General features: G+C 40.0%; 1 protein-coding gene and 1 pseudogene across 1 annotated transcript; both read right to left on the bottom strand.

The window, feature by feature from the left end:
• Nucleotides 1–21,130: 21,130 nt before the first annotated feature.
• On the bottom strand, nt 21,131–26,421 carry ADCYAP1 (adenylate cyclase activating polypeptide 1). The gene is given in 6 exon segments (XM_059410028.1): nt 21,131–21,498; nt 22,656–22,754; nt 23,206–23,337; nt 25,380–25,490; nt 25,798–26,089; nt 26,288–26,421. Coding segments are annotated over 6 exon segments (957 nt in total). The 5' UTR covers nt 26,421; the 3' UTR covers nt 21,131–21,308.
• A 31,251-nt stretch (nt 26,422–57,672) lies between these two features.
• LOC132024085 (U4 spliceosomal RNA) lies at nt 57,673–57,777 on the bottom strand (annotated as a pseudogene).
• Nucleotides 57,778–72,089: the final 14,312 nt, after the last annotated feature.

Consider the following 72,089-nt stretch of genomic DNA (forward strand, 5'->3'; position numbering starts at 1 on the left):
GATCTAAGCTATGTGGCTAAGGAACAACCTATTTGATCCAATTCTTCTACCTGATGGAAGGCAGCAGGTGGGGCTCACAGAAAGCCCTCTGTCAACTCTCAACAGCAGCCAAGACACACAGGGCTGTGGTTCTGCCTGGCCTCAGATAGGTGCACAGCCTATGCTAGGAATGGCCACAGTCAAGACTTACTGGAAACAAAGCCAAGAACCTTTTGTAGAGTCTGAATCCTGGTTATGACTCAAAGAGAAAATAAGAAGGCCCCTCTCCCAGCCATCCTCACAGCAGTTATAATTTGTACCTGACCCGTGCAATATTTTTGAATCCTATTGTATGCCAGACCCTCTATATAATTATTAGGTCTAGCCACCTCAACATCTTTATAAACAGGTGCAATTATCCCCACTTTTCACCAGGAAAACCAATGTTCAAAGAGGTTAAAAAAACTTGTCCAGATTCACAGGGCCATCAAAGACAGTCTCACCTTCAAATTCACATAAGTAAAAAGAGAAGCTCGTCCTATGTCCTGCTGCAATGCAGGAAGTGGGGAGAATGCTGAGCAACCCCGTCACTGACTCGCAACACAGTAATCAACAGTAAACCAAAAGCTTGGTCCTTACTCCCAAATAGCTTGCACACTGAGGCACTCAGACCATAGACAGTATATATGATTTTTAATATGTATATGATTATATATAATATATATGTGACTATAAGTTGTAATAAGTGTTGTTAAGGAAATGATGCCCTAAGAAAGAATTATGACTTCATCCTTATGAAAAATTCTGCCCTCCGGAGCCTTCTTCCTTGCAAAGCAAATGCAGAGACTTGATCCACAGGCCTGAGATGATGGGCTAGGGAGCAGCTCTGCACAGTGACAGAGAATATGAACTTGCTCTCAGTCCACCATTTGAGACCCAATTCTGCTATAGCCTAATTGTATGACCTGGGACAGGCAACTTAAAACTCTAAAACTGGCCTCACCAAATGCAGCAATACATATAAAGCATGTAGCTGAACCTGGCATATAACATAAATATGAGTTTTCTCCATGATATTATTATTGGCACTATTTCCCTCCCACCCACACCGAAAGTCCTCCCACATATTTCCTGGGATGACAATGGGAAATGGTGGCTTCTAGAGATTATGGAACTAAAGACAAGGAGGATCAGCTTAACTAGATGAAAATGTCTACTTCTTCTGCCCAGGCTGACCCAGCTTCTTTCTCTCCTGTGTTACCTATAAGTTAATGCAGCAAATGCTGTCCATGACCCACTTCCGTGTCCTCAAATCCCTTCACCATGTTCATGCTCACTGGGTCCTTAACGCCCTCTTTCTGGTGGTCTGTGCTCCAGCTGTCTGAACCTGAATTTACGCCCCCCAGGAACAGCCCTAACCTCTGCATGACTGACAGGTGCGGAGGATCAAAGGATAAAACCCTGCTTCTCTACAGCCTGATGGAGGAGGCAACTTGAATGAGTGCTCTCCTTTGTAGAACTTTGCTTCATACTACACCCTCTTCCCTTTCAAGTCACACTTCCCAACCCCCTATCAGGGGACACTTCCGACTAAGTAAACAGCTTTCACAAAAATCCACTTAAGGTCTGCTTCTGAGGAACCAACCTAAGACAGGTTGGTGTTAATTGGCTTAAACGCCTGCTTTAAAAGCATGGTTAGAAATAAAACACTCAGGTAAGAAATCCTTTCGTTTCAGCAAGGCTTGACACACAACTTTTAGTATTCTCCGAGAATTGAAGAGAGTACCAATGGGTATTTCGTCCTTCAGTATGAAAGATGGAAGACTATTAGAGTCAAGAAGTATAAACACAGTGATGCATTTTGGAACAAGATGCACCTTCTGGGCAGCAATCACTCCTGAGTTAGAGTCATCAGATTTTCCACTGTTGCTTGTTCTCAAATGAAATGTTTCCTAAACAAAATTCAGAATGTGCCAGAACAAGCAAGACTTTCTTAGGTGCTCAAAATTACAAAGAAATTCTAAACTTTTAAGGTAAATGCAACTAGTAGGAGTAAAGTATTCACCATTTGAATGCTTGATGGAATCCTATCTAAGAAAATCTCTTTCTTCCTAGAGCTTAATTGTCTAAATATGTAACTTGTAGACATGCAACAATGGTATCTACAATTTCCGGATGGCTTTTTGTTAGATTAAAATGTACCCAGGCTTTCCCTTTAGGAAAAAAAAAAAAAAATTCAGCTCTAATTAGAAATGATTTTTGAGACTAGCCTCCTTTGTCATGACTGTTGTTATATGGTCTTAGATGTGAAATTTCTGATATTATGATCATAACATTCAGAGTTTAGAGATCATCTAGACTTATTTTTTCTTTCTAGAGTTCTACATTTCCAGTTTTTCCACAATAGGTATATGGATATATATAAGATATTTTTACATATATGTATATACAGATATGCATATCCTTATGTGCTTTGTGTGTATATAAAAACATATACATATGTATGTATAAACATACAAAGAAAAAGATTAGTTTTATAAGCTGAAGTTTCCAAATTGGACCAAGTTCAAGTGTTTTGGTTATTTAAAGTATTTTAAATTAGAATAATGCAACAGTTTAGCTTATATATTATCAAAGTGTTTTTTCAGTAATAAGACTTATTGCTGAAGGTGGGAGTATAAACTCATATACTCTTTGAAAACAATTTAGCAGGAGCCTTTAAAGTTTGTAATCCAATAGCTTTATGCATATAAAACTACAATAAATAAAGTCTTGTGTATAAATATGCACTTTTTTGGTAACATTAAATAGGTTGTCTACCTTTTATTAAACTTAACATATTTATAGAGAACCATACAATTCAATAAATCTCACAAACTGAACCTACCCACAGAACCATCACCCAAATAAAGAAGCAGACATTACCACGACCCCAGAACATCATAGTTTCCAAAGAAGAAACAAATTAATGTCCAACAACAGAGAAAAATTTAAGATGGGACGAACTAGGGAAATGTGAAGCAAAGACAACCAGGCAAAGCAATAAATAAGATTTCTGTAGACACAGAGTCATAAACTTGCAAGAGCTGTATTAGTGGTGGTGTGGCCAAGGCAATGGGAAATTGTGCCAAGTGGCCTTTATGAAGAATATTCAGGAGAATCACAGTAACCAAGGCTCTGAGTAAAAGTTCTGCTCAGGTCAGGTCTTGCCTAAAGCTTCTGTAAATGAGGTCTAGGTTGACATGTAATCTAAACCAAATGCTGAAAGTAAATAGGCAATCCCAGAGGGGAGAAGCAGATAGGGATGACAGCCTCACCGAGGATGAAAAATCTGGAAATATATCCTGTATGTGGAGAAAAGACGGAGTTCGCCATTTTGAAGCACACAGTGAACATTTACATCAAATCAGATTATAGCCGAAGACTACTGAGAAAACCAAGCTTAACCAATTGGTGTAACCAGCTATTACCATCTGGTTTATGACTAAGCACAGCTAAATTAAGCATAAGCCTGAGATACAGACCAAGAACATGTAGAATAGTTTCAGAAGCCAGAGCAAAGAAGCCTAAATAATGCAGCAATAACATTCCAACAAACAAACCTAATGCTCCTGGAAGCTAGGATGGCAAGAACATTTTTCACCCACACATGTCCAGGCTTCAGGGAGAAACGAGAGAACCAGGTAATAATATCCACCTAGACAGTCCAGGTTTCACAGGAACCCTGAGAGAAAAGGGTAAGCTAGGTATGACAGAGCTAGCTCCATGACTTCCACAGGACCAAGGTCAAACCAAAGTCATTGCAGTTGGGGGTTTCTTAGTATGGGGAAAGACAAGACTAGTTTGTTTCATAGATTCATTCTTTCTTTCAACGAATAGTTATTGAGTCCCTACTAAGTGTCAGACACTGTGCTATCCAATTTTTCACTGAGAAAAATTCATACAGGTCCAGGCTGTAAGAGGCTATCACCTAAACTGTGATAAGGAAAGACATGTTTACCTGCAAGCTAATGAAGTTGCAGTTCAGGCTGAATTTCAAGGCCTGCACCTAATTATTTTTTCACTATTTTGTATTCTTTGGGTCCCACAAAGGCCCCACTTCTGTTGATGAGTCCTGTGAAAAGGCCAGATTCCTATGATGGCATCTCTCATGCTTCATTACACACATTTATTTGCAGATTTGTCTTTCCCTAGAACCCTGAGCCCCTTCACATTAGGGACATTTCTAATTTATCTTTGTGTCTCTGATTCAATGCAGATGTTAAATAAGTGAATAGACTTAATTGAACTTTTAGTTATCCATATACTAATCAATGGCTTTCATGTTTCTGAATATAATTTGTTCCCTTTTTGCTTTCCCTCAGGAAAGGTCCTTTTGAAAATTCCAATCTGACCAGGCTGGAATAAGTGAGGAATTTTTGACTCCTAGTCAGACCAAGGAGCCAAGAAAAGAAGCAGCTTTTTGTGGCCAGGTGAGGTAGCAACAGTAGGTCACAGGTAGAAAATCTGTGACGTGCAGAGTTGCTGAATCAATTAAGGAAATGAGGTGCCTGGAACAACCACTCTCCTCAAACCAATGATTCTTGAATTTGAGTGAAGAAGTAACAAAGTTTGTTTGTCTACCTTTCTTAGCCCTGAGTTCCCCATCTCTGGTGATAAGGATGACTTCTACCCTCCTGGCACAGGAAAGATATCTTTCACATGGAAGATTTATTTCTTTCTTCCAGGGAGACAAAGGAGATCAGGGTGCCTTTCTTTTTTTTTTTTTTTTTTTTTTTCTTTTATTTATTTATTCAACAGAGAGAGAAGGCTAGAGAGGGAAAAAAGCAGGGGGAATGGGAGAGGGAGAAGCAGTCTTCCCACCAAGCAGGGAGCCCTATGCGGGGCTCAATCCCAGGCCAGGACTCTGAGATCATGACTGGAACCAAAGGCAGACATCCAATGACAGAGCCATTCAGGTGCCACGAGTACCTTTCTTGTACCTGTTTCTCAAGTAAATTTAATTGAAAATAATCAGTATGCCAAAGTAACCTATTTTATGGTGGCATCTTCTACTCCCCTCCAGCATGAGGCATATTTTGAAAATGTAGGCAGGTCACAAGTCTTGACCTATCCTTCAGCTTGCCAGAAGCAAGAGTATCTGAATCCTCTTTTGGAGAACCTTAAGAATCATTTAGAGAGAAATTTAAGAATCTTAAAAGGTCATGGACTCCAGATTCCCTCCCTTTGCAACATCCATCCTCCCATGGAGCAATTTCTGTTGGAAGCAGCCTTTCAGCATTTAAATGGCTCCAACTATTAAAATCCAAAGGAGACTCACTTAGGTCCTGCTGCACACACACACCACGCTCACTGCTCTACACACACCATATCTCCAAGTCTTGGCTATTGTCAGTGACTGCCTGAAATAACCACCCCTACCCTTCCAGCTTCATCCCTCCTGCCTGTTCCCACAGTAAGGTTTTGATCCACACCTCTCCTATTATATTTCTCTCCCAACGTGACAATATTTGCATTTCCATCTTCCTCCCAAAATAATGTGAGCTCCTTGAGGGTAATTTCTCTCCCTTCTGGCCCTAGTACCTGGCTCATACAGTAAATGAAAGGTTTTTGAATGAATGTGGATAATGTATTATTCAAATCATTGACTCCTCCCTTTGGAGGCAAAAAAATTTCTTACACGTCCCAATTGTCTCCCCATTTCCACATCTAATTGCTGGAAGACCTTTACCTTTGTCATAATTTTAAAGGTAAAAATCAACTCCGTAGTATGAACTGCAAAACAACCAAATCAAACCCAAATGATACAAAATGATGTCCCAAAATAGAACCTAAAACAGAGAGCTATATTAAGGGAACTAATTAAATAAGGAAAATGAGAAACTTGCTTTTGCATTACAAGTTCCTAGTTTTACCTAAATGAATGATAAAAGAAAGTGTGGAAGATCAAAATGACTTCACAGTAAAACTAAGCCCCAGAAGATCCTAGCATTCCTTCTGTTCTAAACTTAGCTCAGCCACTGGCCCACCATGTGAATGAGTCACTGTTCTTCCTTGACTTAAATCATCCCTCTTATAAAACTTGTTAAAGAAAGACGTCACTGCAAATTAGATGTTGTAGCTAAGTTTAGCCATCCTTAGGACATAAATATTATAACTTATGTGAGTTCAATCATTTTTGTTTCATGACTTATATTTGGTCATGTGCTTAAATATATGTTTTTATACATGCTGTAGCTAAAGATACACCTTATGCATAGATAGAAACTTATATTTATATATAATATTAATATAGTATATATGCAAATATCCACAGAAAGCACCTTGCACAGAAACATCCTTGAGCTATTTTAAGAGGCAGCATTATTTTACTGACAAGTGTTCAAAATTTAGCTCTCTGACTTGCCCCTAGCCTAACCTCTGAATTGACTATTCTCAGAGAGACTATGTGAGTGTGTAAGGGTACATATTAAGGAGAAAGACCCTGTCCCTGGCTTCTCAGATAATGCCATTCATAGTGTAACTGAGGGATTCATGGGGTCTCTTTGTCAGAAATATACCCCTACAGGCTTGTCAGAAGGCTGAGATTCCAGTTATCACCAGTATAACCTTCATTCTTTATGAGCCTTCTTAAAGATGCAGGTGTTTTCATGGATTAGGACACTGTGTTATCTCCTAAAGGATGCACATTTAAAATCTGACTGACTGGAGAAGTTAGTTTATCTGACCAACCCACTACCACCCACTGTTGTCATCTCTTTGAGATTAGAATCCTGAAAGAATGAGGAAAAGGAAAGCTATGTATGGTGACTTAAGAAGCCCCAAATATTGCTTGGGAGGCAGAAGACAGAAACCTGGATAGTCCAGCAGTTTCATGAGGGTCTCAGCCTGAAGAAGCAGGTGGCAGAGGAGAGTAACAGGGACACTAGAAGCCAGGCAAGTATCAGCAAAAAGCTAACCCTGGCCAGTGGCCAAGGCTGACTGCTGCATGAGGCTTACAGAGAACTTTTTGTAAGTTACAGAGAACTTTTTCATGTCACGTGAATCTCATAAAATCCCAGTGAAGTAGGTATTGTTATGTGTATCCTCATTTTATAAAGGAAGAACATGGGATTCAGTAACTGAGTCACTCACGCATGGTCACTCAACTAGGAAATGGTAGAACCAGGCTGCAAACTATGGTCTTCAAAATCTAGCCAGTCTTCTTGTTACATCTTTCTGATTGCATGTATCAGGCCAAGCAGTGGGGGGGTTCTGTCTCCTCCAACACAAAGAGATGTGGTTATGCTGCATGGTTCAGTTTCCACTTACTATGGTCAGATCTGGCCCAAGCTCTCCAGCAATAGTCAATAGCCTGCTCTAATATATCAGGGAAGCCAGTGTCCTTGCAAACATAAGGCAAATGGCTAAAAGAGAAACATAAAAGGGAGGCAAATATTAAGACAGGTAAGGAAGATATCCCGAACCCCCTGATCCAAAAGAGAATGTTGCTCACATCGTCTTGTGTGGTCAAAAGAAAATCTGAGACCAGGGAATACAGATTCTGGAAGAAGTCATGTGATCATCAAGCCTTCCATGAACAGGAAAAAAAAAAAAAAAAAGGCATGCTTCAATTTTCTTAAGAGACTCATTCCCTTGTTCAGTCATCTTTCCTTTTAAAAAGGTGTTCTTTTTTAAATCTAATTTAAATGTTTTCCACTAGCTTTCTTAGGTCTGCTCAGGAAGAGATCATCAGTGTCTATATTTAATACTTCAAAGCCTACTAAGAATCCCTTCAGTATTTCCTCTCCAGTAAAATAGCCACAACTCCTTTGATAGCTCTTTGTAAAGCCTAAGTCCTATTTTTCATGCCTTTAATCAATTCCATTGCTCATCTGTGGTCCCTTTCCAATTTTATCACACACACCTCAAGATGTGAAGACCAAAAACAGTGCCCTGGATGCATTACTCTAGGGAACGGACCAATAAAAGGCTGGTTTCTTAGCTCCTGGAAGAAGATCACAAAATAAGAGCCAGGGTCATGTTCATGCCCAAATATCACATAAATAACAGAACTGCCTTGCTGACTCATTGAATGTGCATTCCACTTGCTGCCACTCCCCTGGGACCATGCCCTCCCTCCTCAGCTGCAGCCCAGTGGTCCATGTTGAGCACTCGTGCCCGGAACTCTATCCTGACCCTTCCTGGGCAGCCCTGCTAGAGAAGAGAGAACCACAGCAGCTCACAAGTTTAAAATAGTAGCCACTCCTCATTATCACAGATGACTGGAGAGTCACAGAATTTTAGAACAAAAGGAATGTTCAGCACCACACAAGAAAGAAAGAATTCATAGTATATATAGGTGCTCAATGAAGGCTCTACAGGTACAAATAGCCTAACAGTGTTTGTAGGTAATTTATACACTTAGGTCTGTCTATATAAAAGGAAACATTATCCTCATTCCCCAGCTCACATGTTTGATCAGCAAAGTGGCCAAAACTGAGAAAGCCAGAAGTACCCAGCGCTAGTTAGATCTATCACAGTTGGACTAGCATTCATTTAACCAGTTTTCTCTCTTGTTTTCCCTTTCCACTTGCATATTTAAACAAGCTATTTGTTCCTCACAAAGGGAAACTGCTGTAACCTGAACTTTCTCACTTTCCTCCCTGAAGCAAAACAAGATTGGGTAAGTAAAAGACCCAGAAACATTCTAATCAGGATTCTAATCAACAACTAAGATTCAGGCAAACAAGAAAACAGATTCCAGAGTTAGCAAAGAGCCTGCTGATTCTGCTAGAGGCATTTCTAGCACAAGTAACTCAAGCTTTAACTTTTAATAGAGATGTCCTCATATCTGAATGCCCCAGGCCTCTCTGCCTGAAGGAGCTGAGGGCCTATGGCAAATATTTACTCAGTCTCAGAGCATCCTTTTGAGAGTGGTATCTTTCTACTCTACTAATGGAATGCAACCCTGTAGAGGCTTCTGAGGTAGCACCATGTGCCCCTTACTCTCACAGAGCATACAGCATGGGGCCTGCACCATTTCACATTCCCCCAGAATGAGTCCAGTTCTCAGGAATGTTAGCTTGATACCTGCATTGCCAGCTTGGTAATGTAAGGTGGTCATTTCAATAGAGAGTAGTCTGCAAAATCAGTAAAATTATTCTATTCTATTCATTTTAGTAGGTGAACTCTTGTCTATTTGCAAAAGAATGCTGTTATTTGTTAATGATATTTAGGCCAATTAAAACACAATGAAGACAAGAGGTGTTTGCACTCCTCTGTTCACTACAACATTATTCAAACTAGCAAGAGGTGTCCAGTGATGGATAAGCAAATAAAATGGGGTACACACATACACATTGGACTATTATTCAGTCATAAAAAAAGAAGGAAATCCTATCATATGTTACCGGTATGCACCTTGAGAACATTATACTAACCGAATAAGCCGGTCAAGGAAGGGTAAATACTGCGTGATTCCACTTATACGAGGTATCTAAAGTAGTCAGACTCACCAAATCAAAGAGTAGAATGGTGGTTACCCTGGGGCTGGTACAGGGGCAAATGGGGAACTACTGTTCAATAGGTATAGTTTCAGACACGTAAAATGAAGAGGTTCTAGAGATCTGCTGTATAACTTTGTGTTTATAATAAGCAATACTGTACTGTACACTTAAAATTTAAGAGGGTAGATCCGATTTGTTTTTTACCACAATAAAAAAAAATGTAATCCCCTATACTTCACTGTAAATAACAAACTGAATTGACAATAAAATTATATGCATATCAAAATAACACACACACACAGAGTAAGAATAGAGCATTTAAAAATGAATAAAGACAAGGTTCTGGAGTAGGTTCTAGAGATGCCTACTGTACTCAGTCTGCCTAGATCTAGAACCAGGGCCACCTTTATGACCTTACAACCTATATAGTCACATTGCACCCTGAGCTCAGAACAGACCTGTACTTAGTTTAATACTCTGCTGGTGGTGCCTAGAAATTCTTAACATTTTTTTTTTTTTTAGAAAGGGCTTTGCATTTTCATTTTGTCTAGGCCCCACATAGTGTGGAGCTGGTCCTGCTCAGAACTGGTTGTGTCTGTTCAGACTGGTCATCTTCACATATTTCATTCCATGTGCCTGGAAAGTGATGATGTCCAGTCATTATTGTATAATCTATGCACTGGGGTCAATGGGTTATAAAATAAGAAAACACATTAGGGTATTAGACACAGGTAGTTTCCTTGCTAAAGGTAGTTTCTGTAACCATTTAAGTAATTAAGCTGGGATATGGAGTATTATAGTTGGGAGTAAAAGAGATTTGGAAATCTATGACTTTGATCTTCCCTCTGCCTGACAATATCCACTCCTGAACAGGCCAATGACCAAGGCTACCCTCCCAAGCACATCCCCAGCAAACTGAAAGGCCTGCGAAATCATGCTCATCAAATCTCCTCCAGCCTGATATCTTCTGATATCGTTTGCTTAAAATGGATCCTTTCTCTTATAACAGTAATGATAGAATATGGTAGGTGTCCAAGTGCTCATTTTCACCAATGCTCCAGCCCAGTTCTCTGAAGGATTTCCTCAGGGTTATCTAAAGGAACCAGAAAGAACAGGTATTTTCAGAGACTTGAGTTGAATATTCTTACAACAACTGGGTGATCAAGTTACCTACAGTTTTTAGATCATGTGAATGAAAAGCAAAACTAAGCCTAAAGTCTAAATGACTCTAGTTTACACAGAGATAATTTGTTAAGAATGACTACAGATTAGTTATCTCACTGTATAATCAAACAAACCCTTACTTCATAAATTTGTTTATTTTTTCTATCCCATGGTAGGATGCCTGTTACAGTAATATCAGGGATATAAGCTATTCATTAAAATTAAACCATTTTAAAAAAAGAAAAAGGCACTCTCTCCCTTTTTACTTCTCAAACAAAAATTCTAGTAAGAAAAGCAGGACCTCTCCCCATTACCGGTAATAATAGAGAGAAACACGTACTGATTAGATTTGTGAAATTCTAGAAGCCTTGTTTTGGCAGTTTCAATATCCTTTTCACCAGCCTTTCCACCAGGATGTCTAGCAATCAGCAAATTTAACTAGTTCACATTTTTGTTTCTTCTCCTTCCCTCTAACTAAAGCACACTAAATAATCTCATGATCAGAGCACAGAATCTGCAAATGGGATCATCAGCTCCTTCCATAATTATAAAAGTTATAGGAGCAAGATATGCCCCTTGCAAAATCACAATCCCAAGATAGCCTCCATATAATTAATGCTAAAAGCACCATTTACTACCCCAGCTACTGTAGGACCAAGCATCTTGTTTCCACAGCCAAGAAAGTATATGACAGTAAAGAAGTCAGAATGCCTTCCTCTGATGAGCCCTGACTGGAGTAGTCAAAAGAGATCTTAGCAGGGGATCATCCAAGAACATCTGCATCTACAAGCAAGATGGAAAATTCCCAAACACTTAAGAAAGTCTCGTGTCTATTGTTTGAATGTTTTTTTTTTCCATTTCTCATCAAAGCTTAAATTTTAGAGACATACAAGTCAATGCCCAAAGTCAAATATCCTTGGGGCCTTTGAGCAACTACAAAGAACCGGGCTCTAATTTGGAAGCTTATGTTTTCTTAGAAAACAAACCCATATTCATTTAACCAATCTATAACTTTTAGTGAGCACCTACAATGTGCATGTTCTGTTACTGTTCCCATCTGTCACCTGAAAGATGCTTTCACTACTTGGATCAGAAAAGAAGAAAAGCAGAGCTCCTGCAGAATTCATACAACCTCAGGACAGAGACACTTTGGGTATTCAAAGGAGTAAACTTTGACTCTTCTTTCAAAAGACATTTGTTGTTGCCCAAATCCTTCCTAATATCTAACCAAAATCCTTCATGTTACAATTTATTTTTTCCTGTTGTCTATATGGACAATAATTGTTTACCAACTTTCACAGGATTAATTCCAAGTCAACAAATAGTGATTGAATGTCCGTTATGTGCCAGAAACTACAAACCTTAAGGATTGGAAGTTGAATAATTATGGTCCTTGAGTTCTCAACCTATCAGCAAAAGACATGTATGCAACTAAATACTAAACTAGTACTATGACAAGCTGCAGTGGAAAAACAGAAAGGAGCTGGTCTTTTCTTGAAAGATCAGTAGAATTTGACCATGAAAAAAAAAAGAATATAAGAGCATTCCAAAGAAAAAGAGTCATAAGTAGAAGGTGATAGATGAGAAGAGAAAGGTAGATTGGGGTGCAATTATTACAGATAGTACAAAGACTTTGGATTCCAACTAATAGGTTTTAGGAAGTCATAGAAATTTTTCAAGCCAGCATAGGGAAGTAACATAACCAGGGACTTGTTTTACATAAATCATTCTGGAGGCAGAGGAGAATGACTAGGAAGAGTAATTAGAGCCAAAGTGTTGGGAGGCTATTGCAAAAAGAGCAAAAGATTGTGTGAATATGGAGCTCTGCAGAAAATAGGATTGGAAAATTCATAAGACTTAGAGGTCAATTAAATGAATGGAGTAAAGAGGAGGAAACAGAAGAATGCTCTGAGGTATTTAGATTCAATAGCATGGTAGATAACGATGGTGGAATAAATGTGGGTAATGATTTTATTGGGAACATACTGAGTTTGAGGTACCCATTGGACAACCAATGAATGTCAGATGGACATTTGAATTCACTCACAAGAGCTGTCTAATTGAGAGTCATCAGACCATCACAGATGAGCTCATCCAAGGTAAAAATATATTTTATATATATATATTTACCTATAGAATAGTATAGGTAAAAAGGAAAAGTATAGGATAAAGGAGGAAGAACAGAACTTGAGGCCATCCACATTTAAAAGGAAGAAGAGGCATTATGGAAAAATTTTTTTAAAAAGACCAAGACAAGGAGGAGAAAAGTATGGGGACAGGAAGGCAACCAGTAGATTCAAGTCAAGTGAAAAGAAATCTTCAAGAATGAAGGAGATGCTAGATAACACAGGATGAGGCTACAGAGTTATTGGTTTCAGAAAGTATGGGACAATTAAATACAAAGAAAATTCAGTAAAATTTTGGAGGACATACAGATGGCCAGAAATCGAGATAGAAACAAACTGAAAAAAAAAATTCAGTAAAGGGGAAAAAACTGAGATAGTTTTGTTTTTCTTTGTTTTTACTATGTGGGAGGCAAAGTTAACAATGAAGTTAGAGAGCAAGATGAACTGAGGATCTTGAAGAATAAAAAGAACAAGTACAGGAAATAGAAAAAAGAACTGATTAGAAGTGAATGCATTATAGATTCAATGGGCATAGGTAATCAGAAATTTATAAGAAGAGCTGGATCAAAACAGATTCGAGATTTTCCCAAGAGTCCTCAGCAACCAGGAGGAAGCACATGGTTGGGCTGATCCAAGTTTAAGTGTTAAGGTGAGTATAGAAGAAATAGTCAGAGAATGAACGCATTTAGGGATCTAGGGAGGGTCATTAAACTGATCCAAGATGGGTGAGGAAATGGTGAGGGGAGAAAGAGGCAGGTAGCCTATAAAACAAAGCATAGGATGTCAGAAAACTAGAGGGAGTCTCTATTGAGTTTTGTCTTTAAAAAAAAGACGTTTTTAGAGCAGTTTTAGGTTTACAACAAAATTCAGAGGAAGGTATGGAGATTTGCCATACATGCAAGCCTCTCCCATTTTCAACATTTCTCACTAGAATGGTGCTATTTTTACCAAGAATGGATCTACTTTGACACATCATAATCACCCAAAGCCCATAGTTTACTTTAAGGCAACTCTTGGTGTTGTACATTCTATAGGTTTAGACAAAAGTATAATGGTATATCCATTATTATCCATATTATAATATAGAGGGTTTTTTTACTGCCCTAAAAATTCCCTGTGCTCTACCTGTTCAAATCTCCTGTCCCTACCCCAACCCCATCCCCAACCCATCTGCCATCCCTTGATACTACTGATTATTTTACTGTCTCCAAAGTTTTGCCTATTTCAGAATGTCACGTAGTTGGAATCATAGTTTGAAGATTGGCTTTTTTCACATAGTAATATGCATTTAAGTTTTGTCTTCTTTCACATAGATTGGCTTCTTTCACATAGTAACATGCATTTAAGTTTTGTCCATATCTCTTCGTGGCTTGATATCATCATTTATTTTTAATACAGAATATTCCATTGCCTGGATGTACTATAGTTTATTTATCCATTCACCTACTGAAGGACATCTTGATTCTTCCAAATTTTGGCAATTATGAACAAAGCTGCTTTAAACATCCATGGACAGGTTTCTGTGTAGACCTAAATCCAGCCTAACTGCTGAATCTTGCATTAAGAGTATGCTCAGTTTGTAAGAAACAGCCAAACTGTCTTCCAAAGTGTCTCTCTGCTGTGTTTTATCACAAGCTTCATGGATGTAGGCAATGGCAGCAATGATTGGTACTCAGGAAGCAGAGTTTTTTAAAAATTTCAGAGTGGAGCATTTCTAAGGCACTAGTGGTTCAAAGAAGTACCATATTTGGTAGCATAGGTTGGAGAGGGCTCCTCAAAGCATAGTTTTTACTATAGTTTTAAAAAAAAGTTACTAGGGTTCACTTCTAGGTATTTTATAATTTTTATATATTAAAACATTAAAGCACAACTTTAGCAGAAAATGTGAAGTCTTTGGAACCTTGAGGCACTGGAATTTGTAACACTTCCTATTGGCTGGAACCTCTGCCGGCCAGTTTTAATACCCTCTTCTGAGCTCTGAAGAAAAGATACTGAGCCACCTTAAGTTGGGTTTTCCATTACTTGGAACACAATTCCTAGCCAAGATTACAAAAAATAAAACAAACAAAAAACCCAGCTTAAGCAAGAAGGGGATTTATTGGCTTATATCACAAGAACAGTCCAGTAGTAGTTTCAGGCTTAAGTGTTGGTTTGATTCAAGGGCTCAAAGATATTGTCAAGGACATGTTTCTTCTTTGTCTTTCCTGGTATCATCTCCACTATGAGGCTGGCTCCTTATGTGGTGTGTTACATTATATCCTACACCACCCAGAAGGAAAATAAAACTTCTTTTCCCATAAGAAACAATTCCAATAAAAATTCCGGGAAAAAAAAGTTCTTCTCTAATCTCACTATCCTAAGATAGATCACATGTCAAGTCCTGCCATGTGGCCAGGAGTACAATTATCCTGAGTAGTTATATCTAGAAGTGGAGTTAGTGTCCCACAAAAGCCAAGAGCAACATATGGTCAATAGAGCAAAAATCAGGGTACTTAATAAGAGAAGGAGAAATGTGCACAGATACATTTCATATTGTCTATTTTCTTTTAGGTTTATAGGTAATATTCTTCCCTGAATTAGGATTCTGTAATGTCCAGCAAAGATAGAGACAAGAAAATAAATTTAGACAAGATAATACCACCTACTATAATGTTCCATTGTTGTTAGAAAATAGTTTCCATTATGTCCTCTTTCCTGTGTATGAACTCAGGTTCAAATCACATCTCTGTTGACGGGAGAAGTTTCTTTGGCAGCAGCAGCAAACTATTCTGTAAATTATCATTTTTAAGGGTAGTCCAATTTCCCATCTCTGTCTCAAGAAATCCCTTTTTCCTTTATTCTAGGAAAAGGTATTATTGTCTTGAGACATAAAGTAAATTCTTTTTAGTATGAAAATACAATCCTCCTTTTCTTTATCAGAATGTCAGAAACAAATGCCTAGCACTTGAGCCTATTGCAGACTTTTGCCTGTAAGTGCATTTACCTTTATTTTATCTTATGGCAGGAGCACATCTAATTTGGCATTCTTTTCTACATAGTTTTTCCTGGAGGGAGATCTAGTTTGATTTATGATGAACACTTAATTAGTAAGTTAATTTCACTTCCTATATACAGTTTGCAGCTGTCCTATTAGAGTAAGGGGGAGATGCCACGGTGAATTCTGTAAGTCTGCTGGTTATTTCAGTCACTCAAGGAGATATTTACTGTGTTCCCAAAATTATGTTGGCATTAAAGTGCAGTGCACTGGCCATGACCTCCAGGAGTTCATCTAGCTGGGAAGACAGTCATGAGCTTATAAAACAATTAAAATAAGTCAATCAGAGAAAGACAATTATATGATCTCACTGATCTGAGGAATCTGAGAAACAAGACAGAGGATCATAGGGGAAGCGAGAAGAAAAATGAAACAAGATGAAGCCAGAGAGGGAGACAAACCATGAGAGACTTAATCTCAGGAAACAAACTGAGGATTGCTGGAGGGGAGGGGGGTGGCAGGGATGGGGTGGCTGGGCGGTGGAGATTGGGAAGAGTCTGTGCTATGGTGAGCGCTGTGAATTGTGTAAGACTGATGAATCACAGACCTGCATCCCTGAAATAAATTATACATTATATGTTAATAAAAGAAAGAGAGAGGAAGACAGGCAGGCAGAGCAGAGCAAAATTAGAGATCAGAAGTAGTACTACAGAGAGTAAGGGTCACAGGAGACAGTGCAAGGGTGAACGTGGGAGAAATGAAGGTATGGTCACTTGAGGCTGAGGAAGAGCCCTAGAAAAAGAGGACTTGAGTTGGAGCTTACAGAATATTTAGATGGGGTAGATAGAGAATAGACATTGGGGCACAGAGGGATGGTTGGGAGATGAAAAGGAGCTTTAGCATTGTAAAGACAGATATGAATCCATCCTTCCAAAGAGGAAGGATTGAGTTGGAGAACAAAGGGAATGACTACACTGAGCTGACCAGCTACGAAGCAATAGGCAGTAGCAAGAGCAACAGGCACCTTCCTTCATCAAAAAGCATTGCAATGAAAGACAAGAGTTCAGACTTGATCTTGGTTCCCAATCTTGTAACCATGTGAACAGTAAGGTTGAATCTGAGGTCAGAGCAGGGCATCCAGTGGAAATCCTCTTGTAAACAGTTGTAGGGATGCATTCAAGCCAAATCTGGATATGATGTAATCCGAAGTTGACTTCTGGATCTGCAGAATTACTGCCAGCTGGCTGCATGGTTTCTCTCAGTAATTTCATTCATCTCTCAATCATGTGATTGGATTTTTCAGACTCTAATTATAGGATCACTCTCCTTCTAGAAGCCCTTTTGATAGAGATGTCCAACCAGAATATATAAGTAAAATAATGCTAACTATGGCCTTACTGACCTACAGGAAATACAGCGATTTTTTGAAGAACCTAATATCCATCCTGGGAGAATATATTGTTGATATATTACTGTGTGTAGGTAACATGACTTGTTGCTCATTTAACGTGAAAAAAAAATCCACCCAGTCCCAGCACACATACTTTCATACACATATCACCAAATTCTAAATCTAGGTGGCCTCAAACTTAGGGAACATTAATCTAAGGTTTTGACTTAAAATACAGATTCACTTGTTCTGGTGGAGGCCTGCAATTACATTATTAGTAATGATCTTGTAGCAGAAGAATATTCTTTGGAAAAATACTACCTTAACGCCCATGTATTAGTTAAACTCTCTTAACCCATGTGCCTAGTTTTAGGTGTTCAATAAATATTTACTGTATTGAATCAATGTATTTACAGCCCTAATAGCAACAAAACACAATTCTTAGCTACCTAAACATATCAAGCCTTCCAAGGGAAAACTATCATTTGACTGATCCCGTAAGAGAAGATAGCAAGGTGCCAAATACATGAACTTCACTTGAAGTCAGCCAATCTGGAGTTTATCGCTACTTTCTTGACAAGTCGTGCCCCCAACCAAATAAATTATTTTTCTTCATTCTTCCATTTACCACACCAGCAGCTCAATGGGGTAGGCAATTGAAGATGAAGAAGTAAAAACGTATTCAATAAAATTCAATGTAAATATGAATTGTACTGTATTTATTTTTTTTTAATTTACTACAAATGAGATCTCTAGATCATAAGCTCCTCCCTACATGATTCTGGGCCTTAAATGCTGAGCCAAGTTCTGAAGATAGTTTTTGAATCCTTGCTGATCTTTGCTCATTCTTTAATATTACTGAGACATAGTTATTGATTTATTAATTGAATGCATTAATTTTTAAGATGAAACTCTGGCAATTTAAATTAAATGGTATTTGACTTATTATAAATGATTTTCAATACATTTTTTAAGCCCAGAAATCATCAAAGGCTCCAAAATAAACACAACTGAGAAATTCATGGGAATTTCATATGAAGGCTTTGCTTTAAAGTTAGGTAATATAAACTAATAAAACAAAGAATCCACAAATGACTGTTCACATTTTGTCCTTTCAAAATATATTTTTAAAGGTATTTAATTAACTCTTTGCTTGCTCATGCTCTTTTTCCTTCCACCCAAAGCACATTAATCAAAAATAGTTGTTTGTAGATCTCTAAACATATTTTAAAACTTCCAAAACTGATTATTTAAGTCATTTTTATGCAGAATTTTATCGAGAACAATTAAGTCTGAAGACTTACTTGTAAAAGAACATGTTATACTGCTATTTTAGTAGCATAACTGATAACCAGGTATTATTTCCCCAGTGGACAGTAACTTTCTGAATACTGGGCACAATGTATAAATACACTAAGCGATGGAAATTTATCTAAATGGTGCATCCTAGAAGTGTTCCAACACCCATGCCTATTTATGAATTTACTCTCTTCTTAGGCATCTCCATCTGAGTAGCTACTTTAAATTTTTAGTTGAATTCAGTTAACACAGCAAGCAGATATTAAAGTACAGTTTATGAAAATACATGGAAGCTTATATATTCCCAACATGAAAGATTTTATGATTGCTAAAGAAAATATAATCCTTTAAGAGATTTTAGTTATTTCCTAGATGTCTTTTTTCTCCAAACATTAGACGAAGTTACATTGTTTACAAAAATTTATTCATACAAATTTTACACACTTTATATAACAGTTATCAAAGTCCTAGTTATAGATATCATGTGTGTAATAATACTTGGTTAAGATGTTTTTTATAATCAGTTGCACACAAAATAAGAGCTCCAAGACTAACACCTACCTAAATTATCACTATATCATAAATCTGCTCCAGGTTAGTAAGGCTCTTGGCATTTCTAAAAAGTATACAAAAGATTAAACTGGGTGATCACTGTAAATGCTTGCAACTAGCCACAGGAACACTAAATTAGACTTCATAAATAAAAGGTTAACTAGAGCCCTATTTCACCACTAACAGCTGACACAAATACAGAAAACTCTGCCCATTATCGAAGAAACAAATAATTAAGACTAAAATGCAAGCCGATGTGTTGCAGCATTGTAGGGCCACTAAATAGCCATCTGTGATTCGTGGCGATTTAAAAGGCGAAGAAAGGCACTAAAGCTGCAAACTGCATCCCGTGTCACATTGCCTGAGGAGACTGCAGAATTAAAGAAAGATTGATCCCATACACAGGACTCAGGCATAGATCGAATGCCTCTGTGCTTTCACTGTTTGCAATGTGATCTCCTGGCAGCATCCATCCCGCCTGGGAATGCAAATCCAATTCTGTTTTCTTTGATTTATGACTTCATACCGAATCAAATCCGTAAAGGAAAAGGAAAGGTCCTTTAAACTTTACAAGCTAATGTTTAATCTTTTCTTGTTCTCTTTTTCTTTTTCTCCGAAAGAATCTGTGCCTGAATTTGGGGAGTTTGGCTGGTTTGCCTGTTGTAGCTTGATCTGGTTGCTGGGTGTAGGTTCTTTTGTTTATAGAGATTACTCACATGTTCAAGGAATTGATAGGAAACAGACAGACATGCCTTCTGTAGCCAAGAAAGGATACAAGGGGGAGGTTCTCAGGGTCTGTTGGAGCTTGCTTACCTCACTCTTGACCACAAATATAAGATAGTACTCATACATATGAAGATGAGGTTTAAATGATTTATCAGTTAGTAAAACTGAGCAAAATGTGAACACTACACATTCTAATATGACAAAGGTTGGTTTTATGAAATAAATTTTACTAAGCAATAAGCCATAATGTAGAAAAATACATTTTACCTACAAACTCAATAAACAAGAAACAAAGGGTTCATATTTAGAGCATAATTACTTAGTGGTAACTACACAGGGATTCCTAAACTTTACAATAGGTACTTGCACCAAACAACAAAAAGCATTCACAAGTTTAAGAGAAGTGAGTGAAAAATGTAAACGGTACTTCAACAGTGCAAGAGGGTGAGAAAGAGTCTTCAGAAAATCACAAAAGAAAAGTGTGACTCCTACAGAGCTGGGTTCAAAGGGGAGCATCCTGGTCATTTCACAAGATGAGAAATATTGACAGCACTGGAGAAAAACACATTGTACTTTGCATCCATTTCCAATATCCAGCGCCCAAAGTCAGTCAGGCAGGGGACCTACAGTGGGACTCAGCTTACCCTCAGCGTCCCAGACCTGGGGCAGCTCCAAACCAGTCCCTCTCCAGGGTCCTCCTCTGACTGCCTTATGCTCTGCCTCTTCCAATATACCTACATTTCCTTCACTCTGTTCCATTTGCCCTAACCTTGGGATATCGAGTTTCCTGCAAGTACAGAGAAGGGAGATTTTTCTACCAAGTCTCCCTTTTCTGTACAACCCACCAACACTTCCCCCAGGGAGTGATGTGAATTCTGGGGAGAAGCACAATTTGGATTGAGCTGTTGTTTTTATCAGGAGAATTTCCTTCTGGGCTGAGAGTCTGAAGAGAGACAAGTACACATAAAAGTAGAATCAAAGAAAGCAGAAGTACTGGAATTGCCATCCAGCGAGGGGACAAAAGGGGACAGTCCTAGTTGAGTTCAGCTGGGACTGTAGCAGCCTGCCCCAGAGACTCTCTAGGAAAGAATGCCCTTCAGCAATTCTCCCAAATCATTACCTCCAAATCTCCCTGGAGCAGGGCATCATTATGTACAGTAGCAAATGATCAGTATTAATATCTTCAGGCCTGTCGTGGATAAAAATACTATCCTTTTAATTCCATTTTACAAAAATAGGAGTAATATTCAAAACAATGATTGTCTATTTTTCTACTTATTTTATATAAAAACATAAACAGCTCAGGCGAATTTTCAATCCTTGTGCACACTCTGTATGAACTGCTGTCTTTTATACCTATATATATTCGTAATATATATATTTGTAATATATATATATTAATAATTGGTCCACAAAGTATATCTGTGCATTCTCTAGTGCTTTGTAAAAAGAAAAAACAATATTATTATCAAAATATTCATTTAATGGCTTTACTTCATACATAAATACATGTTTGGATAGAACACATGAGCGATGACTGTTCAGTCAGTTGGGAAAGTGACTTTTCATTGTGTCAGGATTGTATACACAAGGTAGCTGATAACTCATCGCTACAAATACGCTATTCGGCGTCCTTTGTTTTTAACCCTTTGTTTATACCTTTTCCCTAGGACGGCCGCCAAGTATTTCTTGACTGCCATTTGTTTCCGGTAGCGACTGTAGCTGTCGGTGAAGATTCCGTCTGAGTGGCGCTTGGAGAGAGGCTCCGAGTCGTCCTCTGCGCCGCCGCCTAGGCTCCCACTGCAAGGAAAGGGGTCGGGAAGAGGGTGGCGGGGCGGGAGACACAGATTCAATAGCTGCGGGGAGCAGGTGGGCCCCACCCCACGCGGGAGCCTTCAGGGAAGGCACAGCTCTCATCGCCCACCGCGCCGCCTTCCTCTGCCAGTAAGCAGCTGGAGGGGAGGGCTGTGATGTAAACCCCTCATCCCGCCCTCCCCACCGAGGCTTTCCTGGCACTAAATCCTTACAGAAGGGACCCGGGATGAGGTCCGGGCCAAGGGCAGGCGTGCTTCACGCCCACCCTCTCTCCAGATGCTGCTCCTTGAGATTTGACCAACAGCGCTTTTGCGCTAAATTGTCCTGTTCATCCCTCCGACCCCCCATCCCCACCCCCACCCCCGCCAAAGAAAATAACCAAAAAGCCCCAAGAGCCACGTTGGCTGCTGCCTGGGAGTTTAACATCGATCCTGCAATTCCTAGTCAGACATGGGCACTCCTCCCTTCCGCACGCTAAGTTGAAACACGTGATGATAATAATATAAGTCGACAGGCTGTAGGCAATATTTTTCATCACATGAATTATTCATTGCGAAAAATGTAATCTGTTTCCCCATGGGCTTTATTAAAATGTTGCCTTCTGCTCAGAGATGCTCCACGCAAGCCCTGTGCTCTGGGTTTGTCTGGCACGCGCAAGAACTGTTTGTTTCCCCGACCAAATTTGAGGATTTGTTGGTTTCGATATGAATTTACAGAAAAAGAAATGTTTGTTTGTTTGTTTGTTTGTTTGTTTTTTAAGTCACCCTTAGAAATTATAGCAAATCGTCCCGCGAAGCTCGAAGGTTTTCAGTCACTCGGGGCGGACGGAGGTGAGGCGGGGAGGGAAGAAGGCTATTTGGTTTTTCTTCGTTTTTAAATTCAAAACGGATCAAACTCCCCAGTTTCTCTGCCTTCTCCTTGCCTTTTGCCGCTCATAACTGACCAAACTTCAAGTGCTGGATGAGAACCTCCGCCAGGGACCGCCGGCTGGCCCCGAAGACCCCGCGGCGCAGACGCACCCTCGGGCCCACGCGCACGCACGGACGCAGAAGCGGCACCGCCCACCCCGCGCGCGCTCGCACGGACACCCACCCCGGAGCGCGCGCTGTCCTGCGGCGCTTAACTCTTTCGCAAACTCTTACCCCAGGCCCTTGGCCATGAGTGTCTGCAGGTATTTCCTGGCGGACAGCTGGTCCAGTACTTTGCGGTAGGCCTTGTTAAGGATCTCTTGGGCGACATCTCTAACGGGGAGGCAAAGCGAGCGCCCAGGGTCACTGACTGTCCCCAAGAGGCAGCCCCAGGTCCCCAGCTAGGCACGCACGCGCCTCGGCGCTCCGGATGGCTGACGGGACACGCCCCGGAGGCGCAGAATTCGCGGATTACTCTTTTGGGATGTTCCCGCGACTGACTGTTAGGAACGGGAGTCCCTGCTGCCCTCCGGGGATGCCAGGCATGGAGTCTGGATGAGGCGCGCACTCCCGGCCACTCCTTGGGCAACAGATCTTTGGGTCCCACGCGACCCTCATAGCCACACAGACCGGCCCGCTACTAACTTTTTGTCGCTCTCACGGGTATCAGCCAGAGAGAGGAGAGGCTTGGGGGTTTTTATGAAAAACAGCCTATTCGGTGGGCCACCACCCTTCTCCTCCCGCCCCCTCAGTCCCGGGCCGTAGCCGAGGCCGCGCGTGGTACCTCTTCTCCGCGGGGTAGTAGAGCGCGTAGGCGTCGCGCAGCGCGGAGGCGGGGCTTCCGAGGCTAGGAGGGTCGGAGTCATAGAAGTCCTGCAGCGGGTTTCCGTCCTCGTCGTACACCTCGTCCTCCGGCCTGCCGGGGTAGCCCGGGGGCAGAAGGAGTGGTCAGTACAGGTCTCTCCCCGGCTCTGCCAGGACCCCGAGAAAGGGGCTTGCACTGATTTTCCTTCATTCTAAAGATTCCTCCCACGGAGAATTGCCACTTCTTCCGGCATGGGGGAGGGGGTAGAGGTAAGGCGAAAGAAAGTACACCCAAGAGAAATTCCCTATCCCTCCTAATTGCTCTCCGACCGGTCCTCTCGCGGATAAAGGGTCAGCCTTCAGGGCCCTAAGAAGCCCAGACGTCTGTGCCGACACCCTACACCTCCCCACAGAAAAGGATCTTACCTCCCCCACCCTCCACGGGCCTGACTCCTGAGCCACCCCAAACAAGCAGCCACGGGCGGGGACGAGAAAGGTCTTCAGAGACAAGACTCTGGCCAACGTGAAGACCCGATAGGGGAGGCCCAGAGCAAAACAGAAGAAGGGTGGATGGGTGGGGTGTGCCGCGGCCAACTCCGCCAGCCACCCCCACCCAGCCTCTGAGCCCAGGGGAGCCCTTCCCCGCGCAGATGTAGGTCACGGAGAACCTCCGACTTCTATTTTGGGCGGAAGAGGATCTGGCAGGAACATGAGTAATAGATGCCCCTAAACTTAGCCTGTTTGGCCGTGGCTCATTCTGTGGCATGTCGGCGCACTCTGGTGCTCCTCGCCCAAGGAAAGTGCCAGGCACTCAGGTCTTTTAAAATTGCTGGGAGTGAAATAGGGCTTTTAGGTCCGCTAAAAAAAAAAATAGTTCGCGCCAATCTGTTAGGGATGTTGGGTCGGCGGAAAGGGAAAGGGTCAACAGGAGACCGAGAGCCAACAGGAACACCGCGGTCTTGAAGTCGCCCTTGCCTAGCGCCTCTATCCTTGATACAGGACGGGGAGAGATGAGCTAAAACGCAAAACCTCCTCGCTTTGGGCCGTTGGAGAGACTCGGAACGCGGCCAGGACAAGTAGCGCCCAGCTTCCCAGAGTCCCCGGGTCTTTCTGGCCACTCTTATCCCTGCCCCGTGCCCAGATGCTGGAATGCTAATACTGAAGTCAGAACACATCTCTCGGGTCAGCGGCCGCTAACGGCGACCTTTCCTGGGCACGGCTTGGAGAAGCAGCTTAGCCGGCAGAAGGCGCGCTCCTAGCTGCTGGGAGTCCGGAGCAAGGCGAAGCGCCGAAGCTGCGCTGCAAAGGGAGCTTCCACTCTCCGGCGACCACCCCGGGACTTTGGGGTTGCCTAAGGAACCTGGCAGTGCCAACCGATTGAAACCAGGGGTTAAGAAAAAAGCCAGGTTACTCCAGCCTCGGGCTAGCAAGGTTGTCCTGGTCCTACCTGCCTGCCGGCTTTCTCTCCCTCCTTCCTTTCATGCGTTTCATCCGTTTCTCCCCCTTCCCAAGACTCATTCTTGTCCTTCCTTCTCTCAAAACGCTTTTCCTCAACCATACCCGGCCAACAGTCCCCCTCCCCAAGACAGTTTGAGACTCAAATTGCAGTTGGAAAACGTATCACTTGAGAGAAAGCTCTTCCAGGGGAAAGAATTCGAATTGAAGTGAAAGGGAGATCAGAGGAGAGAGAGGGAGACCCCGCCCCGAGAGTCCAGAACAAGCTGTAACAAAGCGAAGTCCACGGGAGCTTCACGCTCAAGCCTCTCCAACCTGGCTGCGGGCACCAGAGAAGTAGTTCTCCTAACTCAAGCTAAGAATAGGGAAAAGAAGTCAATCTCCCGGCCGGGCCCTGCCCCCTACCGCGGGCGGGGCTGGGGGAGGGGAGGTTTCTCCAGCCCGCTGAAGCTCCCTTGCTCTACCCGGGGTCCTAGGCGGCCGCGGGCTGGGGGAGGGGCGCTGAGCCGCAGTGGAGCCTGCCCCGACCTTGCACGGAGCCGGGGCCAAGGACCCAAGGCCGGACCTAGGCTGACAGCGGCGTACTGGGAGCCAGTGGGGAGACCATCATAGCCGGGACCGCGGAACTGCAGGAGGACAACCACGAAGAAGTGTTAGGGGAAGCTAAGCCTCAGCTCAGCCCAGGCGGCCAGCACCTACCTGATTCCAGGGAACCGGAGTCCTGCGGCGGCAGGTGAGCAGTAGACACTGCTGTGCATTATTATCCCATAGACCAGGAGGGCCAGCCTCGCTCCGCTACACATGGCCATTCTGCGCAGAAGGGGAAAGAGGGCATACAGCTGTCAGAACGCCCCTGCCCTTTCACCCGCCAACCCCAAGAAACTCCCCGAACTAGGGGAGGGACAGAGCAAAGCACCGGTTGAAAACCGCTGAATGACAGCCCGTGCGTGCCCTGCCACTTCCCTCTCGCTATAGTTAGAAAAACATATATATGTATATACCTAGTGCCCGCTTAACTCGCCAAACCTGGTGCGGAGGAAAGCTAATTCGTCCCCTGATGCTGGTGAAAGAATCAGCAAACAAGTCGTTTGATTTGGTAAGATATTTTCCCCCTTACCATTCAACTCTTACCACTGCTAGGAGAGGGTTTGTTGCCAAGTAGGACGGCGGGCAAAGGGCTCCTCCAAGTTTCTGCGCTGGAGTCACAACCCAAGAGGCATCACCGTCTGGCGTTAGTGTCTGAGAAGCCGCAGGAAAGAGCAGGAGCAGCAGGAGGAGCTGGAGGACTTGTTTGCTGAGGCCGGTATTCTGTTCAAAAGTTTGCAGACGCACGGAACTAGGAGGAAGCGTGACACCGAGGCAAGGGGGCGAGGAGAGAGATGGGGAAGGAAGAAAGAGGAGGCGAGGAGCTGAAGTGGGGGTTGGAGACAAAGGGGTCTAAGTCCACCAGGAGAAAGAACTAAGTGATTAAGGAAAAGAGGTAAAGTCAAAGAAGTAGAGAAGGAAGAGGGAGGGCCCCGAGCTCGGCAGGCGTCTGTTGCAACCGCCTGGTCAGGCAGTTGTGCAAGTCGGCAGCGCCTTCTCTGCTGTGAGGTCCCCCTGGCTGCGTCTGAAGCTGCGGCTTCTGCTGCTGGTGCTGCCGGTGGTTACAGAGGTGACCGGCCCTCTGCTCCTATTTATATGTGCAGTTACCAGAAATCTATCTGAACGTGGATTTAGAAGAGCCTTCTTTGTCAACATCTGTCTGCCTATGGCCTTTAAGTACAGAATATTTTGTTGCACTGTTGCGCTCCGATTTTTATTCATGGAATGACTTCCTTTTTTTTTTTCCCCAGTCACGTAATGATCGGGTATCAGAAAAAGACGTCAGCATCCTAGTCCCTCAAGGAACATATTAACTATTCTGTGCTGTCCTCTTGGATGATAAGATCCGGAGTCATCGACTTCTCATAAACACCTTTCACTCATACAATCCAATTTTTAAGAAGTGCAATTATTTTGATGGTTTTCAGTTTTAGCCATTTCTCAAGAATGGGTAAAGAATTCATAGAATCTAAAGGATGGTGAAAGTTATGTTTTTAATTATGTCCATACAATTTCTCTTTACTCTTCATCAAGCCCCAGCAATCAGAGCTCTGGTCTCTGGAATTAAGCACCATCAACCTCTCCTATTAATAAATTTAATTTAGATCTCCTAATTTCTTGCGTATGTTCTTTTAGATAGACAATTAAATGTGGAAGTCGTTTTGTTTTTAAAGGGAAGTCTTGGAGGATTTTCAGTAAATCGCTAATGAGTCTGGCTGTCGTTGACAGTCTGGCTATGAGTAGATTGATTAGAGTTAAAGCTGCATCCGGTGGGTGGCCTGTGGAGCTGTCCAAGCTCTGAGTGCTGAACTCTGGTCGCAGATGCTACAAACATTGAAAATTACCATTGGTTTAATTTTTCACCAGAGCCTCTAAATCTGAAGATTTGGTGCTGATACTATTAATGTAACAATTCACTGTCCAAGTCTCCCCACTGTTCAGATACGTTCCCCCTTTGCAGTATCCATGAATGCCCTTAATGCTGAGAACAGTCAGATCCTGCCTACATTTGAGTAAAGAGCTTTCTGTTTCCTGTTAGTCCTGGTTTGTAGATCTCTAGGTGGCCTATTTGAACACCTTCACACTTTCTTGGCTTTTACTGATTTCAAAGATTGAAACTGTGAAATTGTACTTTCCACAGAAATTGAAATTTTAAAAATTTGGGAGTGAGAAATACATTATTCTCCTTTATTTACAACTTGGGTTCTGTTTGGAGAAATACAGACAGATTGGGAAAGCGTGAGGATTCCCAGTACAAGTTTACTTGCTGAGGGTTTCTAACGGGAATCCCTCCATTGGGAACCGTTAATTTTTTTTTAGCTGAAAATGACGTGGGAAGAGGAAAGCAATAAGAGAAGACTACAGCCACCCGGAGGCTTTCAAGCCCCTGGGAAATTTAAGAAGATTCCTAAATTTCTACTCCAGTAAGAGAAAATCCAGCCTATTTCTTTTTATTGCTTAGAGGAAATAGAACCATCAATAATCATTAGTGTGCATTCTAATTATTTGGGTCTTAAACAAAACTTAGAGGAAATGGCAACTTGGTGGGAATATGTCCTATTATAATTTGGAGCTAACTTTTAAATAAGCTATATTAGTTTTGCATGCTTTTTCTAAGACAAAATTATGTTTCTCATTCAAAATTTCCTTAACTACTTTCTTATTTGAGATCTAATATTCCCGTCAAGAAGACAAAAGTTTTGCTCATTCCTGGTCATGAATTAGAAGCTACTCGCTTCATTTTACCTTTTTCCTGGGGATACTCCAGATTGCCTGCCTGCAATAAAGCTATGAACCATAACTACTTAGGGATGTATCTCTTTGTCTCCAGTGCATATGTTCACCTTTTTATGTTGCAATGTTTACATGCATATGTTCCGTGCTCAGCTCTGCCTCTGGAGTAAATTCGCACACAAAGAGCCCTCTGTGAACACGACCAACCGGATAATCAAGCAGGGACGTCTTTCTTACTAAAGCACCCAAAGCTATTACCGACTGTGACTTTTCTGTCTTCCTCCTTGCTTCGCGTCAAAGGTGAACCCGATTAAAATCCTTACTCTTCCATCCCACGCGAATTCCGAAATGAGTTCAATCTGTAGAAATATTTGAAAATTTCCAAGACTCCCTGCACAAATTCACTACTCAACTTTAGTAAAGGGAGCCACCATGTGGGGAGAATGTTGACTTCATGGCCTATCAGAAGGAAAACCACAAAGACCATTAACTTCGTGGGGCGGGTGACGGACTACTGGCTCCATGGCCCGCAGGAATCTTAACTGTGCCCTGGTTTACAAGGGCTGTGCCACTTCCACTCCGTTCAGCTTAGGTACGCGCGGAACTCGGTGCCCACCACTCCGAAATTGATGGCCTTGAGGCCTGAACCCATTTGCGAAAGTGAAAGACTAAGCAAAGAAATCATTTTGAGATTCTTGGTCACTGATCTCCCAGAAAATCAAGCTTCCAAGACCCACCCGTTGCTCGGCACACTCGAAAGACCCGCCCAGCCCCGGACCCACAGCTTCCTGAGGGAATCGAGCCCGGAACAGAGCTGTCCCACAGATCTTTTGGGGCCACTGATGGTCTCTGATTAGGAGAATTTGGCGTCCTTCCCAGCAAGGAAGCTTTCCTTTTCTCGAAAGTTCTGGCCTGGGTCCTTGAGCCCGGGGATACCGGGAAGATTGCGGAAGGGGAGGAACTAGAAGCTCAGGACCGGACTCCAAAACTGCGAAAGTCTGTGATTGCATCCCCACGTCGCCAAATCCTCCCTCATGAGCTAGGCTCCTGCTTTCTATTGGATGGAGGCAAATACGGGGCAACCGATGTCTCAAAGACCAAAACTACCCCCAAGCCCTCCCTGAAAGTAGTAATTTGCCGTTAATGTCGTGGAATATTCTAACTCAGAGAATTAACTAACGCTGCTGTCGGGGGAGGGGGAGGGGGAGGGGGAGGGCTTTGTGTCTCAGGAGCGGCGAAAAAAAGAGGTGCATCAGGTAAAATGCGAAGCTGGCAAGGCCCAGAGCCACCCCGACAAGCACTGACGAGGCGTCCTGGCGGAGACCACTTAGGGAAACTACCGCTGGTACGGACCAGTTCATTGCAAATGCAGACATCGATCTGGCTTAAAGCGAGGCCTGGGGCCTAAGCGGATTGTGGAAGGACCCTCACCTAAAGCATCCTTTCTGGGAGAAGGGGAGAGAGGAGCGAGGGGCAGAGGAGAATCGGGTCAGGACAGGGCACGACAAGGGGGAGAACCTTCCAATTTTACCCTGCTCGAACCCTGTTTCTCTCCTAAAGATTTTTACTTCTTCCTAAGGCGACTGAGGTTAAGAGGGAGAGAGGAATCTTCAGATATCCTGTATATAACTGAAAATGACAAGGGAGTAAAGGGAAGAAAAGAAAAGTTAGAGTTTCCTTCCAGTTAACAGATAACACAAAAGAATGTCAAGTACGACCCCACCAGAGGTAGTAGAATTCCCAGGCAGCAACTGTTTCTTCCCAGGCTGTGGAAGCAAAGACTGGCATACTAGACTAGACTGCAACCACATCTCCTTCGAAAAGCAATTGCAACCATGGAATTCTTCCCAGGGGTAGGTTTCTCCCGTGTCCTCTGAGAACGGGAGGGACAGAAGGCATCACTCTGGGGCTGTGCCTCCATCTACCTAGCACAGGCTATTTGACAATATTTGTCAAAAATGAACAAAGACCCTGAACTTCAAACCTCTAATATATTAACTAATATATATGCTTAAGCATAATAAGGTGCTTTTTATCCTGTTTGTCCTTAAAATAAGAAAACAGAGCTTTGGGTCTTGAAATGGTGAATCCTCGCTACAAGTCAAACTAACACTTGCCTGAATTGTTTTTTCTGGTCACTCGACACAGCTGTCTTTGCTGAAGTTTCAAGCCTTGAAACCTCGGTGAACACTCAAAGAATGGTTTAGCCCTTGAAAAGATGAGTTTTTGTATCCAAATGAGAGAGCTATGTCTAGTATATTTACTGAGCGTTTGAATTTGAAGATGATTTCACAACATTAGCAAATAGCTTGCACAGCCAAGACTTCTTACCCTAGGAACGGAGTCTTCCTTTTATGGCTATGTAACCCTCCCTCATTGCCCTGTACCTCCACCATCCCCATCACCTACCCTCACTGATTTTTTTTTTTTAAAATCATACGAAAGGACATGTTTGCACAAAGCATCTTCATTAATTCCTAGTATAAATAATAGTAAATCTTATTGGAAAAGTCTTATACTCTCATTCTATTCATTTCTATCCACTACTTAGCCTAAGAACCAGCCTATCGTAAACCTATTCAGTGAACAAGTTTGATGCGAAACGTCATTCCCTCTTATCAGTGACCAAAGCAAATTACAAACTGTATTCAATTTCACTCTAAACTTTTTCTCTTCTGACTCTTCCAGAAAATGTGATGATTAATGACTCACTTCATCCCAATTACACCTGTAGGGAAACCCAAATGTTCTGCAGCAGAACATCATGACCATCACTTACCGGACTGCCTGCATCATGGCCCTCTGAACACACCATGAAGTAAGAAGCTGATGAGCTTACCAATAATGTGTCACAAGTTCTCTGACCTTCAAAATTTAGTGCCTCACAAACTTGAAAATAACCAGGAAGCCTTTCCAAGCCACATGAGCAAAAGCCTCTCTCTCTAATTCAAGAACAGAATTGCATATTCACAGAGCCAAGGAATTTTGTTGGTTTTTTAAAACAAAGCAGACACTCAAGAAGCAAAAACTAGGATCTAAGCTTTGCTGCAGGTTTAGATGATTTTAACTGTTTCACGTATATGGCTCTTCTAAGACCTTATTCTCTAAATGTTTTTTTACTGGGTACCAAAAATACATACCCCAGACTTCACTGTGCAGCATCTGTCATATTCTCCTGAGATTTCCAGAACATGTCCTCATAAAAGACAAAAATGATAGTCTTCTCTCTACTTCAGTCTAAATCTTCTGATCACATAAGGCTTATTTGCAGGAAGAAAAGCTTGGAGAGGATCCAGGAAACCCAATATCCTAAATGAGTTTTTGTGACAGCTTCTGAAAATGTTGGAAGGAAGATCTGTGTACAAAATAAAACAAGGTTTTTATGTGTAAATCAAAAAAAGGATAATGTTCTATGAGTTCATAGCATCAAACCTCTGTTCCCTTGGATTAGACTCAGCCTTATCTATCTGTGAGTATAGTCTTCTTTGTAATAATTCTGGAACCTTTGTTTTTCATTTATCCTTATTACTAGCACTTTTGTGGTAATGATTATAACTCTGCAAAGACTTTTTAACTAATCTTTCTCTCCACCCAAATATACACAGGCATGATTTTGTTTTAAGTTATCATCTGCTTGGAATATGATTATATTTGCCATGAGTTTCCTATTTTAAAACTTCAATTATTATTGCTTTGTATACTTTTAAATTCTTCCTTCCAATGGGGCTGCATGATTTTGTTACTCATCAGGTAACAACAGCAATAATAACTATTTAGTTAACACATACTGTGCTAAATACATGATCAGTTATTTCCTTCACCTTCAAACAATCTCTTTTCTAGATTCTATTATTATTCCATTTTACAGATGGGAAGCTAAGTGTAGAGTGGTTAGGTTACATAACCGAAGACACACAGCTTGAATCTCTGTAATGTAAATTCAATTCTCAATGACTCCAGACAGTCTTAATGATTTAGTAAATTATATTTGTTTACACATTTATTTTCTCTGTGGTTATAATGCAAACAATTTATTTAATATGAGCTTTAATCTGTGACTTGGCTCAACTAAGATGAAAATGATTTCTTATTAATTTTCAAATTAAACATTATGCTTCATATAATAGGAGTCAAATGCTTTTAACACAATACAAACTGGTTAAGTTAGACTACCAACTTTGCTTTACAGAATAGATATGCTTCTAAAAATATGTGCATTAACAGTGCATGTATCCTTATTTATACATATCAAATTGTTGAAAAGGTAAAAAATACTGCCATCGTAAATCATTATTTAAAAATGATTTCATACCTAGAATGTAGCAAAAGTTTCAGTGACTTGTTTAAGTAAAAAAAAAAAGTATTACTTTTGTAAGATTACCATTTAGTAGCTATAACATCATCATATGTTATTAAATCATCATGTAATTCAATACCACAGAAACTTTATGACTGCCAGTGAGCCAAGCATTTTGTGAGTCAAATGTGATGATATATATAAAAATGTTTTACAAACAGTAGATCCTCCTTCTTTGATAGCAGTGACAAGCTGTGTGTTAGCAAACAATTTCCCATTTAATCCTTTTATTGCCCTGGGAAGTAGATAAGATACTATTATTCCTATTTTTACTAATGGGTAAACCAAGACCCTTAGAAGTGAATTAACTTGCCAAGGCACACTGCTAACAAAGTACAAAGTCCGCTTTCCAGCCCAGGGCTAGCTATTTCCAAAGTTACTGTGCTTCCTACTTCCATTTGACCTCCCTGTTATTACTGTATAATTACCATTATTATTAAAGGGAAAAGAGGCATCAGCTTTCATAAAAGCATATGATTATTTAACAAAACATGAATTTTAAGGAAGTAGTTTGAACAATTTTTCTTTGTGTTTCTTGAAATTTTCAAATAAGTGAAGAGGTTATGTGTATCATTTTTAAGAGCATTTTTAAAGAAATAAATAATGAATAAGGTTGTACCACAGGTATTAAAAATGTGATAAAGTTACAGCAATTAAAACAGTGTGGTGCTGGTGAAATAATAGATCAAAGGAATAAATATCAAGTGTATAAAGAAATAAACACTATTATGTTATTCCCAGCAGAAAGAGTACTGGGACAACTGACTATCTACTTGCACAAAAAAGAAAAATTAGATTGCTATTTCCTATCCTACAACAACATCAAACATATTGATATGGAGTAAATTTTTTAATGTAAATCACAAAAATACTAGAAAAATATATAAATAATTTTAGGATTGGAAAGGAAAGACTGACAATTTTTTTTAAGGATTTTATTTATTTACTCGACAGAGATCAGGCAGGCAGAGAGAAAGAGGAGGAAGCAGGCTCCCTGCTGAGCATAGAGCCCATAGAGCCCAACGTGGGGCAGATCCCAGGACCCTGAGGTCATGACCTGAACCAGAGGCAGAAGCCCCAACCCACTGAGCTGCCCAGGCCCCCCAAGACTGACAATTTGAAAGAAACCAAAAAGAAAGAGATTGAGAAATTGACTAAAATATTGTTTAAATTTCTCTGTGTTAAAAGAAAAAGTACAAATAAAATTAAATAGCACATGAAAACTTGGGGGAAATGCTGCCATTATTTATGAAAAATAAGGAATTTAATTTTTCAAAATATAAAGAATTTACATCACCCAGTGCTCATCCCAACAAGTATACTTCTTAATCCTGATCGCCTATTTAATCCACCCTCTGACCCCACCCCCGCCACCATCCCCCACCCCAGCTCTGGTAACCATCAATTTGCTCTTGTAGTTGAGAGGTTGTTTCTTGGTTTGTCTCTCTCTTTTTTTCCCGTTGTTTTGTTTCTTAAATTCCATATGTGAGTGAAATCGTATGGTATTTGTTTTTCTCTGACTTATTTCACTTAGCATAATACTCTCTAGCTCCATCCGCATCATTGCAAATGGCAAGATTTCATTCTTTTTTTTTATGGCTGAATAACATTCCATTGTATATATATACCATTTCTTAAAGCATTCAGCCGTTGATTGACACTTGGGCTGCTTCCATAGCTTGGCTATTGTAAATAATGTTGCTATAAACATAGGGGTGTTTTTGTATCCTTTGGGTATTTAAATACCCAGTAATGTAATTGCTGGATCATGGGCTAGTTCTATTTTTAACTTTTTGAGATACCTCCATATTGTTTTCCACAGTGGCTGCCCCAATTTACATTCCCACCAACAGTGCACAAGGGTGCCTTTTTCTCCATATCCTTGCCAACACCTGCCTTTTTTTTTTTTAATGTTGATTTTAACCATTCTTTCAGGTGTGAAGTGATATCTCATTGTGGTTTTGATTGCATTTCCCTGATGGTGAGTGATGATGAACATCTTTTCATGTGTCTGTTGGCCATCTGTATGTCTTTGGAGAAATGTCTGTTCATGTCTACTGCCCATTTTATAATTGGATTATTTGATTTGGGGGTGTTGAGTTTATACACCTGAAACTAATGTAAACTGTAAATAAATAAATAAAGTTACACTTACACCAAAGAAAAGAAAAAAAATAAATCCCATATTAAAAAAAAAAAAAAAAGAAAGAAATGAGTCATTAAGTACAGCATGTGTCTTTTGAAGGTAGGAATATAAAATGGACACAATTTAAACCACCAAAATAATGTCATAGTTTTTACTTTAAATAGTCATATATCTTTTGAAAAAAATTAAGAGAAGGAACGAAAATATGTATAGTCATTTATTTTTATAAATAATTACTGTTTCTGGTTCCTTTATCCCTTCTAATAATTCATGGATCACCAAACTAGAGTCCCTGTGCTAAATCAAACCCATTGCTTGTTTTTGTATGGCCTGTGCACTAAGAATAGTTTTTATATTTTTAAATGATTAAGGGGAAAAAATCAATTGAAGAATATTTTTGTGATGTGAAAATTATATGAAAATAAACTTCAGTGTCCATAATAAAGTTTTATTGGAACATAAAAAAAATCTACATAAGGAACTTACAAATCCATAAAGAAAGGACAATCACACATACATGCAATGTTGTTAAAGGATATAAAAAGGGCAATTTTGCAAAGTTAGAAATATGAATGGCAAACAAATTTGCACAAAATTTTTCTTTTTGCAAATGGATGGATGTCCCAGTATCTTATACTTTCCAATGAAAAATTACATGATAGTGTTTATTTCCTTACATTTACGCACTTTATGTTTATTCCTTCAACCTATTCTATGTAGCACAAATGGCCCTACAAATACAAATTAAAATGTCATTTTTTAATTTACCAAAATGGAATGATTTTTTTTTATATTCTATTATGTTGTATTGTCAAATGTGCCAGAAAATATGTGCTCTCAAGCACTGCTGGCAGGAGAATAAATTGATTCAGCTTTTCCAGAGAATAGTTTGTCAATTATGTGGAAATTTGACCCACTGATTTTACTTCTAAAAATTTATTCTGAGGAAATAAGCATGTACCTATCCAAAGATTAGCTGCAACCCTATTTACAGCACCATTGACTATGATAAGGAGCATTTAAAACAACCATACAGTGTCCCATAAAAGGGGATTGATTAAATTTCCCTTAGTACATCCCTACAACAGAACATCGTTTCTGTTGTAAATGATGAAATGTGATGCTGTAGAAAAATCTTTAATGGCATGAAAAGATGCTCATACTATGTTGTTAAAAAGAGAAAGAGAGCAGATTATAAATCCACCTGTACAATTCAATACCAATTTTGTAAAAAACACTTATACGTAAGCATCTGGAAGGACATACACCAAAGCATTAACAATGTTCATCACCAAGGTTAGAATCATGAAGGGGATCATGATCGTGGATATTTTAAATTTTCTTTTTGTGCTTATCCATTCTTTTTCTTAAAAGTTTTTTAGGGGTGCCTGGGTGGCTCAGTCGTTAAGCGTCTGCCTTCAGCTCAGGTCATGATCCCAATGTCCTGGGATCCAGTGCTGTATCAGCTCCCTGCTCAGCGGGAGACTGCTTCTCCTTCTCCAGTTCCCCCATGCTTGTGTTCCCTCTCTTGCTCTCTCAATCTATCATAAATGAATAAAATCTTTAAAAACAATAATTTTTAAATAGGTATACATATATGTGTATAAAATAAGAAAAACATGTATGAGATCTATTTTTTTTAAGATTTAATTTATTTATTTGACAGAAAGAGATCACAAGTAGGCAGAGAGAGAGGAGAAAGGAAGCAGGTTCCCTGCTGAGCAGACAGCATGATGCGGGGCTCGATCCCAGAACCCTGGGATCATGATCTGAGCCGAAGGCAGAAGGTTAACCCACTGAGCCACCCAGGAGGCCCATATGAGATTTATTATTAAATACAATGCTTGGCTTTTCTTTATACATTTCCAATATACGTATACTTCCTCTTTGTCAAAATTTCTTTTATCTCATACTGAGCTAAGCATCAATTTGATTCTTCTCATCATGGAGGTCTGATCTATGACTTCCACTAGAAAGTTAATGGCAAATCAGGACAGAACGAAGCATAGAACCAAGACAACATATTGTAGAAGTAACTGGAGCAAAGGCAGGTGGAAGAAGAAACATAGCAGAGGGGAAAGCCAAGCAGCGCAGCCATCAACAATGACCATGTTCTGTGTATATATCAAATTTTCTCATGTTAAGTCATTACTGATAAGATTAATTGAATGTTTTAAATTAGATTTGTGCTGAGTGAGGGTGAACAGTATCTAGGAATTATAGTTTATCCTACATTATTCAGAGGTGGATCATCTAACTTGTGTGTAAATCAGAATTTGGCTCCTTTATGATCCAAGTCTATCATCACATTTTGTGAGACCAAGGAGGCTCAGACACTTAATTGTCTTCTGACCTTCCCCCTCTTTATAAAGTATATCCTTTCCATGCCAGGTTTCAGGGCTGGTTATTATCAGGTCTGAACAATATCTAGCAAACAGGATTGGTCAGGTGCCATGTTTGAGGCACCATTAGCCATAATTTTCAAGAGATGGTGTTACGGATTGAATTATGTCTTCCAAAAAATACCTATTGAAATCATCACCTCCCAGTACCCCAGAATGTAATCTTTTTTGAAAATAGGGTGTTTGCAGATGTTGTAAAGTTAAGACGGGGTCATTGGGGAGTCTCTAATTTAACAGAACTGATGTCCTTATAACACAGGGAAGATTTGGATGGGGACACACATTTGCACAAAGAGAAGATTATGTGAAGAGACATAAGGAGAATGCCATGTGACGATTAGAGTGATACCATCACAAGCCAAGAAATATCTAGGTTTCTAGAAGCTGGAAGAAGCAAGGAAGGCTCCTTCTGCTAAAGGTTTCAGCAGGAAGATGTCCCTGCTAACACCTTGACTTAGACTTCTAACTTCTGGAACTGGAAGACAATAAATCTCTGTTGTTTTGAACCACCCAGTTTGTGACACTTTGTGATGGCAGCCCTAGGAAACTAAGGCAGGAGGTATCATTCCCTTTTCAAAAAAAAAAAAAAAAAAAAAAGGCAGCAGTTCTCAGAGAACGATGGAAAATATGGAAGAGCCCTTTAATGAACTGCTGTAAAGCTAATCACAAAGAATGAAGGATCTGGTCCTGCCTCCGTCTGCCCGCAAAACCTCCACCTGTTTTGTGCTTATACCTTCACCTTCGGCTTCCATTTTGCCATCATTTTCCATCTTTAAACTGGGATGAAATTCTAGTCTCCCTCACAGGATTACTGCACAGCATTAATATATTAAAGCATTTTGGAAAGCACTTTGAGAAGAAAGGGAGTCCATAAATACAACAGAACCAGGTAAAGTGACAATCATAATAAACTTGCTGAACAGAAGTGGCTACAGGGCCTAAGAGATGCAGCAATTGTTAACTCCATCTAATGCTTTATAAATGGATTGCAATCTTATGATACTTCTTAGTGTGTTAAAACAACAAATTACTGTGCCACCTTAATCCAGGGTATGCAGACAGGGTAAGCTTTGTAGAGCTGTCTGTGTGGTTTACATACCTTAGGGCAACAGGATGTGATGGTCACTCCCTAAAGGTCCTCATAACAGACTGTGCCAGGAAAGCAAGTGTTTTACTAAATAAATAAAATCTCTTTAGGAAAACTGCATGCCTCAGAGCAATAGGCAGAGGACAAAAGAAGGAGGCCGCAGGACCTTTCAAACAGAGCACCAGAGAACACTGAAACACACAGGTTCTCAATATAGTGAAAGACAGTCCTCTACAAAGTCAGCTTCACTCTGAAGGCAGGGTCATTCATCTTCCCTCTCAAAATGCCTCTACTATAGGGATAAACACATATTTTAGAGTAGGAAAGATTTTTGCCTGTTCTCTTTCACTGTAGCCTAAAGTTGAACAAACTTTTATATTTAGAAGGAAGCCCTCCAAAAATGTGATGCAGATATCCCAACTCTTGAGCTAAAGGAACTCAGAAAATTACATAAAACTCTAACTATGTGGTACTACATATAGCGGCACACAAAGAAACAGGAATTTGAGGGCCACATATATGACGTATATGCAGTCATAGTCAGTAGACCTCCGCCGCATCTACTGAAGCTAAATCAAAATAAAAATACCGCCAAGCTGGGCACCTGGGTGGTTCAGTCCATTATGCATCTGACTCTGGATCTCAGCTCGGGTCTTGATCTTACGGTCATGATTTCAATCGCCTCATTGGGTTCCACGTTGACTCCACTTAATAATAATTTAAAAAAAAAATTACCAAGTATTTGTCAATTAATGTCATGTGTAGAAAGGGCTAGAGAAGCCTAAGACATGTAAACTCTCTGCCACCAAGAAGTTTACAATCAAAGTAACTGGAATCAAAATGCATTTTTATAAGTTGTCTATTGAGTTCCTGGCATGGACAGAATGTGATCCCCAAAATTCATATGTTGAAGCCCACATCACCAATGTAATGGTATTGGAGGTGAAACTTCTAGGAGATAATTAGGTCATGAAAGTGGAATCCTTATAAGAAGAGACACAAGAGAGATGATCTCTCACTCTGCCATGTGAGGACACAGCAAGAAGGGAACCCTTTGCAAACCCGCCATGAAGAAAACCTTCACCAGGGGCACCTGGGTGGCTCAGTTGGTTAAGCAACTACCTTGGGCTCGCGTCATGATCCAAGGGTCCTGGGATCAAGCCCCATGTCGGTCTCCTTACTCAATGGAGAGACTGCTTCTCTCTCTCCCTCTGCCTGCTGCTATGCCAGCTTGTGCTCACTCTCTCTGTTAAATAAAATTTAAAAAAAAAAAAAAAAAAACTAAAAAAAGAAAGAAAGCAAGCAAGCAAGAAAAGCCCTGCCTTAACTTTGCAGGTCACCTTCAAAAAAAAAAAAAGGGAAGAAAACCCTCACCAGACACTGAATCTGCCAGTGCCTTAATCTTAGACTCCCCAGTCTTCCAAATTGTGAGAACTAAACGTCTGTCTGTCGAGCTACACAGTTTACAGTGTTCTGTCATAGAGCAGCCAAAACTAAGACAGCTCCTAAGTCAGATCCTCTCTACTTCTCCACTACTCTCTGTCAGAAAGTACCCATAGATGCACACAACTACCACAAATATGATTTGTTTGAAATCTCCCGCAAATATCGCAGTTAAAGAAATGGGCCTAGCAGGTAAGGCATTGCCATTCACAAGATTAACTGCTGTGCAGGCATGAATGTGAGGTACAGCAACTTTGCAAATCGTTTTTAAAAATCATGATGCTTACCTGTTCTAACAAAAAAAAATTAATTAAAAGCTAAAACGTGGGAAGAGAATGTTGAGAACCGTTGGTCTAGTACCTTGGTTTCAAATCAGTTAGAAATGGCAAAGGGTAGAGAAGTCTGTAAGAAGAGTTTAAACTCCATTTTATTTTAAATCATAATATGTGTAACTTCAGCTCCAAACTCATTTGTGTAAAGAGTTGTTTTTAGCTGATGGTTTTGAAGCTCTAGAAAATGGGCATGTCTGAATAGATGTGAAGGAGTTACAGGGGTTTTGTCCACAGCACCCTGAGTCTGAATATTTTAACCCATGGGATTCTTTTTTTTTTCCCAGCATAACAGTATTCATTATTTTTTCACCACACCCAGTGCTCCATGCAATCCGTGCCCTCTATAATACCCATCACCTGGTACCCCAACCTCCCCCCCTCGCCACTTCAAACCCCTCAGATTGTTTTTAGAGTCCATAGTCTCTCATGATTCACCTCCCCTTCCAATTTCCCCCAACTCCCTTCTCCTCTCTAACTCCCCATGTCCTCCATGCTATTTGTTATGCTCCACATATAAGTGAAACCATATGATAATTGACTCTCTCTGCTTGACTCTTATGCAGGTCAGATTCACCACAGCCCACCAATGGGAGTGTCCCCAGTATTCTGAACCAAAACAGTTTTAGAGTGTTAGAATTTTTTTTTTTTAAATGTTAAAGTTAGGAGAGCCCAAGTGGCTCAGTCATACAGCGTTAACCTTCAGCTCAGGTCATGATCTCAGGGGCTTGGAATCAAGCCCACATCAGACTCCTTCCTCAGCAGGGGGCCTGGATTCTCCCTGTCCCACTCCCCCCGGCTTGTGTTCCCTCTCTCACTGTGTCCCTCCCCATCAAATAAATAACAAAATCTTTTTTTTTTTTTTTTAAGAAAAAGAAAAAAAGGAGTAACCAGCTAATCTCATTATACTTGCTGGTTTGACAATGTTTTAAGATTTCAAATATATGGTTACCCAGAATCTTACTTCTTACAACTACTTGTTTGAGAGTATATGGTGGTCATAGTTTGCGAATCTTTCTTGCTGCATCATGCCATGGACTATCAATAGCCTCTTTGTCACTAGAAAGAGAGTCATTCATGCCTTTAAATCCAATCATATTACAGAACTAATCCCAGAAAACCCAAAACCAATTCAGAAAACTCATCCTTAAGATTCTGTTTCTCTAAAAATACTCTGGGAACCAAATATGTATCAGTCAAGGAAAACAGAAACAATCAAATAGATAAATAGATAGATACTATATAATATATATACTATATATTATAGAAGAGATAGATTTCAAGGAATGGGTTTATAGGACTGTGGGGGTTGGCAAGTCCAAAATCCATAGGGTAGGCTGAACACTCTCAGGCAAGAGCTGATATTGCAGTCTTTATTTTTTTTTTTAAATTTATTTATTTATTTTGAGAGAGAGAGAGTGCATAAAAGTGAGGGGGGGGCAGAGGGTGAGAGAGAAAAACTTCAGCAGATTCCCTGCTGAGCACAGAGCCTGACATACGGCTCAATCTCCAGATCCTGAGCTAGTGACCTGAGCCAACATCAAGAGTTAGATGCTTAATCAGCTGAGCCACCCAAGTGCCCCTGTTGCTTCAGTCTTAAAAGCAGAATTTCTTTTTCCTCAGAGAAACTACAGTTTTTGTTCTTAAAGCCTTTAACTGATTGAATGAAGCCCACCTACATTGCTAAAGATAATCTTCCTTACTTAACGTGAAGTAATTTTAGATGTTAACCCCATTTACAAAATACCTTCAGAGCAAAGACTTAATGTTTGATTGACTAACTGGGCACCATAGCCTAACCAAGCTGACCCATAAAACTATCATAATCTGTAATAATGACTTCTATTTTCATTATAATTACACAATCCCTTTGGTTATCCAACACAATTAGGACCTTGCAAACTTTGTCTAAATTATATTTTTTGCTTCCAGTCCTTCCAAAATCATGAAGAAATTAACACTTACATTTAATTTACATTATTTATTCATAGTTAAACACTACTTACAGAGTCAATGATTTCATATATAACAGCTCTACCACCAGGAATAAAAAAAAAAAAACTCTTAGTGGTTTGCAGATAATGTTCTGAAGACATTTATTTATAGCCAAGAATTGCCAGAAATAACAACCAAATTAATAACTAAATACAAAGCTTTTATTGCAAAGGAACAAAGCTAAAATAAATAGAAACTATCTGAAATTTTTCAACACACGAATGCATTGAGCTCTTATTTTTTTTTTTTAAAGATTTTATTTATTTATTTGACAGACAGAGATCACAAGTAGGCCGAGAGGCAGGCAGAGATAGAGAGAGAGAGAGAGGGAAGCAGGCTTCCTGCGGAGCAGAGAGCCCGATGCGGGGCTCGATCCCAGGACCCTGAGATCATGACCCGAGCGGAAGGCAGCAGCCCAAACCACTGAGCCACCCAGGCACCCCATGGAGCTCTTATTTAACTGAACAGTTATTACAATAATAACTAACAACCTGACATCTTTCAAGTCCCCTGGAGTTCTTGGCCCCTAAATCTGAGAAAGGAGAGAGAAATAGCCTGGCAATTCAGACTGTGTGGGAAGAAATAAAAAAGAAATCAATGAAAAATTATGGAAAAACATGGAGACATGTAGAAAATAATCTGATTCCATAGAAGGGAATGGATTTTTAGTCATAAACCAAATATGCAAAACTAGATTTTGTTTTCCTATCACTGAAGTAAATTTCATTTATTTCATTTACTGCTACCAGGCAGTATGGAAGCTCAGGATTTCCATATTATCTGATAGCAGAAAGTTAAATAGAATAATTTCTAGGTAAACTCTGTCAAATGAATGATTACTCAGTCATTCTGTGTTTTTTAGTCAGTCAATTCAGGACTTTTTTTTTTTTTTCCCAGGAAAATCCAGGGACATTTCCCAAGGTCTTAAGTGCCAGAGAACTTATGGAAGTACCTATACTTCACCAGGTAAGGTATCTGGTTCTTAATGGTTCTCTGTCTTCTGTGGGTATCTGCAGAGATAAAACTTACCTCATTGGGTCTTCAGTGGTGAACGTCTATTCCAGCTGTGGTATCTCATTCTAATGGTCCGTGCAACATCTGCTGACTGCTTTCTTTCACCATGATGTGCCTTCATTCATGTCTGGAGACAACTTCTGATCCATCAGCCTTTTCTCAGCCAGTCATAACCCTCTCTTGAGAGCATGGGGAATTTTCTAATGCTCTTCTGCACTCCTCCGGGTGGTCAGGGGATGCTGGAGGCAACCATTCTCTCATTCCCCACACTCTGCCCAGACCTTCCCTGCAGGTGTTTGTCACTGCCAAACCCTACGTTGGGAGGTGCTTCTCTATCAAGCTTAGATTTCTCCCCAAGTCTAGTTTGGGAAGGGATGCACTCACACACTCCTAGCCTACCTGGGGTATAATGTCATTACATGCACATGTACACACACACACACACACACACGTAGCCTGGGGAGAGGAGACAGGACCCTGGAGGCTTTTCACCAGTAATTAATTCTATTCTTGGCTATCATCGGAAAATTTACTTTTCCCACTAGCTCATCCACTTGGATGTGGGAATGGTACATGCCCAGACCCTTGCCTCAGTACTCAGAGACTTTTCTTGCTAATCCACTGTCTCTATGGGAGCAAATATAAAGATATTTTTATTAAGGTTATTTTTATTTTGGTTGTATCACCCTTTGCTCAAAAATAACAAAGTTTCACCAATACAAGGAATTGAAAGTTTTGGCCAAAAAGTGAAGGTGGAAGGAAACTTGGTTCTGGCTTTCATGCCACTCTAGTTAGAATATTCTAACAGAGAGATCACTATTGTTCCATGTTGACTATGTATATGCAATAGTGAGGCTTCCTTGCGTTTTATAATATCCAACAGGTTTTTATTTGAATTCAGGGCCCATTATGTTTTCTATAATTGGTCTTAGACAAGTTAGTTAACCTCTTTGAAACTTATCTCCCTCATTCCCCATACCTATCTCATGGAATTATTGTGGGAATTAATGAGATAACAACCGATAATGTTGGTTCCCTAATCAAATTGGGCAAAATTTTAAAGTCTCAGTCCATATAATCTTAACATAAACTGTTATATAAAAGCCAAGTTTCTCTGAAGATTAGGTGGTTAAGATAGTCACGATAAAATAATCATTTATCCAATAAGTTGCTTTTCACTTCTTTATTTTCAGTCTAAAATAACTGAATTGCTTTCTTTTTTTTTTTTAAGATTTTATTTATTTATTTGACAGACAGAGATCACAAGTAGGCAGAGAGGCAGGCGGGGGTGGGGGGAGCAGGCTCCCTGCTGAGCAGAGAGCCTGATGCGGGGCTCTATCCCAGGACCCTGGGATGACCTGAGCCGGAGGCAGAGGCTTTAACCCACTGAACCACCCAGGCGCCCCCGTTTTCTTATTTGAATGTCCAAATACTCAAAGCATGAGATTTCTTTAAATTTTTTGTTAGAAGGCCTGTATGTTTAAAGGGCAACATTTTCCATTATAAAAAACTACTGACAAGTGTCAGGGAAATCGTATGTAAATAAAAGCTCTATAGCAACTTTGTCATATTTAAGATCAGGAACCAGATTTCTACTCTATCACATAGTGCTAATAAGTGCTTCATCAACCTTTCTTATCCTTTCAAAATTATTGTATAGACCTCTTTCTACTGTAGAGATCTTCAGATGTTCATTCAACATAATTTCATAAATGTATTACTAATCTTAATATTGACTTTTTATTAAAATCCTTAATTAACCACAAAAAATGGCAAATTTTTAAAAAGATTTTATTTATTTGCGAGAGAAAGAGAGAGCATGAGCAGAGGGGAAGGGCAGAGAGAGAGGGAGAAGCAGACACCCTGCCTAACAGGGAGCCTGAGGCAGGACTTGCTCCCAAGACCCTGAGATCATGACCTGAGCCAAAGGCAGATGCTTAACCTACTAAGCCACCCAAGTGCCCTCCAAAAATGCTGTGTTATCCCCTCCCTCCAAAAAAAACACTGGCTATAAGATATCAGAACCAGGTAACTGTGTAAAAACTCATAATAAACTATATTTAGCCTACATCTCTTAGCTCTAGTCAAGACAACACTTTGAACAAGACAGATGATTGTCTATTCAGTGTGTAGCAACTTCCAGTGTCTAATTACCTTACCAAGGAAGGGATGTTCTTCTTACATCCACCTAAACTCCTCCTGCAGTGCCATTGTGATGCTAACTATCCGACAACCTGAAGTTAGCACAGACTTCACAGGTTAAGATCACAACCTCCTCCACAGCATCTTCACTTCAGACACAGCTACAAGGTCCGGAGTTCCCAGGCCTCCAAACTTCTTTCCAGCTGACTAAAAATTTGGAGGTTCCCACTACCCCCTCAGTTTAATAATTGGATAGGAAGACTCACAGGACTCAGGAAAGCACTACATTTATGATTTTTGTTTTATTACAAACGATGAGAATCAAGACCAGGTGAAAGAAGAAACCTGTCGGGTGAGGTCTGGGAAGCTTCCAAACACAGAAGCTCCATGTCCTCTCCTGCTGAGTCGGAACACATTACCTTCTTGTCCCATTGATAAAGTCACCATCTAAGAAGTTCATTCAACCTTGGTGTCCAGAGTTTTTACTGGGGTTTCATTAAGTAGACATGATTTATTGAGTGATTGGACATGTGACTGAATTTCATCTCCAGCCCCTCTTCCCTCTCCAGAGGTTATATTAATGACACCTGGCTCAAACCCTCTTTTAAAAAAAGAAAAGAAAAAAAAAGCTGCAACCCTCTAATTGCATGGTCAGTCTTTCCAGCATGGCCAGCCCCCACCGTGAAACTACCTAGCGGGCTACATTGAATCATCTCATTTGCATAATCTCAGGCAGGGTCTGAGGGTCTGAGGGGCCCACCTTGAATACCACAGTCCCTGGGGAAATTCCAAAGGTTTAAGATCTCCATCCCAGGAACCAGGGCAAAGACCAGACAAATTATTTATGATATAACAATTTTTACTACAACTTAACATACATAAGCAGATAAATGGAGGCTCCTGAAATGTGTCTTATGAAACCCTTATTGACAGCTTTGTTTTATTCCCTTGTAGGTATCATTTTACCAGTGAAATTACTTCTAATTCATGGTCCCAGGGCAGATGTTAGCGAGCAGTAAGTTATCAAATTACCTCTTATTAAAATTTTAAGAAAAATGTCAAGCAAGCTTTCATTTTTCCATTATGTGATTTTTATTTCTCCTCTGAACTATTCAGCAAACTTTTCAATAACTTGAAGATAAAAATCTCCTTTTCGGTCATCATATTTCCTCACTTCTACTCAGAACAGAAGAGAACCAGATTTTCCACACTCTTGGGTAGAAGCAAGGGTATAAAAATGAGTCCTTAACTTCATTGGTTGTAGAGAAAAATCATAAGTTTTAATAATAAATACTAGAAAACTGCCCTTGCCTTTATGATGAAAGCACTACTTCTTTCATTCTAAGTTGACCTGATTTTACATTATATTATAGGTAAGAACCCAACAAGTAGAGCTGATTAAAGAAAAAGTGGTTCTGTCAATGAACATATGCTAGTAATTGGACCAGGTGTGTTATGACCAACTTAAGGAGAACACATAATATTCATTTCTTTTACTATGAGTTATATCTTTAATATGGGAGATGTTTCACTGAATGTTCATGGACAAGCATCTACAGATGGGCTCAAGGGCTCCTGAAGTGACATGTAAAATGATATAGATTTTTTCATGCATTATTTTTATCAGATTCCCAAAGTCCAGGGAGGAAAAATTTTCCTCTACCCTTCAAATTTCTTTTGACTCATTTAAGAATTAAATCGACATGATACAGACTAAAAGGAAAAAATTAAATGTAATTACACATATATGGGGGCTCCATAAGAATATGAGGTCCATAGGCGTTAAGGAAATTGAGATTTATATCCCTTTCTGAGCTAAGGAGAAGGGGGTAAGTGTTTGGAGCTCTGAGAATTCTTGGTGAGAGAGCTCATTTTTCTCCTGGTCAGCTCTCACTCTGATTTTCTACTGTATTCACTTCTTATAACAACATCTGTAACATGGAAAATAGCTGTTTCCTTAATTCCCCAAAGTACCATTATCATAAGTCACTTGACTGAAGGTTTTGAAAAACTGAGAAGGATCATGAATAACCATGTTTCTAGTTTCTGTAAACTTGATGCTTTACTACCTACACTCTGCATATGTTGGACATGCCTCATTCGGGACAACCCAGTAATATGTTTGAGTCACTTCAACTTGGCCTCCTGACTGAGTCGTCGCCCCTGCCTCCCAAAGAGGAGTCCTTCTCTTAGTCTGCTTTTCAGATACAAACCAATCAACCCAGAATCCACACCCCCAACCACCTCCTTACTGTGGGCCACTATCCAACTGCCCTAATCACCCCAAACAACCCAACCAGCTCTTACGCCCTGAGGTCTGCTGAAATTATTCAAACTAGCCAATTCCAAGCCTGCTTACTCTGCCTCCACTGTTCCTTTATGAAGAAACCACAATAAACTCTAATCCACGTTTTTTCCCCTTCACTCCTTCATGACAGAGGGTTACGGTGCCCCTTCACATGACACCGACACCCACACCCCCCATCCCCCATAGCATGGCATGCCAGTTCCTCCTGGTGATCCTTTGGCTTTACTGTAAATTTTCTATTAACCCACTATAGTCTAGAACAAATCACAACAGGCACAGAACAGGAGTCAACTTATAATTAATTACTAGATGTCCCTGTTCCTCAGCCGTCTCTACAGAGAATTTCTTAGCAGCGATATTATTGATATTATCGTGGGATGCCGCTCCCCACTGAGGCTATTACTCCCTGTGGTTTCTTCTCTTTTCATCCTTCAGTTCCCCACTCCCTCCTATTCAGATGGCAGAAAAATGCATGAATGTTCCTGTTATTTTACTAAGCAGAACACTTTTTTTTTCATTCTTCACTCATCTAGGATTTCCATAACCAAAATATCTACTAAGAGTTTTCCTAAAGAAAAGAGCTGTCTGCCTTTAAGATATAATATGGATATGCAACAACAATTTAACCATTGAAAGCAAATTTTTTCCTGTTAAATATGTATCTGGTAAATACTAAAGCAATCCATGCTTTGGAACCAGAGAGGACCCCAAGCACACTATCAATTTGAAATACTAACAGTTTAACATTTACTACACACACGTTATTCAAGTATGCATCTGGTAACCAAAATTAATATACAAGAATTTCTGTTTACCGGGGCGTCTGGGTGGCTCAGTGGGTTAAAGCCTCTGCCTCCAGCTCAGGTCATGGTCTCAGGGTCCTGGGATCAAGCCCCGCATCAGGCTCTCTGCTCAGCGGGGAGCCTGCTTCCTCCTCTCTCTCTGCCTGCCTCTCTGCCTACTTGTGATCTCTCTCTCTGTCAAATAAATAAATAATTTCTGTGTACCAACAATAAGCAGTAGAAAATAAAATGTAAAATATCCCACTAAAAATAACCATAAAAACTATAAAATACCAAGAATAGTCTTAACGAAAAACACAGAGGAAGTTCAAAAGTAAGTTCAAAAACTCTACTGAGGGCATAATTATATAAACTAAAACAATAGGAAAGGCAAGCCATAATATTGTAATAGGAAGTCTAAATAGTATAACAGTATCAGTTTTGCCAATATTAATGTGTAAATTCAATGATACAAAATAAAATTACAAAAGCACTGGCTTTTGGGATTTTCAACTTCTAATCAGAGGCTTAAGAACAAATCAAATTATTTTCAGGTTAGCAAAAAAAACAGTCATGAAGGAATATCTAGGGAAAAAATTTAAGATGAATAATACTGAAGAAAAATATATATTATAATGTATTTAAGGGTATTATAAAACTATATTTCAAAAAGATACTTATACCCGAGTGTTCACAGAGCATTATTCACAGTAGCCTAAAGAAGAAAACAACCCAAATATAGATCTGCAGGTGGATGGATTTTAAAATGCAGTATATTCACATAACAATATTGTTTAGTTGTAAAATGAATGAAATTTTGATACATGCTACAATATAGATGAACCTTGAAAACATTCACAGAAGGACAAATATTGTATGATTCCACTTATATTAGGTACCTAGAATAGGCAAATGCGTAGAGATAGAAAGTAGAACAGAGGTTACGGGGGCAGGAGGGAAAGGGAAAAAGAATTATTGTTTAATGAGTACAGAGCTTCTATTTGAGATGTTAGAAAAGTTCTGGAAATGGATAATGATACAGTTCATTGTTAATGTAGGTAACACCACTGATTTGTACACTTAAAATGACTAAAATGGTAAATTTTATGTTATGTACATTTTGCATAACAAAATAGCAATTAAAAATAGCAAAAAAAATTAATCTGAACAATGTAATATTGGTGCCTTCCCTGCAGACAGAACAATGACCAATATAAAAAGCTCAAGAAACAAATCGAAGTATTTCTTTGAATTATTTTCAAAGAAGATTATGTGTCTAACATATGCTATATTCTAAAATAGGTTCTAGGTAAATATAAATCTTTTAAAATACAACACTAGAACAAAAATGTAGAATAATTATTTGAACTTGGAGCATGGAGACTTTTCCTTACTGTAACAGTAGGTGGAATAACCACAAAGGAAGAAGTAAATAAAGTTGACTATATCAAAATGCTGTAATTTTGTAACTCAAAAAAACATCATTATCATAGTCAAGATGTAAACCATAAACTGGGAAAATGTCCTTTCTATGTAAAAAGACTTTACAAATAAAATAAGATAGACACTTCAGTAGAAAATTGACCAAAGGATATAGACAGGCAATTTCCAAAATAAGAAAAGTAACAGATCAATGATATATGGAAAAGTTTTCAATGGTAAAAAATGCTTACTGGCATTGCTATGTGAATTATGACAGAAAATCACAGGAGAGACAAATACCCTCATGCTTTACTGATGGAAGCATAAATCGATTCAACTTCTGAAAAACAACCATTTGGCAGACTATATCAAAAGCCTTTCATACAGCAATTCCACTTCTAGAAACCTATTGTAAGGAAATTAATGATCAAGTGCACAAAGTAGACATGCAGGAATGTTCACTGCAGTAAAATTTATAAAATGGAGAAATTCTAAAGTGTACCCAACAAAAGGTGATTAATTGAATTAATTCAATAGAGTAAATTATGTCACATTCTTAAAATGAAATGCCATGCAGCCGTTAAAACTATTATGAAGACTTTATGAAGTGAACTTAACATTTTTGTGATAAATTGCTAAGAAGAAAAAGGGCCACAAAAATATTTACAGAATATGATTTCATTTTCATAAAAATGAGTAAGTATAAATATATGTATATATATTTGCAAGAAAAATATATCTAGAAAGATATAAAAACAGAAAAATAAAAATGTATTGCATACTTTATAATGACAACAGTGGATATAAAAAAGATAACTAAGTTTCCATTTTTGTTTCCTATTTTTCTAAGTTTCCATTTTTGTCAAAACAAAATCATTTTGTTTTCCATATTCCCATATTCCCTTTGACTTCTGCCTTATAAGCAAACAAAATTTGACAGAGTCATCATAATCACTAACAAAACCTTCCTTAGAATTCTACTGCATCAGAAACAAGGAAAAACTTATAAAAGAAAGAAATGGGGGGCGCCTGGGTGGCTCAGTGGGTTAAAGCCTCTGCGTTCAACTCAGGTCATGATCCCAGCATCCTGGGATCATGCCCCACATCGGCTTCTCTGCTCAGCAGGGAGCCTGCTTCCCTTCCTCTCTCTCTGCCGCCTCTCTGCCTACTTGTGATCTCTGTCAAATAAATAAATAAAATCTTTTTTTAAAAAGTATCTATATTAAAGAAATTTTTTTTAAAAGAAAGAAATGGATGGAGGGATAGATGGACAGATATTCACTCATAAATCAGCAAGGCACTTACTTTTTTTTAAAGATATACTAATTTATTTTAGAGAGTGAGCACAAGCTAGGGGAGGGACCAAGAGAGAGGGAGAGAGAGAGAGACTCTAAAGCAGACTCCCTTCCAAGTGCAGAGCCCAACACAGGGCTTGATGCCAGGACCCTAAGATCATGAGTCCGACGCTTAACAACTGAGCCACACAGGCGCCCTGACAACTTACTTTTTAAGATCACAGTTCATAATAAGGAAAAGTCACCATCAATGTCACTATCAATTTCCATGGAGTTTTATCAAGATTCAGAAAGTGTGATTGGGAGAGAGCAGTGCAAGCTGTACCTTCCTGAGCACAATTTCACAAAACAAATCTTTTCTACAGTTAAAAAAAAAAAAAATGTTGACACAGCTATTGTTGAAACTATGCCAGAAAAATCACTAGAGGAAGCTATATGAAAGCAAGACCATGAGGCTCCAGAGAAGTTACTTAAAGGGTCACACCTGTCCACCCATTGTCATCGAACCAGCTGGTCCAGCTTCTTCCCCAAACTGGCTCTCCAAGAGGTTGGCACTTAGTTAGCCAAGCCACCGCAAGGACCACATTCATGAGCAATGGCTCCACTCAGCTTTTGTATCACGACATAAACCAAAAGACTTCTATCCTTCAGAGCCTTACGGGGTCATTTTACATCTTTTGGTGTAATTATTTAGATGATGTCTTTCTCTGCAGCTAGACTCCAAGCAAGCTGAGCCTGGACTCCATCTATGTTTGCACACCTCCGTATCCCTAGCACAGTGCGTGACACTAACAGGCTCTCAACAGGTACAAGTGAGGGAGAGGAAAGCCAGCGAATTAGATCTACACTGCTATCTTTTACTTTCCTAGCCTTAATCTCTTCATCTAAAAACAAAGATTTGGATTATTGTGAGGACTAAAATTAAATAAGGTGTGGCTATCCCAGTAAATTCTTCATAAAAACAAATTCTCTCGTACTTTCTGTTCTTCTCCAAGTTATAGCTGGAGCTCCATGACCTATGAGATATGTAAATAAGCACAATTGAATCTCCCATCTGTAAAATAAGGGATTAGGTGCTCTTTAAAGCCATGTCCACCCCTAACAATCTCTAATTTAATATAAATCCCCCCAAAATTGTCCCTGGGAGATGGATCCACAATATATTCTGGTGGCTACAATTGGATGTGGCACTTAGAAGGAGCCCAAGGTGTGGAAATAATCCAGAAAGCATGAAGGATAATACCAAACTTCAAACATTCTATTTGGAGGTGGAAAGAGGAATTAAGTGGCCAGAATATATGTACCTCAAACAAAGGACCATCAGTGAAATCAGGTTACTCATTGACAAGGAGTAGCATTTTAGAAATCTAATATTTCAATTGCATCAAAACTGACCTTGTAAAAAAAAAAATTTTTTTTCCTCCTCCATTCATCTACAAGTATGGCTTGTGTCATCCCAGGAACCGTGGCATTTGTTCGTTGAACCACTGTTCTTCTCAGAAGATGGTTTTTCACCCCACAAAAATAACTATGAATCACTGGCTCTAGGAATATTTTCTCCCTTGCTTTGTTCACAGTGTGAATGACAGATTTCAGTGTGTTTATTTCTTGCCTAAGCAAAAGTTGTCATTAACCTGAAACGGTCTATGTTGCAAACGCAATGTGCTCTTCTTGTTTTCAAATTTGGGGCAACTATGAAGTTCTAATTAGAAGTTCATAATTTTCCTCAAGGAAGGATAAGAGTAACAAAGGCAGGGGGAAGTTTCACAGCGAGTGGAAAGCCTCCTGGTTATTTAAAGTTTTTCTCCTGATACAACCATTTGTGTGACTTGAAAATTAAAGAAAAACATTCCTTTCATATTTATTCTCGTAGCTTTTCTATAACATCTATAATCAACATGTTGAAAAAATTTTACATATGTTAAAAAAAATGGAAAAAGCACTTAATACAGACACACAATGTTTCTTATTCCCTGTTTTCCCTGTTAAAAGATCTTTTTTTTTTTTTTTTTTGGTTAAACATCCCTGTGAAATTGAATCTAACTTAGAGTTTTTCCTTGTGAAGTTGCTACAGTATAGTAATTTTCATCTCTATTGCCATGTTCTCTCAGAGAATCTTGTTTTTCTCCACATAGATCACATACCCACACATTCTTGTAATTGCTTGTCTAATTATCTGACTAGAAAAATATAACCTCCTTGAAGGCAGAGCACATTACTGGTTCTCTGAATTTATGAACACATCACTTAAAAGAAAACTAATGAATAAATCAATTCAAAGGGAATATACATACAACTCTGTAAAATAGAACACATCCTTACAAGATTATATAATTCTTATTGTCACAATTATGATCCAAAAATTCTAACGTGAATTTAATTTTTTGAGCTTTATTGAGATTTTTTTGATACACCGTAAATGGGGCACCTAGGTGGCTCAGTCGGTTAAGCATCTGCCTTAGGCTCAGGTCATTATTCAGGTGTCTGGGATCAAGCCCCATCTCATGTTCCCCCTTCTCCCTCTCTCTCTCCCTCTCCTACTTATGGTCTCTCTCTCTTTCTCAAATAAATAAATAAAATCTTTTTTTAAAATGATATACTGTAGATGTAAGTTTAAGGGGAACATGAGATAATTTGATATATGTATACATTGCAAAATGATTACCACAATGAGGTAGTTAACACCTCCATCCCATGACATAATTACCTGTGTGTGTCCTCTGTGTGTGTGTGTGTGTGTGTGTAGTGGTACCACCGCTTACCAATTTTCAAGTACGTAATACAGTATTTTAAATTATAGCCACCCGCTATACATTAGCTCCCCAGGATTTATTCATCTTATAACGGAAGTCTATACCCTTTAAGCACCATCTCCCTGTTTTCTCTACCCCCTCAGCCCGGGCAACCGCTATTCTACTCTATTTCTTTTAGTTTAGCTTTTTTAGATTCCACATATAGATGACAATATATGTACAATATTTGTCTTTCTGTCTGACTTTCTGACATGCTTTTAAATGTAGCAAATAGAAGGCCAGTGGTTTCTAATACACTGACAGAGAAGACGAAGCTTAAGATGATATTGTACTAAACAGTTTCATCATTTCTTTAACTAAAATTCCAAAGTTTTCACTCCCTATCTTGGAATTCCAGGAATGAACATCACTTCTGGCATGAAACAAGAGCATCATTCACATTAAACAAGAGTATTGTACCATACTATGAACATTCATGACATTCATATGCCTTTCCAGTAAGTTGGAATAAAATTAAATGGCCTTCAGGAGCCTCTACACTTGGCAACTGCTTAAAATCTGATAACCACAGACTGTGGGAATTAGAAAGGACCTTAGTGCTATCCAGTCCAAATCTCTCATATTGCAGCTGAGAACTGGCCCAGAAAGTAGGTGCCTCACCCAGCAACCTTCCAGCTTTTTTTTTTCAGGACCCAGCTCAGAGCTCCTGCCACCTAGTGAGGCCAGCTCTGGCCAGCAGTTCTTCACTTTTCTATTGAGCCATCAAAGTCCTCAGTCTCAGGGAATTTTTTTTTTTTTTTTAAGATAGCGTTTATTTATTTGACAGAGAGAGACGCAGAGAGAGCACAAGCAGGGAGGAGTGGCAGGCAGAGAGAGAGGAAGAAGCTGGCTCCCCCCTGAGCAGGGAGCCTGATTTGGGGCTTAATCCCAGGACCCCCGGAGCATGACCCCAGCTGAAAGCAGACGCTTAACTGACTGAGGCACTCAGGGGTCCCAGTCTCAAGAAAATTTTAATCATCCATTGGAAAGCATAAATTAATGTAAAAAAAATGTATGCATAAATCACAACAAATTTTGAATTTTGCCCTTGGGGTTCCTTTCCAATTAAAAACAAAAACAAAACCAGAAACCAGTATGGTCTTTAGACAGACAAACAATCGTTTGTTCACTCAACAGATCACAGCCTGGACAAAAGCGCAACAGAATATCCAGTTACCAGATATATAACATATAAAGACCGCCTTTGGGTGGGCCAACCGTATTGCTCCGTAGCACAAACAGCCGTGGTCAGAGTTCTCTCTGCACCAAGGTTCCCAGCCCTGAAAGGCAGAGGGCGGACAGCATTCAGCTCCATGGTGCAGCACCGCCACCTACTGGCCGATTTGAAGGACTCTTTCTCACTGCCGAAACTACCGCAACTTGGCCTTTGTAGGTTAAGTGATCTTTTTTTTAAGACCACCTGCACCAAGACATAGTCCTGAAACTACTTCTACCTTGTTATGGGAACCCCTCTGGTTCACAGAGTACAGTCCACCCAGCAAGCAGGAGCCATCTATCATCAAGCCAGCTGAGACCAGAAACAGTTTATACGAGTGAGCAAGAATTTCAGCCTTCAATATCTTTCACTTTAAATAACTCAATTACTTTTTCTTTTTTAAAGATTTTATTTATTTATCAGAGAGGGGGAGAGAGCGAGCACAGGCAGACAGAACGGCAGCAGAGGCAGAGAGAGAAGCAGGCTCCCTGCTGAGCAAGGAGCCCGATGTGGGACTCGATCCCAGGACGCTGGGATCATGACCTGAGCCCAAGGCAGCTGCTTAACCAACTGAGCCACCCAGGCGTCCCTAAATAACTCAATTACTTAAATTGCAGTTTTTTTTCTCCAGCTGCTGCCTAACCGAAAGGAAGCAAAACGGAAATTGACAGAAGGAATTTGAAGTGCACCGTTTTGCAGAAACCCTCAATGCCACAGAGAAGAGAACACAAAAACGAAATGGAAACATACTCCATCTATGTATTTACCAAAGTTAGTATCTTAAGCCCAAGAAGCGCTCGATTATTTCTAGATATAGTCAGGAAGGAGGGAAAAAAAATCAACATTTTTTTCCTAGGTTTACTTGGCTGTGAACAGCAAGCTGACCTTGGACTTGAGAGCACTTGTTCTAGTTCTGTGTATTTACTTGGGCTCATGGCCTTTTGATGTAAGGCAAAATAACATTTTAAAAAGCAAATGTCCTCTCCCTTAAGAACTGATGGTTGACAAATCAAGCCTGAAAGAATCTTTGTTGGATGGTAGATCCCACATCCACAGCCAAATTTCTTTGCTTTACACGTTCTATCTGCTGGGTAGTGCACATGTTTCATTCCACATAAAAGAAGTTTGTCATTCTCTTCATTCTCGGGGGGGGGGGGGGGTGATTTCCCCCTGAGAAAGATCATAAGGTAACCTGGAACAACCTTTTGCTTGATTAATATAAGGACTGAATTTGGTCATTTCCAACTAAAAAATAATAGAACTTCTTGAGTCAGTACCTTAAGGGGAGCTCATTAATAAGAAAGAAACCCAGCAAGTCCTGTGTGTGCTATGGTGACCGCTGTGAATTGTGTAAGACTGATGAATCAGAGACCTGTACCCCTGAAACAAATAATACATTATATGTTAACACAAATTTTAAAAATAAAATAAAATAAATCTTAAAACACACACACACAAGAAACCATGGGTTAAAACAACACTACAGCAATGGGAGGGTCTCCCACTTTCCCGGTGTGTGTGACTCCTTCACACAACTGCCTGCAATTATGTGATTATGCCCAGATGCCTCAAGTCCAAGGTCACTTTGGGTTTTCAGAAACTGGAAGACTATGAAACCAGATCTGAATTCCACAAGAGGAAAAGGTCTGAGAAGGTCGCTTGTACCTCCAGAGCTAATTCTTTTTTCCTACATCTCATGAGGGAACACAGTGTTCGCTGTGAGCTCAGGGAGCCTGGTTTGGAGTGAGAGTCCCCAGGCTGCTCATCCTTGTTCCACACAGAAAGTGGCAGGTCAGAAACACACAGCATTGCCTGAGTCATAAATGTCACTTAGTAGTCAGCCACAGAGAAGTGAAAAGAAATCTGTAAGTTGTCAAGTGCAGAGGCTTCTACGTGTGAAACACCAATTCCAGGAAACAGTGCAGTTTAACAGGACCAAGTTAGAGACAGGAATTCACTACCCGAATAATGAGAGAAAAAAAAGAAGAAGAAGAAGAAGAAGGGTTTGGTTTTTATCATTGCTCTCCCCGCCTCCTACTTTAGCAGATAACTGGTTGGAATTAACTTGTGTGAACACTGTCTGTACACAGGAAGCCAGTGCTTCTCTTATGGTCGCAAATTGAGACATTTGCTGGAATTTCCTATGGAAGAAAGGGAAAAGGGTACTTAGTATCTCCAAAAAAAAAAAAAATGGAAAATGAAAGAAAGCTTCTTTCTGAAAATTTCCCCAACCTGGTTTATGAAAAAAGGAACCTCTTTAGAAGCAGAATAACTCCCTTTGATTAAAGAAATCACCAGTTTGGGATAAAAATGAGAAAACAGTGTCCATGTTATTATTTCTCAAATATACCTTCGTATGACCATCCGAGGGGCTAATCATTCTTCTCCAATTACCATTCTTTTCTCAATAAGGACAATTTGTAAGAATATACATTTGGCTTCCAGGTAGATCTCCATATACCCCTCTTTCATTCTACATTTTTTAAATGTTCCAGAAGGATTTTTCTTATCCCTTGGTTTTCCCTAGTGCCATAATGAAATGCAAGATTTCTTTTTGTGGGCCAGCCTTGCTAGGAGAATCTTGCTGAAAAATAAAACAAAAAGAAAAGAAAGAAAAGAAAATGAGGGCTGAGAAGGAAAACTCATGTGCTTGGCGGACAGCACCTCCCACTTTTTGTTCAAGTGCGGTGGCCCCCGTGCTTTGCTGTCGTGTCTAGCCATCTGTGCGCTTGTTATCGTGGGGAAAGAGAAGCAAACCAGTGTCAAGCAGTGGAACCTTTAGATGTTAGAAGAATGGGCTGGGGTCTCTTTTATATAAAAAGCCAATGATCTTGGTTGCTAAGGATACCTTTTCACAACAAATACGTAGAGAGACCTTGACAAATGACTAGGGATGCTGAATAGAATTCTACAATGAGGCTGCCTGTTTCTTATTGTTTTTCTTACACTTGAGTGTTATTTTTTTAAAAAATGGTATGACACTTTTAATTAGCAATAATCGCGCCTCGGATAAACCTCATTGGCTACGATACTGCCACTGCGCAAAGCTGGTATGACACTTTTAGATGGCATAATAAGCCCAGATTGCTTAAAGAAATAATTCCGGGAATCTAAGAAACCCATCTTGATTTAAAAAAAAAAAAATTCTGCAGCCTAACCTGCCAAACAGGAATTACTACATCTAGGGCTAGAATTTTAGGAATTTCTACACTGTTCAAAGGGAAGTAAAAACTGGAACTGGATTAACCAGGCTGACGGTATGAAAAGCTGAAATTCACTAAATATCTGCTCACTTTAGTTTCATTTTCTGCTACCTATCCATAGTCTAAGAGATAATTCCACACAAAGTGAAAAGAAGGAAGGAGAGAGAAAATAATTATGAAGCTAATTGCCTTTAAATATAGAAGATGGACTTTATTTCTTGGACTATAAATTAAGAAATTAATCCCTGAAAAAGTCTACAATGGCAAAACAAAAGAATAATGAATTACAACTGCCCCAGAGTATGCTACCGCTCTGAGAACATCTGTGTGAAACATAACGAGCATCTGAAAAACAAATGAGAAATCAAGTAATGCATGTATTTCGTGTATTAAATAGAAGACTCTTCAAAAAACACAGCCTTTAGCTGGTACGAAATAGAAAAAGCAAGTCAAGAGTTTCAGAGGAGGGAGCTATAGAGAACATATTATCTGATCCCCTTTCTTTCCTAGTTTTATTGAGATATTTAACTGGGATATAGCACTATATAAGTTTAAGATATACAGCATAATGACTTGCATATACCGTAAAATGATGGCTGCGGCACGTAGGTGGCTCAGTTGGTTAAGCATCCCACTCTTGGTTTCAGCTCAGGTCATAATCTCAGGGGGGTTTTTGTTTGTTTGGTTGGTTTTGGTTTTATGGGTTTTGTTTATTTATTTATTTATTTGACAGACAGAGATCACAAGTAGGCAGAGAGGCAGGCAGAGAGAGAGAAGCAGGCCCCCGGCGGAGCAGAGAGCCCGATACAGGGCTTGATCCCAGAACTCTGGGATCATGACCTGAGCTGAAGGCAGAGGATTTAACCCACTGAGCCACCCAGGCGCCCCATAATCTCAGGGTTGCAGGATGGAGCCCCAAGTCAGGGGAGGCTCCACACTCAATGGGGAGTCTGCTTCAGGTCCTCTTCCTCTCCCTCTGCCCTTCTCCCCACTCACGCACATGCATGCTCTCTCTTTTTTCTCTCTCTCTTTCAAATAAATAAATGAAGGTTTAAAAAAAAAAAAGAAATGATTGTCACAATAAATTCAGTTAACATTCGTCATGTCATATAGATACAAAATACGAACAAGAAAAAGCCTTTTGTTCCTTGTGATGAATTCTTTAGATCTATTCTCTTAACAACTTTCAAATGTGCCACACAGTAGTGTTAAGTACACTCATCACATTGTATACTATACCCCTAGTACCTATTTATCTTACAAGTGGAAACTTGTACTTTTGGACCACATTGATCCTCCCCCCCAACCATGTGCCCATCCCAGAACCAGGAAGTTCCAAACCCTTCTTGAATAAATGGGAGCCAAGGTTCAGAAGATGGGCAGGTTTCCCTAAGAGGCCAGGAAAGGGAGAACAGAGTGGTCCTGAACCTATCTTCTTTGTTTCACATGAGTAGCAATTCCCCACACAGATCTCTCTCCTAATGGTCCATACACAGGTTTCCTTTGGGCCAAAAGGCACCTTCACAAAAATTGAGCCAACTTTTAAAAATTAGAAGATCTCATACAAAACAAAGTTCAGACTCCTGCTTCTTTTAAAAATGAGAAGATCTGGGGTATCTGAGTGGCTCAGTCAGTGAAGTGTTTAACTCTTGGTTTTAGCTCTGATCATCATGATCTCAGAGCAGGACTGAGCCCTGCGTAGGTCTCCATGCTGAGCATGGAGCCTGCTTAAGATTCTCTCTCTCCCTGCTCACTCTCAATCTCTCTATTTAAAAAAAAAAAAAAAAGGTGGTTAAAAATGAGAAGATATGCAACAGGTACATGAAAAGGTGCTCAATGTCACTAATCATCAGGGAAATGCAAATCAAAACCAGAATGAGAGGGACACCTCGTGGCTCAGTCAGTTAAGCGACTGCCTTCAGCTCAGGTCATGATCCCAGGGTCCTGGGATCGAGTCCCACATTGGGCTCCTTGCTCAGGGGGGAGCCTGATTCTCTTTGGCCTCTGCCTACTTGTGTGCTGTCTCTTTTTCTCTCTCTGACAAATAAATAAATAAACTCTTTTAAAAGAAAAACAGAATGAGATATCACCTCACACCTATTGAATAGCTATTATCAAAAACATGAGAAACAAGTGTTAGCAAGGATGTGGAGAAAATGGAACACTTGTGCACTGTTGGTGGGAATGTAAGTTGGTGTAGCCACTGTGGAAAACAAAATGGAGGTTCCTCAGAAAATTAAAAATAGAACTATTATATGATCCAGCAATTCCACTTCTGGATATACACCCAAAGGAACAAAATCATTATCTTGAGCAGACATCTGCACCCCCATATTCATTGTAGATTTACGGTAGTCAAGAAATGGAAGAAACCTTAGTGTCCATCATAGATGAACAGATAAAAAAAATGGAATATTAGTCAGCTATAAAAAGAAGGAAATCAGGTGCCTGGGTGGCTCGGTGTGTTAAAGCCTCTGCCTTCGGCTCAGGTCATGATCCCAGGGTCCTGGGATCGAGTCCCACATCGAGCTCTCTGCTCAGCAGGGAGCCTGCTTCTCTCTCTCTCTCTGCCTGCTTCTCTGCCTACTTGTGATCTCCATCTGTCAAATAAATAAATAAATAAAATCTTTTCCAAAAAAAAAAAAAAAGAAGAAGAAGGAAATCATGCTATTTGCAACAACATGGATGGATCTTGAAGGCACTGTCCTAAGTGAAATAAGTCATACATAGAAAGACAAATACCATATGATCTCACTTATATGTGGAGTCTTTAAAAAGTAAGGAAAAGAAAAGGAAAGGAGAAAAAAGAAAAGATACAGAGAAGAGATTGGTGGTTGCCAAAGGCAGGGGGTAAGGGATGGGCAAAATCGATGAAGGTAGTCAAAAGGTACAAATTTCTAGTTAGAAGATAAATAAGTTCTGGGGCACCTGGGTGGCTCTGTGGGAGTGGGTTAAGCTTCTGCCTTCCGCTCAGGTCATGATCTCAGGGTCCTAGGATCAAGCCCCACATCAGGCTCTCTGCTCAGCAGGGAGCCTGCTTCCCTCCCCCACTCCGCCTACCTCTCTGTCTACTTGTGATCCCTCTCTCTGTCAAATAAATAAATAAAATCTTTTTTTAAAAAAGATGAATAAGTTCTCCAAAAGTAACATACAGCATGGTGAGTATAGTTAACAAAACTGTATTGCATATTTGTAAGTTGCTAAGAGTAAATATTAAAAGTTTTCATTACAAGAAAATATTTTTTACTATGTGAAGTGATTGATATTAACTATGGTTATTGCAGTAATCATTTCTCAACATATACATATATCAAATCACTTTTTATTTTTATTTTTTAAAATATTTTATTTGTTTATTTGACAGAGAGAGACACCACAATAGAGGGAACACAAGCAACGGGTGTGGAAGAGGGAGAAGCAGGCTTCCCACTGAGCAGGGAGCCTAATGTGGGACTTGATCCAAGGACCGTGGGATCATGACCCAAGCTGAAGGCAGATGCTTAAGACTTAGCCACTCCAGGTCCACTCGAATCATTTTTTAAAATGAGAAGTTCTGGTGGCAATGAATAGCAACCTGACAGAACTATGAATACCAAGAACTAGAAGAAACCAATTAATTTTCCAAAATTTTCAACAAACTCATTTCGCCTGGAGGTATCCATAAATGATTAATCCACTGAGGGGAAACCTACTCAAATTATGTTGAATCCCCCCAGAAATACATTCTGTATAATTTATTTTTAAGATGGAATTTCAGTAAAAAACTACATTTCCAAGAGGTACATAGAGTAATATTATTATATGACTATATCCATGTTCTCTTTCTTTTAAAGCTTATCAGTGAATTTTATTTTGCATAAATGCCAGTGATCACAGCTTCACTATGAGCTAGGTATGTTCCAGACTTATACTTTGTTGGCTTTATATCTATGGATATTAAAATGAAAGAAACACGTAGTTTTATTATTTCATACTTGCCATATATATCATCAAAACTGGTTTCTAAGGACGCCTGGGTGGCTCAGTCAGTTAAGTGTCTGTCTGCCTTGGGCTCAGTTCATGATCCCAGGGTCCTGAGATCAAGTCCTGCATCAGACTCCTTGCTGAGGGGGCAGCCTGCTTCCCCTCTCCCTCTGCCTGCTGCTCCCCTGCTTGTGCTCTCTCTCTGTCAAATAAATAAATAGAATCTTAAAAAAAAAAAAAAAAAACTGGCTGGATTCCCTGGGTGGCTCAGTTGGTTAAGTGGCTGCCTTCAGCACAGGTCATGATCCCAAGGTCCTGAGATGGAGCCCCACATCAGGCTCGAAGCTCAGCAGAGAGCCTGATTCTTCCTCTCCCCCTGCCTGATGCTCTGCCTACTTGTGCTCTCTATCTCTCTGTCAAATAAATAAGTAAAATCTTTAAAAATAAATAATAAAAAATTTTAAAAACTGGTTTCTAAGTTCTTGATGACACTAATTCATATTTTTTCATAGTGGGAATTATTTTTTTCATTGTCACAGTTCATTTGTAAGTTCTTAGAACCACTGAAAATAATTCAGTCCCTAAAAGTTTCCTGAGTTTTTTTTTCCTAAATTGCTACTTTTAGCCAAATACAAAATGTTTCCTCCTTAACAAAGCATCCTAATACAGGCAAATGCAGGAAGCATGGCATCTGATTCATTCTCTCTATATAAGGGATAACACTGTAAATTATGAAAATGGAGGTATTTTCACTTAACCCACGAGGATGGGTCTGCCTCATCCTTACTACCACCGTATTATTCACAATAGTAAAACTTGCTTTGAAAAATTGTATTCATTAAATTCATAAGTGAGAAAATGAATCACCAAAATGTTAATCAAATCATAATTTATAGTATAACAAATAAATGGAACACTCGCTGTGCCTCATGTACCTGCCTCTCAAACACAAAATTCAGCAAATCTTTCTACTTTTCAACTCAGTTTCATATTTGAAATAATCATCATGGGACTATATGGGTAAATTTTGCCAAAAAATGCTTCCCTTAAAAAATACTGAAATTACTTTTCCCATTAAAAATTCTATGAATGGTGATTTCTCTTCTTTCTTCAAGTCATCATTAAAAATAATTGAATTAAATTCCTATAAAATAAATCAGAAATCTAATTTGCTATGGACCCTAAAGAGAATGAAGGCATATTCAACTTTGAATGAGGAAGCCTCATGAAAAGTTATTCATCTGTGTATTTAATAGAGCAACCAAATTCAGAACAAGCATGTCCTTAGCTCCAGCTATTGGTTCTCACCTAAAAAAAGGGTATAGAGCCTCTTGGTTTTGTCCCGATCCTCCGTGACTTCTGGCGGGAGGTTAGGCGGTGGCTTCCCAAACACTTTTACTCCTGCCCTCCATTCTGTTCAAGACTGCCCTTTCCCAAAGGGCTCAGAGGGCAAAAGATAAGAAATACCAGTATGAGAGACTCCTGGCTGGCTCAGTTCACAGAGCACGCAACTCTTAATCTCAAGATTGTGAGTTCAAGCCCCACATTGGGTGTAGAACTTACTTTTAAAAAATGATATGAAATATGAATTGAATTCATGGCTTGAAAAATGAAATATGAAATATGAAATGGGAAATTCCTCAAATTCTAAATACAAATGTGTTTTTAGAATTGGCCAAAATCTGCTGCAGGTTAACTCAGTGAGTACAAAGTTACAGTAGGTAGAATTCTAAGATGACCCCAAGATTCCTGCCCCCTGTTGTACACACTCTGTTCAAACACTTCCCTATGGAGTGTGAGTGTGACTTGTAACCTGGTGGAATAGGAACTCCCATGATTATATTACGTCACATGACAGAAGAGATTTTACAGATATAATAAAGGTCCCTCATCAGTTTACTTTGAGTTAATCAAAATGGAAATCATCCTGAGTGGGCCTGATCGAATCATATGAGCTCTTAAAAGTCATTGAGCCCTTTCTGAAGGTAGAAATTTGGAAGGTGAGAGAGATTGTCCTGCTGACCTCATTGGGACAAACTGCTGTGCTGGGGAGAGGACCCCATAGCAGGGAAAGAGGGAAGCCTCTAGAAAATTAGAAGGATGCCCAGTTGACCAACAGCAAGAAAGTGTCCTACAACCATAAGGAACTGCCTTCTGCCAACAACCAATGAGCTAAGAAAAAAGACCCCAAACTACAAGGGAGATTGAAACCCTGGCCAAAACCCTGATCTCAGCTTTGTGAAAGCATAGGATTGAGTCAAAACATGCTTGGAATCCCATGAGATAATAGAAAATATATGTATTGACCTCTGTCCCCAGTTTCTGGCACAGAGCTCCTAAAAGTTTTGTGACTTTCTAAATGATAACAACACTAGAAACATCTTTTGTTCTGATATTTGGGCTTTGATTCCAGGAACAGAGTTCCTCAATCTCTGGGAATTTCAAGGTGATAGAAATGTCTTTTGTTCTAATGAGGTGACTAGGAGTTCCTGGAAGGGGGCTGGTCACCAGAAGAACAAATCCTAGAGAAGCAACTTGGAATTTTCAGCCCCAACCCCATTTTCTAGAAAGCGGAGAAGGGATAGAAATGGCGTTAATGATTTATGTCTATGTGATGAAGCCTCTATAAAAATCCCAAAGTACAGGTCTCTGAGAGCTTCCAGGTTGGTGAACATGTGGAGGATGGGGGAGAGTGATGCCCTCAGAAAGATGGAAGCTCTGTGCCCTATACACACACCTTGCTCTATGCACCTGTTCCATCTGGATGTTCATCTATATCTTTCATCAGATCCTTTTCCTAATAAACTTGTAAATGCTAAGAAAACTGTTTTCCTGACTTGTGTGTGTCACTCTAGTAAATTACTCGAAACCAAAAAGGGAGTCATGGAAACCCTGGATTTATAGCCTATTGGTGAGAGGCACAGGTGACAACCTAGACTCGCAATTGGCATCTGAAGTGAGAATGGAGGTCAATCCTGTAGGACTGAGCCCTTAACCTATGGGGTTTCATATCGTCTCCAGGTAGATGGTGTCTGATCTGAGTTAAACTCTAGGACAGCAAGCTAGCATCACAGAGAATTGCTCAGTGGGGGGAAAACCCACATATCTGGTCTCAGATGTGCTATGAATGTGGTGGTCATGTGAAAGGAAAACAGATTCAACTCCTGACCCACAGAAACTGTAAGATAATAAGTTCATGGTGTTTTAAGCAGCTGAATTTGTGGTAATTTGTTATGCAGCAATAGAAAAAAAATACGCTCATTCAATCCTTACAACCCTATGAGACATGTACTATTAATATCCCCACTTTACAAATAAGAAAAATGAGGCAGAAAGACAAATAACTTGCTCAAAGGACTTAAACGCCAAAGTCTGGCATAAGAGCCTCCCCACACTCATGCACATCATTCATCATCCTGCTAAAAATCCCCAGATCTTTACTACTCAGACAACTGAGGCTCAAACCATACAAAACAAACTCCCAAAAGGATATCATAAATAAAATCAAATGACACACCATAAACTGGCAGAAGTCTGTAATCCATATAAATTACCAATAATTAATATCTAGAAGTATTGAGAAACCCTGTTAATCAAAGACAATAACAACAAAAACAACAAATAACCCAACAGAAAAATGAACAGAAGATATAAACAGACAGTTGTCAGACAGGGAAAGTCAAATAGCCAGAACATATGAATGGGTGCTTAATCTCACTACTACTTAGGTGAATTTCAATAACAATAAAGTCCTAAATATTAGCAAGAATGTGAAGTAACGAGAAATTTCATGTCCTATTGGTGGGAAAATGTATACAACCCCTTTGGAGAATGATCTAGGAACATTAAATCGAATACAGGAACGTCTTTCAAATCAGGAATTCCACTTTAAAATCCATGTAATAGAGGAACCCTGGCCTTTGTGCATATGGAGAATATGAGAATATTCACTTCAGCCTTATTTGTAATAGGAAAACAAATTCAGTGTCTGTCAACAGAAGAGTCAGTAAGTGGGATAAATACATAGCTTCCCTCTCTCAAAGTCATTTATCTCTCCATTAATTTAGGTCTTCCTCAAGATTTCCAATAAAATTTGCTTTTGGTTTTGTAGTCTAACCTTAAGTTTAAATGGTTTTAATGTCTATTACCAGTCTTTTTGCCATGATGTTTCAATTCTTGAATTTTAAATGTTGGTTTAACTCTTAATGAACTTGGTCATATGTCCAAGCAATTATTTTTCCATATAAGTATTTTACCAGGACTTTTGCACACATGATAATACCTTCCTTTAATTTTCCCAAACAAACAAACATACAAAAAAATCTGGTCAGACATAATTTTCTCCAACTATACACTTTTCTCTACAGGCAGTGTTAGTATCAATCTGTTTTCTTCCAGTATCCATAGAAGTCTAGGCCCATGATTTGTTTCTTTTAAAACATCTGTTTTCCTCTGCCTGAGCCTTTGCATTATTTCCTTTCTGCCCATGTTGAAAGGCTAAAATCTCTTAGAAGTGACTAAGATGTGGTGCTAGGTCTCTGTGAGGTAGGGTACACAAGTCTTGGAAACAAAAAGTAGAAGCAGTTCCTGTCCTTGCAATTTTAGGCTCCCCTTGACTGCAGACACACTTCTGACGGATTATGCAATCATTCTTCTGGAGGGAAAGATCTGACCCCCATCGGGAGCTTCTTACGCTAGTAGATCAGAAAGCAAAGTGGAGCTGTTGTGCTGGTGGAAGTAGGTGACCCAGATATGGTGAGGAAATAAGATTGCTGGTGCATCATCAAGGCGGGGAAGGATATGTCAGCAACTTAGGGATTCACCAGGTCACCACTTGTCATCTCCAGACCCCTCCAGAAAAGGGTTTGGGTTTCCCACTGATCAAGCAACATAGACCAGCAGAAAGATGAGCTAAGGATGGGAGAGTCTAGAATGGTAGCAGATGAAGGAGGTGGTGATTAGCTGCAGTCTGGGGACCAACTACAGCAGAGAAATCTGTAGCGTGAGCTTTTAATCATCCTGTTACAAGTGTATTTTTTAGAAAATTTGACTGGCCAATGCAGAAGAATTGGTGACAGATTGCCATGAACCTAATGGATGCGGGGGGGGGGGGTGCTGCGGGATGAATGGATCAGAGTGGTGCAAGTATGGACTTGCCCTCAAGGCAGGACCCACAGCTCCCTCTCAATACTCCAGTGCACTCTATCCCATTTCCCAGTGCTGGCACCCACGCTGCCCCCGGCAGGCCAGAGGTGCCCCAGCATTGATGCCTCAGGGGAAAAAGATTCAACCACTGACTGACTAGAGATAGTGTACGCAAACACACCCCAGTCTCCTTGCTCTTCAAGTGAGGAAGCCTGAGCTTCATATTCGAAGCTATGTCCTAGTTCCCTGGGTGGGAGCAAGCACATCCTTGACTTACAGTTCTTCTCTCTCTCTCATTCCCATCCATTACCAGTACTGCCTGGAATTATTTCCCATGCAGTCACACCTTCATCCCTGGTCTTCTCATGGGGAAATCCAAACAGCACTTGAGCAAATTTACCACAAAGCTGACGAAGCATCAGGATCAGAACCCCCCCCCCTCTGAAAGGGCCCCAGAAACATAGTCACCCAATCATACATTTTTGCAAAATTTGCCACAAAAGATTGTTTTGTTTTTATTTTTGTAACGATTTTTCCAAATGTGTGTATAACCTCACAAAACCTGGGTCCACTCCCGATTATTTGATATTCCGTATATACCATTCACTTATTATTATTTGTCTTTCTTCACTAGAATGTAAGCTCCAATTAGGCAGGAATTTTAGCTGATTTCTTCACTACCGAATGACTCCCCAATACGTTTTTCAGTACCAAGTACTAAATATTTTTTGTTAAATAAATAAGTGAATAAGCTCCAAATGAATCTTGCCCTGTCCTGTTTCTACCTACATCTGTTCTTTCCTCTGATTAGAATCTCTTCTGCTCCCTCCCAGTGGCTTCTCACTCAGGACCTGTCTCAAATTCCAAGAATTACATGGGTGGAAGTATAGACATGAACTGATGGAGAGACTTATAACCACCCCAAATGCCTATTTTCTTTTCCAGGCATGCTTCCTCCTATGTGCCTACCTTAACTTCTCATTTAAAATTTTTCAAACACACAGAAAATAAAAATAGTGCAATAAAACATCATACAGGCACCATTTGAATACAATTGTTAACATTTTGCCATATCGCTTTACCCATATACTTTTAATTATATCTCTACATATTATTAGCATAAAACAATTTATTATGTCTCACGATTCATGGATTGGCTAGTGCTTCCTCAGCTGGTCCTCCTTACATTGAAGCCAGCTGGGCTGGAAGATTCAAGATGGCCTCATTCCTAGGTACAGTGGTTGGTGCTGGCCATTGGGTAAGCACCTCAGTTCTCTTCCATGACAGTCTCTGGAAGGTTTCAGTAGGGCAAAGTGAAATCTGTAAGGTCTCTGAAGGTCTAGGATCACATACCATCACTTCTGCCATATTCTTTTTTTTTTTTTTTTAAGGTTTGTTTGTTTGTTTTTTAGGGAAAGAGAGTGAGCTTGCACCAGCAGGGGAGGGATAAAGAGAGAAGGAGAAGGAGAGAAGCAGACTCCCTGCTGAGTGCAGAATCCAACACGAGTCTTGATCTCACAACCTCAAGATCATGACCTGAGCCAAAAGCAAGAGTCCAATAACCAACTAAATGAGCCTCCCAGTGCTCCTGTGTGTGTGTATGTGTGTGTGTATATATATATGTGTATGTATATATATGTATATATATATGATCATATTTTATATATGATCCTGTTTATATATCTATATAAGTAGGTATATATATCACTTTTAGTGAGATATAATTTCTATACGAGAAATTTACTCATTTCAAGGGTACGATTCAGTGATTTTTAGTAAATGTACAGAGTTGTGCAACCATCACCACAATCTAGCTTTTTGGTTTGGTTTTTTTTTAAAGATTTATTTATTTATTTTAATGGGGGAGAGCAGAGAGAGGAAACGAGGGAAAGGGAGAGGGAGAAAGACTCTCCAGCAGGCTCGGCACTGAGAGCAGAACCAGAGGCACGGCTCTATCCCAGGACCCTGACATCACAACCTGAGTGGAAACCAAGAGTGGGAACCTTCACCGACTGCACCACCCAGGCGCCCCCACCACAATATAGTTTTAGAACACTTTGTTTTACCCCCAAAGGATCCCTTGTGACCATTGTAGTAAATCTCTGTTTCTTCCCTCAGCCCCTGACAACCACTAGTCTACTTAACTGTCTCTATAGAATTGCCTTTTCTGGACATCTCATATCATTGGAATCATACAATACTCAGTCTTTTTCATCTGGCTTCTTTTATCTATCATAATGTTTTTGATATTCATCCATGTTATGACATGGGGCGATAGTTGTTGTTTTTTTTTTTTTCCTTTTTATGGCCAAGTAGTATTCCATTGTATGCATGGATCATTTTGTTTATCCACGCACCAGCTGATGGACATCTGGATAATTTTCAGTTTGGGGACTTAACAAATAATGCTGCAATGAACATTCATATACAAGTCCCTGTGTGAATATATATTTTCTCTTGGGTGGATACCTAGGTGAGGAATTGCTGGATCACATAGTGAATGCACATTTAACTGTATTGTATTATCTCCCACATTCTACATTTGACTTTGTTTCTTTACGATTTGTTTAGTGTAACTTATTTCTCTATTCTATTTCTAGGAACTGGAAGACCTAAAGACTTGATTACATTCAGGCTAACATTTTTGGCAAGTGTTAATATGTACATCATATTGGTTATATCAGGAGGCACATAATGCCTGATTGTGCTGCTATTAGTAATTATAAAATTGATCACTGTGTTGGAGTGGTAAAGGCCAGAAATCATCATTTTTAAGGATTTTTGCCCTTGATACTTAGCAAGTAATATGTGAGGTAATTCTATGCCTATTGCACACACACACACACACATTAAGTGGGAGTGAGTGTTTTAGGGAATTTACAAAATATTATAATACAGAGTGATGATTAAAATTAAAAATGTAATATTATAAGGGATAATATGTATACTTAGCATCTGGAAAGAATTAAGCAATGTAGTTGAGTCTGTATTTGGTCATGAGTTTTCTGGTAACCAAAACAATAAAGCAAAGTTATTTAGTGTGAGGTCTCACTTTCAAATATAATAAGGCACATAAATTCTTTCATAAAGATGAACTGGACTCCAGCAAGAATTTCTCACAGGGATGCTTATATAAACACATTGAATAATGTAGTGGATAATTATTCTAATAAGTATGATAGCCTGCACATTTGTATACTTTGAAGAACCAGCCTTCCATACCTGAAAAGAAAGTCTTCCTCCATCAAATATCAACTTTTATAGACACACTCTAAACAGTGAGAAAAGGAACATCTGTAATTCCTGCCAGATCAATTAAAGCACCCTTAGAAATTAGTAAAAAGACAGATTTGCCTAACAGTTTTGTTTGATTACTCTTATAAAGATATTTCTAGGGGAACTATGATTACACACACACACACACACACACACACACTGCTAAGAATGTTATTTTCTGATCATCTCCTATAATACCATCAAACAACTTAGAGACCCTGGAAAAGCAGATAAACAACTTCCACAAATCTTTTTTCACATGGTTCCTTTCTCCATCTCTCTCTCTCTTTCTCTCTCTCTTTCTTTGTCTCTATCTCATCAGATGTCACAAGCAAACTTCTGGCAAGTGCTATATTTGCAATAAATTCATAGTGACAAATGACTAGAATGCCAGTCTTGTGTGTTGTTGAGTGGAGGAAAATACATATGTTTCAGATCCTAGACATGCAGATGGCATGGTTTAAAGTGTTGGAGAAATGTAGGAACCTAATTTATATTCTTGCCAGAGACAGAGCATCCTACTTCTCAGAGAAGCTTCCAGGACCACAATATTTTTTCTCAATTAAAAAAAAAAAAAAAAAAAAAGCTTCAGATCTATTTACAAATTCAAAAAAAAGAGTGTATTGTTGATAAATCTATATCATAAAACAAGGAAGAAATTGCTTTGTCTTTTAAAATGCTTTAAGTATGGTCTCCAGAGTCCAGACGATATTTTAATTACAACTCTAGTACTTGCTAATGAAGTATCCCTGCGCAAGTAACTACAGCTTCCAAGTCTCTGCTTCCATTTTAGGGATAATACCTATTTCTCAGAGTTTTGTTTTGTTTTGTTTTGTTTGTTTTAAATGATTTTATTTATTTATTTGACAGAGAGAGCATAAGCAGAGGGAGCAGCAGGCAGAGGGAGAGGGAGAAGCAGGCTCGTCGCGGAGCAAGGAGCCCAATGCGGGGCTCAATTCCAGGACCCTGGGAACATGACCTGAGCCGAAGGCAGAGGCTTAACAGACTGATCCACGCAGGCGCTCCTCAGTGTTTTGACTAAAGAAAATACTGTAAATAAAGTGCTCGGCACTCTGTAAAGATTTCATAGCTGGCAGCTACTACTGCTGCATGCTCAAGGTTCAACTCCCTCCCTCCAGCCCCGCCTCCCTCTGGAGCCCCACCCTCCGATCCCTTCTCCAGGCTCTTCTGCCCAGCCTCCCTCCTGCTCTCTCTCCCTCCAGCCCCCCTCCCTTTGGCCCCTCCTCCCTCCAGGGCCCCACCCTCCAATCCCCACCCTCCAATCCCCGCCCTCCAGACTCCCCTGTCTAGCCTCCCACAGCTGCCCCACTCTCCAGACCTTCCTCTCTCCAGACCTCCTTGGGCCCCCTCCCGGCAGCCTCCCTCCAGCTCCTTCCTGCAAGCTGAAGAAGCCAGCACCAGGGGAACGAACACGAACTAAAGACGATGATTCTTTGGTAATAGCTGAGTTTCACAGGAATTCTGCTCGGGACTGGATAAAGGCTCAGGCCTGAGGGTAGAACGGAGCTTCTGACTGCTTCCCTTCCTTTCTCACTTGTTTCATCTGCAAATGCAAGGGCAGGTGGAACTACTGCCACACCGTGAATGGCCATACCAAAGCGCATTCCCAGGGCCCAGCACATAACCAAACAGTGGGCAAGAGTCTGTGACTTTCAGCTGACCTAGATCCGCTGCCTCGGGATTCCTGACCTTTTTGCCTGTGGTTAGGGTAGGAACTCCTTCAGCAGGAAGTGAAGAAGAAGAGTGAGTTTAA

Source organism: Mustela nigripes, chromosome 8 (genome assembly GCF_022355385.1).
Source record: "Mustela nigripes isolate SB6536 chromosome 8, MUSNIG.SB6536, whole genome shotgun sequence".
NCBI classification, from domain to species: Eukaryota; Metazoa; Chordata; class Mammalia; order Carnivora; family Mustelidae; genus Mustela; species Mustela nigripes.